The sequence below is a fragment of the Leptidea sinapis genome, chromosome 2, assembly GCF_905404315.1.
Source record: "Leptidea sinapis chromosome 2, ilLepSina1.1, whole genome shotgun sequence".
Taxonomy (NCBI): Eukaryota; Metazoa; Arthropoda; class Insecta; order Lepidoptera; family Pieridae; genus Leptidea; species Leptidea sinapis.
In genome coordinates this window covers 22,139,062-22,200,009 of record NC_066266.1, presented here as the reverse complement: position 1 = coordinate 22,200,009, position 60,948 = coordinate 22,139,062, and the positions used below count along the sequence as shown (strand labels likewise).

At 35.4% G+C, this 60,948-nt stretch overlaps 2 protein-coding genes across 2 annotated transcripts; one reads left to right on the top strand and one right to left on the bottom strand.

Annotated features, from left to right (window-relative positions):
- Positions 1 to 922: 922 nt before the first annotated feature.
- Positions 923 to 28,042, top strand: LOC126973717 (PHD finger protein 7-like). Its single transcript, XM_050821051.1, has 9 exons — positions 923 to 1,239; positions 9,448 to 9,549; positions 10,281 to 10,405; positions 12,077 to 12,183; positions 12,664 to 12,779; positions 16,471 to 16,577; positions 18,266 to 18,382; positions 24,531 to 24,586; positions 27,930 to 28,042. The coding sequence occupies exons 1-9, from the start codon at positions 1,081 to 1,083 to the stop codon at positions 28,040 to 28,042; spliced, it is 1,002 nt and encodes a 333-aa protein (XP_050677008.1). The 5' UTR covers positions 923 to 1,080.
- A 6,979-nt stretch (positions 28,043 to 35,021) lies between these two features.
- LOC126973707 (L-dopachrome tautomerase yellow-f-like) lies at positions 35,022 to 51,797 on the bottom strand. Its single transcript, XM_050821039.1, has 8 exons — positions 51,674 to 51,797; positions 49,909 to 50,067; positions 48,773 to 48,937; positions 44,622 to 44,738; positions 41,973 to 42,149; positions 40,042 to 40,202; positions 38,111 to 38,294; positions 35,022 to 37,032 (listed from the first exon to the last, which is right to left on the bottom strand). The coding sequence occupies exons 1-8, from the start codon at positions 51,795 to 51,797 to the stop codon at positions 36,878 to 36,880; spliced, it is 1,242 nt and encodes a 413-aa protein (XP_050676996.1). The 3' UTR covers positions 35,022 to 36,877.
- Between the last annotated feature and the right edge of the window lie 9,151 nt (positions 51,798 to 60,948).

The following is a 60,948-nucleotide window of genomic DNA, read 5'->3' as shown; positions in this document are numbered from 1 at the left end:
GATGCACTGTCTCATTTTAAAGGTACATTCTTGCAAGACTTTCAGAATTATTGGCAACAAGTTGTTCAAACAATGGGCAAATGGTTAGCCGACATTAAAAACGAAATCTCTCCTCCCTGGTTTGTTAAAAAGAAAAAATACTTACACAGAAAATTTTACACCACAATTACGTCTGGGACAATCTCGTAATGGTGCTCATTTATGTAGGATCGGTGGTTTAGATTCTCCAACTTGTCAATTCTGTAATTTATCCATCCAAACTCTTGATCACATTTTCTTTGACTGTCCCCAATATAATCTTCAAAGATTTACATTGATAGACTGCCTCTTGGATATTTATAAGAATGCTGAAGACATCCCGCGCTCACTTCAGCAGTTATTGAAAACTTATGACTGCTTCGTGTCGCTTTACAAATTTATAGTTTCAACGGTAGGCGAAATTTGAAAATACGGCTTGGCTTTTGACACAATCCCTTACACAGACTTAAAACATATTCGTCCATAAATTATTATTGGACTTGTGTTTATAATGTAAATTTTAATGTATAAATGTAAATAGTATATTTGTAGTTATACCTTAAATTAGTTTCATATTATCTTATAATTATTATATTCAACTAATATTCATCATTATTACTTATAATTCATGTATAATATATTTCTTATAACGATAATTACGTATTATATCATAAAAGTTTATTATTATTAAGCCCCGGGCTAAGCTTGATCTACATTGGAACAAGAATATTATCAATAAAAGACTTGGCTTCGGCCTTTCATGCGAACATATATGTATATGAAGAAAATGAAACATGAAGAACACGAAATACTACTTTTATGTGAAATTGTACTATTTATGTTTGAAGATGAAGATGATTTATAGACTTAGCTTGACTTTGAACAAGCTGTGTAAAGTGAAGAATAGAAAAATAAAAATGAAGACTTGGCTGTATGGGCTTTTGACCCCTTTGCCTGTCCAGATGGACGAACAGAACCAAAAAAAAAATCTCTTTGATTGTAATTTACATTTTCCCGCCGAATGTGACAGTGAATTGTGAAAGCTTCTCAATCACTAACAAAATGGCCTCAAGACTCTTTATTAAAAAACCTAAACACTTATTAGCTAAAATAGCAAATGAAATAGCTCCATGTGCATTTTGTCAGAGAGAAGTGGACGATGAACTCTTGTATGGAAAGTTGTATTCATTTGGAGATATTCACTGTCATTACTTTTGTGTGGTAAGTTTGATCTTGTTTATAACCATTGTTTATGACTGGTTTTGATATATCTTTTTTTAAGCGGCAATGATTGATAATATTATGTTGTTCTTGGTTTAATATATATAATTTTTTATTAATATAATAAAGATCAAATTCAAATTAGTAATTTTATTTAATACATAACACTGTTGTATTCCCTTAAACCCATAAATATCAGTTACATACATAACGTTTCCGTATTATTGTTATTTGATAGAAGTGATAAGACATAAATATTGTTTTTATTATTGGAACAAAAAAACTTTAATCTATATCATTGTCTGGTAACCCATAACACAGGCTTTATATGCTTAACTTGGGGGCAAGATAATTTGTGCAAAAGTGTGTGTCAATATTATAAACAGCCTTATAGGAGAGGTGGACTTTTTTCTTTTTCAAAGACAAAGTTCTTTATTAGCAAGAACCATTTATAGCAAAATTTGAAATCATTCAAAATCATTAGCGAAGACATCCACCGTTGGACAAAGGCCTCCCACAAAGATTTCCACAACAATCAGTCCTGCGCTGCCCTCATCCAACCTATTCCAGCGATCTTGCCCAGATTATCGGTCCATCTTGTGGGGGCCTACCAACACTGCTTCTTCCGGTAAGTGGTGGCCATTTGATAACTCAATGGCCACCTGTCCGTTGAACTATGTGCCCTGCCCAGTGCCACATCAGTTTCGCAATGATTAGGACTATGTCGGTAACTTTGGTTCTCCTACGGATCTCGTAATTTCTGATTCGATCTCGCAGGGCAACTCCTCATCATGCCAAGTTATTGAAAAATATGTACTGCTGAGTAAAAGTAGTGTTTTAAAGCAGTATGAAAAAGAATGAACTTCATCTCTAAATTTTGCAGCATAGGGGTTTTTTTATTGAAGTAAAACTTCCTTAGGTGTGACTTGGGGGTAACTCAGAATATTTTTCTGATAGAAGTAACATTACTACTCCTGGCAGAAAAAAGTCGATTGAAACAATTTTTAACCATTAAAATTTAATGGTTTAAAAAATTGTTTCAAATTGCTCAGTAACATCTTCTGAAAATCTCCAAGTATATTTGTTAATTTACGACTACTTTGTAATAAATAATAAGTAAAAGTTCTCAGTCTGACGTTTGCAATGTTTGTTAATTTTTCTTCGTCCATCGGACAGGCAAAAGGTCCGAGCCCATACAGCCATATTTGTTAATATTCAATAACAATGTTATATGTATTGTCTCTGCTTACCCCAACAGGAACAAGGCCTGAGTGTGTGTGTGTGAGTGTATGTGTGATATTAATAATTTAATTATTTTTATTCAGTTATTTAATAATAATATAATCTAGGCTTTAATTTAATGGTATAAATTAAATTCTCTTGGCTTTCAACTTATTAAGAATATTTGTTATATACTGGATGTCCTAGAATAGGTGGGACAACCAAGGGCAAACGGAAATAACATATTTTGCCTATGAGCTTTCAGATAAGCAAAAGAAGTATATATATGTATCTGTTAATAATTCCTTAAGTTAATTATAATTAAGTTTTACTTCAATCGGGCTTCAAGCTTACACACACACACTTTTTGTTTAACCATTGCATTTCATATCCCATAACTTTCTGTATTGTTCATAATCCTCTATGCCGCACAGTTGCATCTCTAGTCCAAACTTTTTTACCTGGCAACTTTAAACATTATTTACCTAATATCTTGCATAGCAATTTTAAACTTTATTTACCTAAAATCTTGATAAGCAACTTTAAACTTTATTTATCTAAAATCTTGCTTAGCAATTTTGAAATTTTTTTACCTAAAATCTTGCTTAGCAACTTTAAAACTTTATTTATCTAAAATCTTGCTTAGCAATTTTGAAATTTATTTACCTAAAATCTTGCTTAGCAATTTTGAAATTTATTTACCTAAAATCTTGCTTAGCAATTTTGAAATTTATTTACCTAAAATCTTGCTTAGCAACTTTAAAACTTTATTTACCTATAATCTTGCTTAGCAATTTTGAACTTTGTTTACTAAATTTTGCAATGCAGCAATGAACGTAAGCACATTGCAATATTATTCCAGACTGCTAGAAATTCAGCCACAGATCGCACCTTTAGGGTAAGTCGTTAAGGAGTTCCATTGATCATCATATTTTACTACGACAATTACTTGACGATAATGATGTTATGGGTGACTCAAATATCCGAATAGCATAAAAAATATTCGGCCTGGTATAGTTGATCCTAAGAATTGAAGAGTTTCGTTACTTTATCATGGATATCATAAGCAAAACCTAATCAAACTACCTTTGAAGTATTCTATTTTTTCTAGTGGCTTCTGTGGAAGGGTCACCACAACTTGCCAATGTCACATTTCAGTAGACCACCAAGCTTATGATGATGAGTGTGTCATTTGATCGGTATTAACGAATTTACTAGTGATTATAGTAATGACCAGAATTGAAACAGATTTGTTTTCTTATTATACCTGAAACAAATATACATGCTGTTAGATTATATTGGACAAACATTGATAATATTACTTATATAAAACATTTATTACGGGCGATTTCAGGAGGTATAAAATTCGAAAATTTGTTGCACACATACAGCAAATTTATTACTTATAGTTTTCTCATGTTTGCCACTGTCAGAACTGGGCCATTTGCAATGGAACCACACGGGAAGCACCAGCCTTCAAATAAAAAGGAATTATCAAAATTGGTTCACCCAGTTGAAAGTTCTGAGTTAACAAACATAAATAAAACATACTCACGAATTGAAAACCTCCTTATTTTTTGTAATTGGTTAAAAGGAGCAACTCTATTGTTTTAATTTCTGATTGTGTCCCATTCAGACAAGCGGGTCTTGTTCAATAATGGTACCATATTTAATGAAAAAATATTCGTTTTTATTTAATTACCTAGGCTTTTTGCATATCTATGTTATATAAATAAAATAACCGTACCGATGATACATCACACCATCTTTTTGAGTAGTTAATGTTTTATTTAAGCACTTTTTATAGCACACTTAGGCTTGTTAATTGACACACAGTTGACACACGACTAAGGAGAATAGTGTGCTTACATTGGCTTTAAGCACACTTTTGCCATTCCGTTATCAGTCTGCGAATGATATGTCCATATGTATAGAACATCATTGCTCAGCAACTCTAAACTTATTGTACCTAAAATCTTGCCTAGCAACTTTAATTTTTTATTTGCAAGCAAAATAAGCAGCAAGTTTCTGCCAGAAGATTCAAAACTGCATACAAAAAATATAAAAAGCAAACAGTGTATGTTTTTTTATTAGTCTACTACTAGAATTGAACTAGTATTGAATTAACAAAACCCATAAGATGTTTTGTATTGTATAGAATTTTTTTAGTGTTGGAGTGTGAGTTACAGGTTCAAAGTCTCTCTTAATAATAACTTAATAACTTTTATTTCTCACCAACAACCAAAATTACAATATAGCGAAAACTTAAAAATACAGGGGATACATAAGTTTAGGTTGTGGATCGCTGGTGCCTGTGGTAGGTAATAAAATACCTGTATTACTGGTCACCAGGATTCCACTTTTACACAGTGACTAAAAAGCTTGAAATTCCAAAGGATAGAGGTAAATGTGTGTGTGTGTGTGTGTGTGTGTGTGTGTGTGACACGTCGCTCTTGACACATACCAATGAACAAACATTTATAACTCAAAGTTGCAACCATTCAGAATGGAGTATAAAGTATTTTCTTTGATTAACACAAGTGTTACATATTTATATAAAACACTTCTAAAAGGAAAATTTATTGAATTAGGCGTTACTTTGCGGAAATCCATAATTATACAAATGATTTAAGTTTTCTTTAGTGTTAATTCCGCCAATATTTGTTTTTAAAACAATTTGACACGTGTTTCGCCTCTACACGAGTAACACATGTATTTGTAACTGTGTTTTTCATTACATTTTGTGTATAAGTTACATTTTTATTACTATTTTAGCTAACCCGATATTTAATGATCTATCCAGGTCTAATTTTACAGTCCCTCTGAGATAAAATGTTACATAAAAGAATACAAAAAGGTAACTTGTATGCAAAAACTAATATAAAACACAGTTTTTAATTACAAAGGTTTTAATCCTGTACCTCTTTAAACAACATATGGTGAAGGAAAATATTGCAATTTTTTAAAGATTATATGTAAGTAGCTCACCCGACAGATGATGTTCTGTTAAGGCGACACTAAATCCCGGCGACCTTGAGCGATATGAGTTGAGCGTATTCTTGCTTCGAAAATGTAACATTTTAACAGGCACAAACAATTTAATTGCTTACAATCCTCATTATTGATTACTAATCTGAATAAATGTACCTACATAAAAAAAAGTAAAAGCTACAAAAACAACTTTTATGAGAGAAGTATACTAAGCAAATGCATCATTCCGAGAAAAAACTTGTTTAACTTCAAAGAAAACTGGTAGTTCATAATGGTACTGGAGTGTTATCTTTAACCAACAGCAAGCATTAGCAACCTACAAGTAAGACGTAAGGGTATGTGTAACAGGATAAAGTAGTGTTCATAGCTCCAAATGCTATATTTTCACCACAAAACTTGTCTAGAAACACCTTGAATGTGTGTTTTCTGTTTAACCTTCGCCTTAAAAGAAAAGAAATATGATAGATGTTGGGAATGATAATATACTCTAAAGCCATTGGTAATATGCAATCAATCTTAATGAGTTAAAAAAAGAAACAAAATCGTATTTCCGAATGATTTTATAATATGTAGTAATAAAATGATAAGGATTATTATCATATTTGTGTAAACATATTTGTGTAATCTACAATTTTATTAATGCCAATTTTTTAAAGTATTAAAATGTGTATGGTTTGTTATCTTTAAGAGATGACATATGCCCTTGCGAACTTTTTCTGTAGACATGTATACAATACAAATTTCCTCCATACAATTGTTTTGTTATATCTCAAACGGCTTTGACAGTCTTTTTATTGACAGCTTTTTTTTTCCGACATCTCCAACAGATATCATTATTGTATACAAAAATGTAGAGAAAAACTTAACAAATCATATACTAAAACCTTGAACCACGCTATCCATTGGTGAAAACAGCATGAAAATCGGTGCAGTAGTTATTGAGTTTTGTGAACAAACAGAAACAGCCGAGGACTTTGTTTTATAACATGTTATTGACTAAAACACTCAAAATGGTACACTCTAGTCATTATTTTGCAGAAAACAGTGCATAAATTTGCTTATGAATACCTAAATAATAATAATATAATATTGACACACTCTTACACAAATTATCTTGCCCCAAACTAGGCATAGCCTGTATAGGTCACAAGACAATGATATATTTAAAACAATATACTTACTTAAACATACATATAAATATCTATGACTCGGACACAAACATTCATTCATCATATAAATGATTGCACCTACCAGGTTTCAAACCCGGGACCTCTAGCTTAGTAGTCAGGGTCACTACTGGGCTATAAGGGTCGTCTTAAATGCTTCTGTTTTGTTATTTAACATTGGATATTCCTAATTGTCTGAAGCAGCCAGTCTGTATGAAGATTATCTTGGGAAAAACTATTCCTGTTAAAAGTATTATAATGAAGGTATTTCACATTAAAAAAAATGCAACAGCTGATGTAAATATATTTCACGTTTCTGCAAGCCATTACATACAATTCCCAGCAGTTTACCTGTACTGTAATTATGTTTTGACCAGTGAGTTTACCAGTGGGAGGCTCCTTTGTACAGGATGGCGGCTAGATTATGGGTACCACAACGGTACCTATTTCTGCCGTTAAGCAGCAATATGTACACATTACTGTGTTTCGGTCTGAAGGGTGCCGTAGCTAGTGAAATTGCTGGGCAAACGAGACTTAACATCTTATGTCTCAAGGTGACGAGCGCAATTGTAGTGCTACTCAGGTAGTTTAGGTAGTCATTCTTAGGTTTTTCAAGAATCCTGAGCTCAGCTTAACGCCCTGCTCGTCTCGTCCCTTCTTTTCATAAAAAAACGGAGATGAGGGTGGAGATGTCTATGAAAGGTGATATCTCACTGGCATCAACACACTTCAGGTTCAACTGTTTATGAGTTAGGATGGTTTTGTATTATACTATAGAATATGTAATACAAGAATAAGTAAAACAAGTAAAAGTCTCACTCCGCAAAATCAATTAAAGGAATAGGGCCTCTTGCGGCCATACAATAAGGTGTAATTCAGATCGCACAGCACTATTAACCTACATTTTTATTCACCTATGAGTTGCTTCTCTTTCTATCACATGACTCTCACCTCTTCTGACGACATTAGGGTTGACTTCATCACCTAAAACTGTACTACCTAGTATAAGGTCATCATATAAAAATAGCTCAGTTTTTGTATAATATAAATATGTATGTAATTGTAATTTTAAATCAATATTCTTTCGTTGTCATACTTATTTAGTATGGGAAATAAATAGGTAGCTACCATGAATGGTAATTTCGTTATAATAATAATCACTTTAAATTAGATTGTTTCAGCGTCTTTATGAAGCTAAAAAATATAATTTTGAATTTCCGTGACCTTTTATATGCTTTGCTTTTTTTATTTTTCTTTTAAATAATCGGTCGGACCGGTAAAAAAAAAAGTGAAAAACAAAGATCGTTAAAGTAAGCAAGGACTTACGGTCCCTACTGAATAGCCTGTCTGTAGAGGCCGCAGTGCGTACTTACGACTTCGATACCTACACGGAGAGTGAGACAGGCTTGGTTATACTTAGAAGCTAAAACTAAACAATAAAATAGTTTACTACCAAAATAAATGAATATGCCAATATTAATTTATTGGTGTACTCGGTAAGGCGAGACAGTACTTCACTAAAAGCCACCGCCTGCAACTTTTTAAGGCGCAAATTCGGCCTCACATGGAGTACTGTTCTCACCTTTGGGTGGGTGCTCCTTAGTACCAGCTTCTTCTATTTGACCGCATACAACGAAGAGCGGCTCGAATCATCGACGATCAAGTCATCTCCGATCGGCTTAATTCTTTGGCATTGTGTAGAGATGTGGGTTCTCCCTGCATCTTCTACCGCATTTAACAGGGAGTGCTCAGAGGAGCTGTTCGGGTTGATTTGAGTTCGAGTTCATCGCACCACCGGACATTACGTGCAAAGTACCACCCGCATCACGTAGACATCTGGCATTCCACAATCGCGCGTTTTGTTAGAAATTTCTTGCCTCGCACAGCCACTTTGTGGATTCAATTACCGGCTGAGGTTTTCCCGAACAGATACGACTTAGGGACCTTCAAGAAAAAAGCATACTCTCACCTTAAAAGCCGGCAACGCATTTCTTGACACACCTGTTGTTGCGGATGTCCATGGGCGGTTGCCTCATCTCTCCCCATACCGTGAGCCTCTTGCCCGTTTGCCCCCTCTAATATAAAAAAAATATGATGTAAATTATTACTTCTGTGTTGTTGTTATTCCAAAGCACTGCTTTCAATAACAGAAATGCGATTGAAGCACTATCATTTAGCAGGAATCACCTATCCATACTCACCAGGATGCTAACTGGGCACTGTCGCTTAAACAAGCATCTCCGTGTGGTTGGAATAAAAAACGAAAGAACTTGCAGATTTTGCCTAGAGGCCGATGAAACGCCTCTTCATCTCCTATGCAATTGCGGCCCACTAATGCATAAGCGTAACACCATCCTTGGCGATTATACCCTATTCCCAGATTCTGTTTGCAATACTCGCGTCAAGAAGATACTGCGGTTCACAAACGCGGCAGGGCTTGACGACAAGGTATAAGAAAATTTATTGAATTAGGCGTTACTTTGCGGAAATCCATAATTATACAAATGATTTAAGTTTTTTGATTTATAACAAAATTTTCTTGATTTAATTTACTTGTAAAGAAGTAAAAACATGTTTATCTGAAGTGTTTTGGTTATATGTGGTACAAGATGGTTTTTTGAAAAGAGACGAAATTTGATATCTAACGGCCATATCTTGTTGACTTCTAACACACGCCACTTCTGAATCTACTGCCAATGTATCAAGGGTTTTTTGGTTAAGATATATAGCCACCTTCGGCAAATAATAATAATAAATACTGTGTTGTTTCATTTATTGTGAATTATGTTGTGTGATTTTGAAGAATATAGAACTTTATGTTTGTTTCCAGTTGTTATCTTGCTGCCTGCTTCAAAAAGGTGATGATGTGGATGGTCTGTTTGGTTTCCTGTACCCAGACGTCCTTGTGGAAATTGAAAGAAGTAAAAAGCATGTAAGTGTGTCAAATTACTTTGCATTGTAATTAATAATCTTAATGTGATCTCATTTATACTTAGGCCAACGAGACAAGATAAATAATGTAAACAAACTGAGTTATATTGTCATAAATACGGCTGATTCGCGATACGCGATACGATTAGTAGAAATAAGGCCTTTTTTATTTTTATTTACGTTATTTACTACTTACTATATGTATACTTCTGTAATGTGCCCTGTTATGTAAGGTGCCCTCCAAAAATAACGTCATACGTCAAGGGGGAGGAAGGGGTTCGGCGAAGTGTGACGTTGTGCGACAAGGCCTTGTGTCCCAAATTTTGTGACAGTTTTTCAATTTTTTTTTTATATCTAAGTATTACCACCCCCAATATTTAATTACATACTTAAGAAAAATAAAATAAAAACAGTTGCAACTCTGTCTACGTGAATATAAAGTTTAATTTTCACGACTCACGAGTCGACAGCCTTTGATTAATACCGCCTTGTCGTGATTTCTTTTGATTCTCTTCATTCGATCATTGACTTTCGCCGAGTGAACAACGCCACACACTTTTAAAATGAACAAAAAAGTAATTTAGGTTATATTCAATGAAATTAGTGTGACGTTAATTATGGATTCGACTCGACCTTCTTTACCTTAGAATTAATCCAGGAAAGCCTTCAGCAGCAATAACATATTATTAATTGGAACCTGCAGAATTTAATAAATGATATTTTTTTTTACAGAAATGTTCCTACTGCCACCAGGAGGGAGCCTCACTGGGATGTTCGGTGAAAAAGTGCAAGAAGCAGTTCCATCTGCCCTGCGGCAGGGAGAAGAATGCCTTGTCTATGTTCTATGGCAATTACAAGTAAGCAAATTGTTGTACTTGCAGTTGGGGCAAGTGCCCAGGGCGGCAAATTTTTTAGGGCAGTAAAATTTTGGAAGTGAAAAAAATTTATTTTTGTCTTATCAAGATTGCTCAATATAATAAATTAATTCTGTTAATTAATAATTTTTGGTTTAATTGATAATTCAAGAAATTCAATTTATCCATTAAATAAATAAAAACGATTTAATCAATTTATTTCCTTGGAGTTTCAAAATAATAATAGATTTTTTTATTTTCTGGAATTAAAGAAATTTATTTAGAATTTTTTTTTGGTAAAGTTTCTGCAATAAATTTGTTGTTTTAGTTTTGAAAAATAAAATATATAAACTGTAAGTTTAAGTAAAATTACAGTATTGGGGCAGATTTTTTTCCGGTGCCCAGGGGCGGCATTAAGTTTAAATCCTGTCTGTAGCTACAGGTAACTCGCGAGTTGATTGCAGAGTACAGGAATACGATAGTGCTGTTACCTAATGGGTTGGACTTAGTATGCCGTTGCACGAATTAATTAGGAAGTAAAAAATATTGTAGTTGATAGAGACTTATTCGTCATCAATTCTAATTTTTACACTAAAACTGCTAGAACCCAGAGTTGGAAAGCCGGTAAAAAAATTATATTTCTTATATTTCCTATAATGTTTATAATGTTCCTGTGTTCTGTGTTTTATTGACCTGTTTAACCCGTTGTAATTTTTTTCATTATATTCTTGAAAACTGTGCATTACCTTGTAATTCACAGATTAGTAGCACTTTAATCATGGACCACAGCTCTATCAACTATAATTTATAAAAATTGGTTAGGTTAGGTTCACTCAAAGTGAAGAAATGTGATAGAAGAATTTTAGTCGGTATTGGTCTTCAAACCGCACCCTACATACAAGATCAATACTACCACGATCTTATGATACGTAATAGTATTTTTCCTTCAGAAAAAAAACACACAAACATACAAAATATATGACCATAATTTGTTTAGTTTATATTCTTATACCACAGTGTCTGAAGATGAAGGTTTTTAACCAGTGTGTGCTGCCAGACTTACGGTACGCAGATGTGGTCACTAACTTTGGGCTTTATGAAAAAGCTCATGGTCGCTCAGAGGGCAATGGAGAGGGCTCTGCTCGGAATTTCCCTGCGAGATCGAATCAGAAATGAGGAGGTTCGTAGGAGAACCAAAGTTACCGACAATGATTGCGAAACTGAATTGGCAGCGGGCAGGGCACATAGTTCAACGGACAGATGGCCGTTGGGGCAGTAAAGTCCTCGAATGGCGACCACGTACCGGAAGACGCAGTGTTGGTGGGGCCCCCACAAGATGGATCGACGATCTGGTCAAGATCGCCGGAATATGTTGGATGAGGGCAGCGCAGGACCAATCGTTGATTAAATCTTTGGGGGAGTCCAGCAGTGAACGTTTTCAGGCTGATGATGATAATGATATTCTTAAAAATCTAGATTTGGTTGTATCGAAATATTATTTAAAATAAGAACCCGACTGAGTTTCTTGCGCCCGTTCTTTTCAGGTCGAGACATTAATTTCCGAATGGGTGGTAGTTTTTGACGTTCAATAATTGATTTCATATTAACCTATTTTGAAAAAAAAAATTGAATTTGTATTGAAAGTCTTAGTTTTACGCTAAGCTGTGGTTTCAGATCATACTGCCAACAGCATGCTCCAAAACAGACAATTAATGCTGAGATTATGGAGAAAGTTAAAGAAAGACGGAAGAAATTAAGAGCGGGGCTACACGAAGGTGATGGTAAGGCATTCAAAACACAATTTAAAATTAAAAAATTAATTTACCCTCCATCTTATGACATAAAAATCACATTTAACATGAATTTTTACATTACAGCCAAAATTTTATGAGAGTAAATTTCTAATCTAGTATAGAGTGAAGTGCTATCTCCTTTAGAATTATTAATTCTAGAATTGATTATTCTTTCAGAATTATTTATTTATTTATTAGGCACTTCAACAGAATACATATTAACAGGGTTTTTAGATAGTAGTTTGACTTAAATCCGGCTCGAAGGACCACAATGTTCGGAGCTGGGGTAAATTATAAAGATAGGGATAATTATTTACTAAAATATTAATATGGAAGGCTGCTCCTTCTAGAAGTTAGCTGTCTGGAATGTCTGGCCAATATTGTACGCAAAATGGACCCAACTTATTTGTTTAATTGCGAAAACAGGAACACCTTTACGATACCATACCAAGTCGATGCTAATTCCAGATAATGAAATCTTGTGCGTGATTTGCTACGAGGCGGTAGACTCTTTCCCTACGCCGAACACTTTCTGGCCGCCATGCTGCGCGCGAGACGCATGGTTCCACAGGTCATGCTTACAGGTAACTATTGACAACTCGGAACGGATCACCTACGGCAGGTGATCACTCGCTTGCAGCTCTACTAAATAATGCGGTATAATATTTAATATTGATATACTTGTAATAATTATATATACAATAATATAAGAAAATAGTAGGTGATATTATACTCAATGTAAAAAATTCTAAAAAATCATTGTTGTTGTGTCCTGTTCTTATAACTATTTAAACTAACTAGACTAATTCTAGTAGGCTTCATTAGATACATAATAGCTTTAAGGGTAAATGTATACACTTCTACAATAAAGTCCCAGCCACTGTTCAGGCATTATCTATAAATAAATTTAAATGTTTTATAAAAAAATGGCTCTGTCGTAAATCCTATTACTCCACTGCTGAATATCTAAATGATCGGACAGCCTGGGACTAGATTGTGATTATTTTATAGCGATAGAAATGATTGTACAATATTGTATATTTTTATTGAAAAGAGCGCAAAAAAAAAGGATGCTGGGAGAGTTTCTTGCGCCGCTTCTTCTCTCTCAGAGCGCCATTTGTTTCCGAAGCGGTAGTAGTATCTAGTAGTTATTAGTAATGAGTATCAAAAATAATTCTAAAGGAATCAATTTTGAGAAAATAAATGCCTTTTATGCCTTTTTAAATTTTCATAATAAGTATTTAATTTATGAAACTGTTTTGTCTTCTAGTTTATGTATATTTGTAACCCAACTATAGTAAAAGACTGTTTTGTTCCTGAATAAATAAATATTGACATATATATGATAATATTGACACACTCTTCCACAAATTATCTTGCCTCAAACTAGACATAGCCTGTATTATGGATACAAGACAACGATATATTTAATACAATATACTTACTTAAACATACATAAATACACATAAACATCCAACACCCGGGAACAAACATTCATATTCATCGTATAAATGATTGCACCTACTGGGATTCGAACCAGGGACCTTCTAGCTTAGTAGTCAGGGTCACTAACCATTCAGCTATATCGGTCGTCATTTATATTGGTTGTATTTAAAATGTTCTTTATTATATTTTTTTTTAATGAAAATAAGGGACAAGACGAGCAGGACGTTCAGCTGATGGTAATTGATACGCCCTGCCCATTACAATGCAGTGCCGCTTAGGATTCTTGAAACCCCCAAAAATTCTAAGCGGCACTACAACTGCGCCTGTCACCTTGAGACAAGATATTAAGTCTCATTTGCCCAGTAATTTCACTAGCTACGGCGCCCTTCAGACCGAAACACAGTAATGCTTACACATAACTGCTTCACGGCAGAAATAGGCGCCGTTGTGGTACCAATAATCTAGCCGGCATCCTGTGCAAAGGAGCCTCCCACTGGTATTTATATATTTCTACAAACGTAAGGAATAATTATTGAAAGTGAAAACTTATTTTGGCGCGCCGCACGCACATTTTTCGGCTGATCCGTCACGCTCAGAGGTGAAATATCTGTCGCACTGCTCAGCGGGCCTACCATAAACTCTTATTGCGATTCAATTGACAACCTAAAATGAGCTGCTTTGCTAGTTCGTACCACGACGTGATTAGAGCTATGTAATTTAGGTTGTCGTCAAATCAACTCATTAAATCGCAATGATGTCAATTGAATGTCAAAAATCATATCAACTGAATCGCAAACTGATTTAGTTCGTTCATTCATTCGTACCATGAGGTGTTATTTCAACCTAAACTGGATAGCGTATTTGTCAAAGTGACCGATTCGAAAAAAGTTGCTACTTCCTTAGAGGAAAGTGAATCGTGTTGTTAATAACATTTAAAAAATAGTGAAAATATAGAAAAGAAAAATTTTATTGATTAAAGTTGAGATGAGAATACTTGAAAATAAAAACCAAAATGAAAATACTACAGACGATGCAGTAAGGGGCCGGGCTATAGCCTGTTCGCAAGAACAAATAAAAAAAAATGTACTTTGTGGTCCTGTCAAATTAAACATCAATGGAGGTGCGTTCATAACTCGTTATTTTTACGAAAACACATAAGCAAACATTTAATTTGTAATTCAAAGAACTATATTTATTTATATTACTATTATTTAATAAGTATAAAAAAGGGCTTAATGGTTTATAATTTGACGCATTTGCGCAATTTTAAAATGTATTTTTAGTATTTCCTACGCAATAAAAAACCGCTAAAATCGTATCATTTTAGGTTTCGAAACGCAATTTTATTTCGTTCATTCTTCATAAGCGATCCAAACGCCATTCAGTAAAAGGCACTTCATGGTACGAATTTTAGTGATTCAGTTTGGGTACCTAAACTGAACTGTATCGGATTCGCATCGCTTATTAAAAGTTGATGGTAGGCACAGTCACATATCACACATTTATAAGTCATAACGTCAGGCTGCACTTCGCTGCTGAACGGTGAAAAGCTCGATCGGGTGAACTCGGGACCGCCGAGTGTATCCGAGCGAGAAAGATACAGTCAGCTGCTCTGTGTGGCTGTGTTTAGTATATTCAATCAATTTAATTTGTGATTATTAATTGAATAAAAGAATTATAACTTTTGCGCACACAGACACACACACACACACACACACAAAACACACACACACTCAGAATACATAACCGCTCGCGATAAATGGGAGAAGACAGTAGGTACAAGCATTACATCTGATTACCTCATCAGCGTCATGCTTACTTCTGAAGTAGCCTGGGATGCAACCAGTGCATACGCCACAGAAATACTAAAAGATTTGCGTAGGTTATAGAGGGCAAGAAAAGCCACTGCAGTAAATTTATAGTTTTTTTAGTTGGAGATAGCAAAAGCTAGATTCTCCCCCCGTGAAGAACAGTCTTGCGGCGATTCCATGGGGACTAGGGAGATAGAAGAAAAGGCGGTTTTTCAGTCGGTATTAGTCTTCATACCGAGATCAATACGACCCTCAGAAAATAAAACACACACACACACACACATTCTTGTTTTATCTCTAAATTACACTTATAGTTAGAAAGTTTTTCAAATTCAAATATTTTTATTCAAAATAGGATGTGACATCACTTATTGAAAGTCACAAACTACCACCCATTCCAAAATGAATGCCTCAGACCTGAGAAGAACGGGCGCAACAAACTCAGTGGGCTTTTTTTTTCATCGAAAAAAATATGTTTAGAAAGTAATATTGTACAATTAAACTTATTATTTAATAGCATGAGGGCGGTCTTAAGAATGACATTTATGTTATAGTAACCTTTACCACACAAACGTTTTAACAATTCTTTTGAATAAATTTGTTTTGGATCTTGTTGTAAAAGCATATAAGGACTCCGCGCCGTGATATTAGCAAGTGAAGCACCTTTATGCTAGTGTGTGTGCGGTTACTGGGGATACTAGTTACACAATTTTTTCTCCCTTAAATAATCATATATGGCCACAAATACTTATATAGTATCGTTTTTACACTTTTTCACAGCGCACGACGGCATTTTTAAAATATTTTATTGCGACGCAAACTGATCTGTCACAGACGATGGCAAATCTCATAATCGGGGCCGATCGGCTTGTATTAGTGTAAGTGTGTGCGTGCGGCTATGTATATACACGTTTACCGGCTTGTTTTTGTGCCTCACTGTTATGTAAGGTGACACGGAGTCCTTATTTTTTTACTCGTCCGTTACATAAGCAGGCTTAAATCCAACTGAATGTTTCAGCGGATGGCTTTGAGTGCCGGCATGCATTATCTCAAATGTCCTCTATGCAACGCCAAAGAGCAGTTCTACGACGCGGTCATCAAGCAAGGATACTACGTTCCAGACCGGTATGGAAACTTTTCTATAACAAATTTTTATGACAGTAAGGGACGAGACGAGCAGGACATTCCGCTGATGGTAATTAAAAACATCACATTACAATACAGTGCCGCTCAGGATTCTTGAAAAACCCAAAAATTCTGAGCGGCACTACAAATGCGCTCGTCACCTTGAGACATAAGATGTTAAATCTCATTTGCCCAGTAATTTCACTAGCTACGGCGCTCTTCAGACCGAAACAGAATAATGCTTACACATTACTGCTTCACAGAATAAGGTGCCGTTGTAGTACTCATAATCTAGCCGGCATCCTGTGCGAAGTAGCCTCCCACTGGTTAAATCTGTAAAAATCATAAAGTTAACACCAGGAACAAACATATACCAGTTATGGCTACTACTCGGTTAAGTTGAGTTACTAAGTCTTTTATTGGGCGATGTATATGCTTCAACAATATAGAGGTAGTCAACAGTGTCGAGGTGAAATTAGTTAAAATGCTCAGGTCAACTGTCTTTTGAGCTGTGAAAGATATCAAACTTCTATGTTTAAAAAAATCCATCCGATTATGCCCCCTAAAACACATATATCGACTAATGACCCGACAGACGTTGTTGTGTACATAATAAATAAATTACAAATTTTATATGAATTTGTCAATAATATTTCTAACATCAAATGAAATTCTTTCACAGCAGAACGGTTTGAACCGTACGTCAGTAAATTCTCTCATAGAAAATATGCCCATACAAAATAAATATTGGAAAAAAAATAATTATGGGTCCCAAATCGAAATAAAAATAATCTCTCAAGTTGGACTAAACTGCACTCCTTGAAGTAATCCCCATTAATTATTAACAAACACTAAAATGTAAAAAATTCAAAAAAAAAACTACAATATTATTTATTTAGACTAATTAAAAATTAGAACACATTATTATAAACTAAAATATTAAAGGTAAAGGTGTATTAAATTAAATTTTTAGTTGATATTTTTCAGTTTTTGAAGTCGGTTTTTTTAAACGTAGTTTTTTTTATATAATACTAGCTGACCCGACAGACGTCCTGTAGATAATAAAAAAAATACTGTTTTATACGAATTTGCCAATAATATTTCAAAACATCAAGAATTATTGCATAAAAAATTATCCCTGCTGTTATAATGAAATTGTTTCACAGCGAAACTGTTAAACCGTGCGTTACTAAATTCTCTCATAGAAAATATGTCCATACAAAACAAATATTGAAAATAAAAATAATTATGGGTCCCAAAACGAAATAAAAACTATCCTATCTTTCAAGTTAGACTAAACTGCACTCCATGAAGTAATCCCCATTAAAATCCATTCATTAGGTTAGGAGTCCATCGCGGACAAACAACGTGTCACGTAATTTATATATATTAAGATGTAGTGGATATTGTTTTCTCAAGTCTAACGGCGACAACAGTCGACATAAGTAAGGATTCCTGTAGCGACGCGTATGCTTATTTTCTTCTAAACTTTTTTGTTTATGGAATAGGAGGACAAACGAGCGTACGGGTCACCTGGTGTTAAGTGATCACCGCCGCCCACATTCTCTTGCAACACCAGAACAATCACAAGAGCGGCCTTTATACGTAGTTTTTTTTTATAAACAAGTGATCACCCGGCAAACGTATGACGTATACGGTATTTTTTTAAATAAAGTGATCACTTTCAGAGACGCAGCGTGGGAGTTGGAACAGAACGCGTTCTCGGAGATCTACGAACGGAATATATCTTGTGGATGGAGTGAGTGTGTGTGTCCCTCCGGAAGAGACTACGATGTTGAGAACGGGTGAGTGATACAAGATATCAATATATTAAAATAAAGTCCGCAAGACCGTAGGGACATATTAAATTTATTGTAGTTTTCACCGGTTCGCGTCACCGACATGCTCATGACTGGCCCATGCGATAACGAGCGAATCGTCACTAGTTGTTTTAATAATTTTCGTTTCTGCATTAAAAATTTTCTTACGGTGCGAAATAGCCGCGTGGCGTGATAGCATCGTGCGCTGCTCAGAGGCCCGCTCCCACATAAAGTGAGTGCAGTGTAGTGACGTCACGGCAGCGCCTGACCCAGATTGAATCACGAGTTAGTGTGCCATAAATAATCAATTCAAATCATAAAATATTTGTAAAAATATTGGTAAATTGCATTACACTTGAAATATGTAATTTTATCATACAGCTCGTTCGGAATGCAGATTTACTTGGAGAAGAACGAGCAAGAAACTCTAATGCTGCTCTTTTCAAAACACAATAGTTATTAGAGGTTCTTATTTTCAATTAAATTTACAAATAACTTAATTAATTAATAAGTAAAAACATAGTTATAGTTATTGAGTACATACTTAAAGTACAATACAGGAGATGAATCAATCCACACATACCGTAATAGTTATTTATGCAACTGTTGTGTAATAAGGGGTATTAAAATACGAAAGTGGGCTTATAATAGTATCACATGAGTGCTTTAATACCTAATTATGAACAGTTGCATACAAGACTTTATCTACACCCATAATATGAACCCTCAATGAATGATTATGAAACAGTTAGCTTACTGCTAACATTAAAAAAGCCAGTCCTAGTAACCATTACATCATCCAAACGAGTGTTGTAATGAAAACGGATGTTGTACTGAATTTTATTACAACACTCGTTTGGATGATGTAATGGTTACTAGGACATAGGGTGTTTTAATGTTGGCAATAAGCTAACGGTTTTAGAATCGTTAATAGAGGATTTAAAGCATGGGTTTAGATAAATAAAATAAAGGTATTATATGAGCATTTTACTAGCTAATAAAAAATATATATATAATACTTTAAAAAAAATGATTGTATGGTTTTATGAAACCACGGTAACAGTGAAACTTTTTTTCACATTATAGTAATATAACTAAAAATTTTTGGAATAATATTCCAATAAGGGTATAAAAATTTTCATCGCTTTATCAATCTTAATTTTATACTTTGAAAACTGGATTGATAATAATAAAAGTAGACTAAGTCTCCAACTAATATTTTTAATTTGTCTTAGCCGTGGTTAAAAATATTGATTGAAAAGGATTAAAAATGATGAAATTTGAATACTTTCACTTCTTTTTCATGTATATATAGGTATACAGCTTACATGGGGTGACTGATTCCCAATACTTTTCAATCAATATTTTTAATCAGGGAGAGTACGACATACATAATACTTAACAATTATTTATATTATATACACATATTAAAAACAAACAAAATAGCGTGTAGCACTGGCACAAATGAGCAATAGTCATATATATACACTACACGGTCAGCTGCTGCGAACTATAGGCGCCGCCCGACCGTCACGCGACATGCAACACACAGACGAAAAAGTTTGAGACGATGCAATAAAAGTTTCACTTTAACAAGTCTGACAGGAAGTTAGTTGCTAATTTGACTTTTGCAGAATGGGACGCTACACGCTTGAACAAAATTGGGAAATAATTAAATAAAGTTTCACTTTAAAAATATATATTGTGTGTTTCAGGCCGTGGGATATAAGGCTTTGCGTGCTATGCGGTAGCGTGGGTGCGCACACCTTCTGTGCGGGCACGGAGCTATATGTATGCGGCGCGTGTAGTACCGCCGCGCCCGTAGACCCCACCCACCTCGCGGCCCTTAACGCAAGTGAGTTACCATCGGTATTGGAACAATGACACGAAAATACCACTGGATAGGCCGTTCCATATGTTTGACAGCAATTTTTTTTGGGCCTATTTGAAGCGCCACTCGCGAGCGTCCAGAGAACTAATTTTGACGTATAATACAAATGGCTGCAAAGGAACGTATACTACTCTGATGTATTTTTGTATTTTGAATTAATTTCGGTCGTTTTCCGTGTTATTTATGCTTCAAGAATCAACGTAATAAAGTACATATTTATTTTTGTAAATAGTTTTCCTATTAATGTTTGCTTAGCTGCGGCTGTCATCGCTAGTTTTAGTACCGCAGACTCTCGCTACATGGCCAACAGCGCCAAAATGGCGGATATCGAACAGGCACAAAAGAAATTGATAGCCTCCAGTCCAGTGGTAAATAGTAGAGGTTAGTGTATTGGAACCATACTGCGATGCGTGCGATATATTTTATTATTTTTTTATTTAGGAAACAAACAATTTTTCACAAAATATAGTAAAATTTAAATTAAGCACAAACTTTAAATTACAACGCAAAAGGTTTTCTTAATATATATAAATTACGTGACACGTTGTTTGTCCGCGATGGACTCCTAAACTAATGAACGGATTTTAATGGGGATTACTTCATGGAGTGCAGTTTTAGTCCAACTTGAGAGATAGGATAGTTTTTATTTTGATCTGGCCCCCATAATTATTTTTATTTTCAATATTTGTTTTGTATGGACATTATTTCCAATGAGAGAATTTAGTGACGCACGGTTTGACAGTTCCGCTGTGAAACAATTTCATTATAACAACAGGGAGCATTTTATACGAAATAATTCTTGATGTTTTGAAATATTATTGGCAAATTCCTATAAACAGTATTATTTTTTTATTATCTACAGAACAATGTCTGTCATGTCAGCTAGTTTAAATATATTTCACAAATGTGAGTTGGTGTCACGAGGGATTTTGTGCTTAACCTCTCGAAGAGAAGGTTGGAGTCAATATGGTTATTTAAAATCTTATAAAGGAGTGAAGAATCAAAAAAGGTACGTCTATGTCGGCGATAAGCCAGGGTTTTCTCGATCATGGTCCATCACAGTGAAATAACACACTAATAATTTCTTAGTTTTATCACTCACAATTACTTGTATAGAATTCAACTTGAACTGAACAGTCTTTACATGAAACAACCGCTTTTATAGCTACCTTACAATAGATAAAATTGAATAAACATTAGTAAGTAAGAAGATGGCGCTGCAAGCAAGTTTCGAAATGGAATTAAGAAAGTCTAAATGCAATAGAATAATAAAGTTTGATACAGAATAATGAGATTAATTCTAATACAAATTAATTTAAACATTTACACCGTAAATTAAGTATTTTAACAATAAATGAAACATCAAACATCTTAGAAACATTCAAACAGTCAAAACAGTGTCTATTAAATATCAGACCTTAATAAATAAATAATTAAATCCTATATATTTCAGTTATATCTACAACAATTATATTCATTTTAATGATAAACTAAAATATAAATATCAATAGTTGCCAACTATTGCCGGTAGGTGGCAATTTGCGCCAATATCTACATTGCAGGGTTTGCAATTTGTGTTCAGCAGCAGTAGTTTTGTAGTCAGTGAAAATATTTCCAGTACGATACTCCAGAGATTTTAGAAATTTATTTTGAATTTTCTCTATTCTAGGTATATATATGTACATATACAACTTAGTAATGTGGGCTCCAGACCACAGACCTAAACTCCAAAATACTGCGAACGTAAGCAAAATATAAATTTTTTATTGTGTTGACATTTTTAAAGGGCTTTCCTGGGAAAGACTAGACTAGATTAGACTGGTCTAATAATCATTCCAAGCTGTTCGACCATGCTGTCGATATGGTAATTAAAATAAAGTTTGCAATCAAGACCCCAAGATCCCTTATAACATCAATCCGCTTGACCACAACACCAAAGATATTATATTTGAAAACTATAGGGTTATGTTTTCGAAATACCCCCTTATTCATAATAGTCTGCTAACTTAAAGCATTGCTAATTCTCACTCTGTCTTCTTCTATTGACCTAAGTCAGAATGAGAAAAAACACTGCTAAGCGGCTGTTTAAAGTTAGCGGACCATTATGAATAAGGGGGTAAAGATTTTTCATATGGCACAAAAAATACTATCTTTAGATTTAACAATTTTTTATTTGTGAAATCTGAAGACGATTGTATTTTTTGCGTTCCAGCGAGGTACAGAGATAATCTGGCCGTGTAGTACATGAGTTATTTGTGCTGAGTGCCGCATCGTTCATATATATATATTTTTTTTTAAATAAATTTCAGTGTCGCTGCCCGAACCGAGCCAGAGCACAAGAGCTCACGGGCCGGTGATGCCATGCAGAATGTCACTGAGGCGAACCAAGCCGAGACTTTTGAGAAATAATAATGTGTAAGTGAAAACTTATGAATATAATTCAAATTCAAATATTTTTATTCAAAATAGGATATAATATTAAATCAAATCAAAATCACTTTATTCACGTATGTCACGGAAATGACACTTATGAATGTCAAAAATCAAAATTGACTAATAATAGTAACTAATAATGTATTTTTTATATAATTAATTGTACAATATCCTATAATGTTACTCTGCCCTTACAGGATGTCGCATATGATAAATCAAATCAAAATCACTTTATTATAGGTCACGGAAATGACACCTATGAATGTCAAAAAATATTTTTTCTTATTGAATCTACCACTACTTGGGTTGAGCTAATGAGAAGAAGTAGCAAGAAACTCATTGCCACTCTTTTATATCAAGATTTACATTTACATCGATTTACAAATCATTTCAATTACAATATAATATGTAAAATGATGCAACAAACATACTCAAACGTCAAATAGTCAATTTCTTTGAAAATATCACTTATTGAACGTCGAGAACTACCGCCCACTCGATATAGACTGCCTCGGATTTGAGAAGAACGGGCGCAAGAAACACAGCGGGCTTATTCTTTTCTTTAATAATATCGTAACAGTATAACTTATTATTTAAATAGCCTGAGGACGGTCGCTCCATTCCGAATCTGTGGTAAAAAGGCATAAAAGGCATTTACTTTCTCAAAATTTATTCCTTTAGAATTATTTTTGATGTCAGTTCTAATATACCAGATACTACTACCGCTTCGGAAACAAATGGCGCTCTGAGAGAGAAAAAATGGCGCAAGAAACTCTCCCAGCATTCTTTTTTTTGCGCTCTTTTTAATAAAAATATACAATATTGTACTGTCATTGCTATTGCTATAAAATAATCATAATCTAGTCCCAGGCTGTCCGATCACTTAGATATTCAGCTGTGGAGTAATAGGACTTACGACAGACCCATTTTTTAATAAAACATTTAAATTTATTTATAGATAATGCCTGAACAGTGGCTGGAACTTTATTATAGAAGTGTATACATTTACCCTTAAGGGATTATGTATCTTATGAAGCCTACTAGAATTAGTTACAAGCAATCACTTATTTCTAGTGTTATAATAATGAAAATGACTATTAAGAGCAAAAAGGTGACGATCTTTGGGAACGTATATAAAATATTTATACATGTACTGACAATTAACAGTCATAATATTTGTATATTTGGTACCATTAAGAAAGTCTAGCAGATTCGTATAATATTATCAAGAATATATTGAGATGCAACAGATAAAATGTTTATTTATACAATTTTGCTCTCCATTATTATTTAGGGCCTAGATTATAAATTCAAATTCAAATATTTTTATTCAAAATAGGATGTGACATCACTTATTGAAAGTCAAAAAACTACCACCCATTCCAAAATGAATGCCTCAGACCTGAGAAGAATGGGCCCAACAAACTCAGCGGGCTTTTTTTTGTCATCGAATAAATATGTTTACAAAGTAATATTGTACAATTAAACTTATTATTTAATAGCCTGAGGGCGGTCACTCCATTCCCAATCTGTGGTATCATTAAGAAAGTCATTTATGTTATAGTAACCTTTACCACATAAATAGCGCGAATAGCTCTCTTCTGCAGCACAAAGATGGTATTAATATCGGCAGCGTTGCCCTATAGCAATAACGATAGGACACAATACTATGGAAATAACTAAAGTAAACTAATAAACGTTACTGAAACATATTAAAACGTACAAAAGTTTGATTCAAATCGGCTTAGCATTTTAGGAGTTCAGCGGCAAACACAGTTAAAATATAACGTATTTGTATTTTATTTTCAGGCCATCAGGTTCTGGTGCTACATTCCAAAGCACCACAATTGTGTATGAAGATAAAGGTAAATTAATATATGTGTTGTGTAATAATATTAAATAATTTACTACTAGAAATTTCAGCCGATAATTCCACGGACAAGTAAAAAAGGAAGGACTCCGTGTCACCTTACATGGCAGTGAGGCACCAAAACAAGCCGGTAAACGTGTTAATACATAGCCCCACAAATACAAGCCGATCGGCCGCCATTATGAGATTTGCCATCGTCTGTGACAGATCAGTTTGCGTCGCAATAAAATATTTTTCAAATGCCGTCGTGCGTTGTTAAAATAGTGTAAAAATAATACTATAAAAGTATTTGGGGTTATATGATTATTTAAGGGAGAAAAAATTGTGTAACTGGTATACTCCGTAACCGCACACACACTAGCATAAAGGTGCTTCACTTGCTCATATCACGGCGTGGAGTCCTTCTTTTTTACTAGTCCGTGGATAATTCACAAATTTGTGCCAAAATTTATGAACAATGCGGTTCTCGTACCAATGCCTCTCGGATTCCGTCCGAGTGCTCTTACCAACTGAGCCAACCGTGCGAGTAACGCATTGATTATAAATGCATGTCTTGTTCCACTCTCAGGTTGTGGCTCCATCTACAGTTGATAACCTGCTCAACCCCAATAATTGCATATTAGGAAATTGAATTGAGATGTCGTTTTTGTAAATCAAAACAGTTTTTTAAGTGATATCCCTCACTTCTCGGATTAAATAGACAAATTTAATTTGTGCCCGAGACTCGTGGGCTGGAGTCCCGCATTGGCAATGGATTTGTGTTCATCATCAGCCGAAAGACGTATACTGCTGGACATAGGCCTCTCTTAAAGACCGCCATGACGATCGGTCTTGCGCTGCCCTCATCCAACGTATTCCGGCGATCTTGACCAGATCGTCGGACCATCTTATGGGGGGCCTACCAACACCGCGTCTTCCGGTAGTCTCCATTCGAGGACTTTACTGCACCAATGGCCATCTGTCCGTCGAACTATGTGCCCTGCCCACTGCCACTTCAGTTTCGCAAACATTTGTGTATTTAGGAAAATTTATTGAATTTGCCGTTACTATTCTTTCTTGCGTGTAAGAAATAATCATCCCGATAAATCACATTTCGCGAAACATTTATTTGACATATACTCGGAAACTATAATTGTTTTAATATTTAACATACCTGTAAAAATGGATTCCTCTTAAATATGTTGGAACTATGAGAAATTATAAAACACAGAAATACCATGTTTCAATGAACAAAGAAATTTGGTCTCTTCACCGCTGTTACGTATCTCTTACGTCACAACAGCCTACCAATCACAGCGCGCCAAATCATGAGACGAGGATATCTGATAATTTTTATGTATTTTCAGAGCACTCAGAGAACACGTTGGCAAGTCGCTCGGAATTGAATCTGAAAACGCCAATCACGACCGACAGAGTCAGGAACCAATCACCGCTCAAGAACCAGGAGACGTCGATCTGGTCACCGATCAAACTGTTGGAGGAATGTCTGGCTGAGAAATTGAACGGTGAGAGATGTGTTTATTTAAAATGCCTGTCAGCTGTTGAGGTGAATGCTAACCTAACAAGACAGCCACATAGTCTAGTTTCGAAACATTGTCCTAAAACAACACTATTTCTTAAAAATCGCCAAAAAATGTGTGTAATAGTTATTTATGCAACTGTTGTGTAATAAGGGGTATTAAAACACGAATGTGGGTTTATGATAATAGTATCACATGAGTGTTTTAATACCTAATTATCAACAGTTGCATACAAGACTTTATCAACGCCCAGAATTTGAATCCTCTAAAAGATACTGAAACAGCTTACTACTAACATTAAAACAGCCAGTCCTAGTAGTAACCTAATATCATCCATTACTGATTATATAGAAATAAACTAAGTATTGTTGCGTAGCAACCCTTCGAAGTATATGACGAGAGTTGTCAAACTTCAAGACATTGTTAGTTTCAACAGCTCCGTCAGCATTACTCGTAGCTCAGCGGAAAAGTGTTTACTTTAGACGCTGTAGACCCGGGTTCGATACACCTACCAGTGTATGGATTTTTTTGGGTTTTGTGAAGTTAAAGGAAATTTCTAGTTAGTTCAGGATCAAATCGAACAGAAAAAAAGGGATGGAAAATGTGTAAGCAGGATAAAAATAGTTAAAAGAATTTTCTAGTACAATTTAAATTTAAAGATGGAATGGGAGAATCATTTTGAAAATAGAACGGATCCGGGGGTATATAAGCCGTACTAAGCGTGGCCTACGGCAGTTCTAGTTCTGACTCGAAAGTATAAAGAAGAAGTAGTGAAAAGTGGAAGTGTTCCAAGAGGAAGAAGATAGAAGAGACTTAGTGTTCAGTGCGGTGTGACGCGTTGAAGGTACCGCCGCCCACAAGAGGAACAGCGGCAGACCGGCGAAGTGCAAGTTCAGAAAAAGTGAACGCAAATAAAGACTCGTTCCTATAAGCGGAGTATTATTTCCAATCCCTGACCCACTCCCGTGTCAGTATTAATGAAAGAATTACTTATTTTAGTAGTAATTTACATTTTGTATAGTGCAATTATTAAAATTCACTTGAATAATATGTTTCTTTTGTGGTACCCATAATCTAGCCGGCATCATGTATCGGAGCTGGTCACAAATTTAATTAATTATAAGTTCTTATAACTTCTTAATAACAATTAAAAGGCACAAAAGGCATTATTTTTCTCAAAATTGATTCCTTTAGAATTCTTTTTGATGTCATTTCTAATATACTAGATACTACTACCGCTTCGAAAACAAATGGCGCTCTGAGAGAGAAGAAGCGGCGCAAGAAACTCTCCCAGCATTCCTTTTTTGCGCTCTTTTAAATAAAAATATACAATATTGTACTGTAATTGGTATTGCCATAAAATAATCGTAATCTAGTCCCAGGCTGTCCGATCACTAAGATAAGGTAAGATTATACATAATAGCTTTAAGAATAAATGTATACAATTTTATAATAAAGTCCCAGCCACTGTTCAGGTATTATCTATAAATAAATTTAAATGTTTTATAAAAAAAAATGGCTATGTCGTAAATCCAACTACTCCACTGCTGTATATCTAAATGATCGGACAACCTGGGACTAGATTATGCATATTTTGTAGCGATAGAAATGACAGTACAATATTGTATATTTTTATTGAAAAGAGCGCAAAAAAAGAATGCTGGGAGAGTTTCTTGCGCCGCTTCTTCTCTCTCGGAGCGCCATTTGTTTCCGAAGCGGTAGCAGTATCTAGTATATTAGAAATGACACCAAAAAGAATTCTAAAGGAATCAATTTTGAGAAAATAAATGCCTTTTATAACATCATAACTCCTTTCAGGTAAGAAAGAGCTAAATAATTTCGTGTTGGATTCTGCTCCGGTGATAGAAGAAATGAAGAAAATCTTTAAGAAACCCAAGCCGTTGGTTGCCAAGAAGAAAATTATTGCGTAAGTCTTTAAAATAATGACCTTGTGGAGATTAAATCAAAATTAATTTACATATTTAGGTCAAAATATGACGATAATTTTTAATTAATTATTAACTTTAGTGTGCGTGACAAGCTACGTCTTACACTCGCGATCTGTATTGCACTTTGTGTTAGTGTGCGTGCATTGCTCAAAATAGAGGTTAACTGTTAACCTCTATTTTTTTTCGGCGTACTTCCTCTCCTGTGATTGCTCTGGTGTACCGGGTGGCGATCCTACCTACTAAGCTAGAGGTCCCGGGTTCGAATCCCTGTAGGTGCAAGCATTTATATGATGAATATGGATGTTTGTTTCCGAGTCATGGATGTTTAAATGTATTTATGTATGTTTAAGTAAGTATATTGTATTAAATATATCATTATCTTGTAACCCATAACACAGGCTACATATGCTTAACTTGGGGCAAGATAATTTGTGTGAAAAGTGTGTCAATATTATTATTATTATTATACTGGCGGATATTACAGCAAGATAGAGAAGGAAAGTGAATCTGTTTTGACTGTAACCGATTTTTATTGACAAGTCCTAAACAGTCAGCCACGCTTGGGGCTAATCTCCACCAGCTAACGTACACATTGCCAAATCAAAATTGGTCACGCTGGCTGTCAAGTTTCTTGCGCCGCTTCTTCTCACTCAGTGCGTAATTTGTTTCCGAAGCGGTGCTAGTGATCTAATTGACATAAAGTACGATTGAACTATGTATTATGTTAAATCAAATCAAATCAAAATCACTTTATTCTTGTAGGTCACGGAAATGACACTTATGAATGAATAAAAAAAATTTTTTTTCTTATTGAATCTACCGCTACTTCGTACTCTCAAGAATCTGCAGCCGAACCTCCGGTAACAGGATCATCATGCCAACACAAGTAGCACCTGTTCACGAGCATGACGCATGAGCCAGTCATCGCCTCCCTCAACCATATTTTAGGGAAGGGAAATAAAATTAAGCTTATTTATAACTTGTTTTTTAATTTCTGTTTTTTTTTTCAGTAAAATATTAGATGATGTGCTAAGTTCCTTGTTTGTTGGTAAAACGAGAGAGCCTATTAGAGAGTGTAATTCGCCCAAGAAATGCTGTATCGACATTGATAATAATTCTCTGGTAATTTTTTTTATTGTTATTTTGTTTGTATTTTTCTGAATTATTTACGAGACGAGTAGGACGTTCAGTTGATGGTAAGAGATAAGCCCTTTCCATTATATTGCAGTGCCGCTCAGGATTCTTGAAAATCCCAAAGATTCAGAGCGGTGCTATAATTGCGCTCGTCACCTCACATTAAGACATAAGATGTTAAGTGTCATATGCCCATTTGTTGCAAAATAATCTCGATAATATATCGAATGTATTTTCTCAAAATAATACTTAACTGCATAATTTTCAGGGTAAATCCGATCTGATTGTGCCAAAGCAAGAACCAGAAAAACCCTTTGAGTATCAAAATATGAATAATACGATCGCGGCTATAACACCGGTTGTTTTAACTGAAGAGTTTCTGGAGAAAAATTTGCCAATCATAAGTCCGAACAAACATATAAACACAGTGAATATACAAAACAATTCTGTCATGGAAGTATCTGAAAATAACGAAATTGTTAATATAAATTTCAAAATAAATGAAACACCTAAAGGTAAAATGTCATTCAAGTTCAGTCCTGCCAAAGATGTGACGGACAAACATGATATAGATTTAGATCTGGAGACATTCAAAAGCCAATATTTGAGCGAAATTGTTGGGGATGCAAAAGAGAATAAGGGTTTTATAGAAGATCCGAGGGATAAAAAGAAACGCAAAAGAAAGGCCGATACAGAAGAGTCGGATAAGAAAAAGAGAAAGATTACAAGGAATCTAAAGAATCAGTCCACAGAGAAAGTGGAGACTAAGAGGAAGAAACCAATGGCAGCCAATGGGTGTGAGAATAACATAAAAGAAAAAAGAGCTAAGTTGAAGAAGAACAAAAAAGTTGTAGTTGAATTCAAAAAGCCGAAGAAGAAACCCAAGAAAAGATGCGGTACTGAATTGTCTATACGCAATAAAGGAATTCGTGTGAATATAAGATGGGTAAAGGAACGGTTAAAGTTGAAAATTACCAAAGCTAATGAGAATAAAAATTTGAAGCAGTGTGTTTTGCAATTTTCTCAGGAGAGGCCGAGGAATATTGTCATGGCACCAGCCGATGTCAGTCCGCTGAAGAGAAAATACACTAAGAAAGACAAGTTGTGTGACAATCTCGTGCAGACTTCCTTACATAGCTTCTTCAAAGTAACTGAGTGATTTAGTGACAGCAGGACTTCAATTAGTGATTTTATTATACAAGTGATAATCACGCGTGAATGATATTTTTTTTTAAAGAATAGTGAAAAGGACGATGGGGGGAATGGACCCACAAGTTTATATTAATTATAAACTTAAAATTCTCATGTCGCGGTGTTTGTAGTTAAACTCCTCCGAAACGGCTTGACCGATTCTCATGAAATTTTGAGTGCATATTGGGTAGATCTGAGAATCGGACAACATCTATTTTTCATCCCCCTAAATGTTAAGGGTGGTCCACACCAATTTTTTTTTTTTTGAGTATTCTTTTTAAATTTTGACGTTAAAAAATACATACAACTTCAAATTTTCATCCATCTACGATTACTTTTGTATCGCGATTTTAATATCGGCAATACAACGTTTGCTAAGTCAGCTAGTGTTTATATAAAAAATATTGAGGCGCTAAGATATGGGAGTCAAATGAAATTAATTATTATAATTAATTAAAAAATTAGTCATCTTGCACTAACGGAACGTTTTGCGCAATTTTTTTGACATGACAGTCATTTTTTATATGAATGTTCCGACACCATCAAACAAATCTATACCTACTCAAATAAGTAATTCAAAATAAGATTCAATAAGATTATTATAAAACAATATGTTATGTTTTTAAAGTGATAACCCTCACTTCTAGGATTAATACACAAATAAAGAGAGTTGAAACAAAGCAAACAGAATTTTATAACGAGGCGGTACTCGAACGGTTAGCTCAGTTGGTTAGAGCACCGGCACGGAACGCCGGAGGGCGTGGGTTCGAATCCCGCATCGTTCATAAAGTTTTGTTTTTCAAATTGTATTTGTGTATTAATCCTAGAAGTGAGGGGTATCACTTTAAAAACATAACATATTGTTAAGATTTACAAGAGCGACATCTCAAGTCAATTTCAATGCAATTATTGGGGTTGAGCAAGTTATCAACTGTAAAGTAGATCCTGTAGATGAAGCCACAACCTGACAGTTGAACAAAGATTATTATTGTTAATTTATACTAAAATCAGTAGGTAAGTATCTTTAAAAGATTCGATAACTTCTTGAAAAAATAATGAATTGTAAATTATCAATTATAAGCTGCTTGCCAAACTTCCACACACACATATATATATATTTATATATATATAACATATTATCTTTTAGCAGACAGTAATTAGGCATAAGATACAAATTATTGACTGAACAATAGATATTCATTTATAATTTTAGGTTTTATTTTACTTTTAGATAAGTCTTTTTTCTTCCACTGTCCTTACTTACGATATGCTTTTTTCTTAGTTTTGTCACTTTCTACAATTATTAATAAGTTTTCATGATGTACGCCATTTCTTTCAGTGGGTCCCAAAATACATGCATTCTCGCCATCATCATTTGTATGCCGATTGTTTAGTTGATAGCCTTAACATATAAGTGTATATACAAACAAAATGTGCAAGGAAGAACATTTCTGACTGAGATAAAGATAAGGTAAGTGAAGTAAAGGCATAAAAGGCATTTATTTTCTCAAAATTGATTCCTTTAGAATTCTTTTTGATGTCATTTCTAATATACTAGATACTACTACCGCTTCGGAAACAAATGACGCTCTGAGATAGAAGAAGTGGCGCAAGAAACTCTCCCAACATTCTTTTTTTTGCGCTCTTTTTAATAAAAATATACAATATTGTACTTTCATTGCTATTGCTATAAAATAATGATAATCTACTCCCAGGTTGTCCGATCATTTAGATATTCAGCTGTGGGGTAATAGAATTTAAGACAGGCATTTTTTTTTAAAACATTTAAATTTATTTATAGATAATGTCTGAACAGTGGCTGGGACTTTATTATAGAAGTGTATGCATTTACCCTTAAAGCTATTATGTATCTTATTAAGCCTACTAGAATTAGTTACAAGCAGTCCCTTATTTCTAGTGTTATAATATTTTTGTGAACGTATATTAAGTTTCATAAATCTACTGCCAATGAACAATCATAATATTTATTTCTTTAAATTTTTCTTTGAGAGAATGTATTGTAAGTGTAACCGATTTTAATTGATAGTCGTAAATAGTCAGCCACGCTTGGCATTAGCTCCTTAGAATTTTGAATATTAAATCACTTGCTAACGCACACATTGACAAATCAATATTGGTCACATATTGTCAGTTGGGTCGTCTGTTGGCTAATTGAGTGAAGCTGAGCGGAGCTTTCAATTTAATTACCGGCGGGCATCTATAAATTTCCAACACGCGAAGAGACCACTCATGCGATATACTATCAAACGCCTTCTGATAGTCTATCCATCCCATGCTCAAGTTCCTTTGAGCCTCATCTGCATCTTCCAATATTGCCCTGTTTAGCATAAAATGATCTTTGCATCCCCGCAATAAACACTAATAGTCAAACAAATTTTAAAAGTCGTGAAAAAATCGAATAATATATATAATATTTTATGAATTTATTTTAGTTAGTTATTGGTTATTTGTTAAGAATATGAAATTACTGTAATCCTGAATAATTATGTGTCTTTTCACCTTCAACTTTCAATAATTGAATCCGTTAACGTAGGCTTCGCCAATAGCATACAAAACAATCCGACGCCGGAAAGCGGGTATCACAGCGCGCGCTTTGCTTTCAACCGTCAGACGCGTACGTTAGAGGCATGCCTCACGTGCGCTGTTGACTGCGCTATGACGCATGCACTTGATAACCTTAATAAATTGGCAATTGTTATTCATTTCAATTTACTTTAAAAACTTATTTTCATTATATTCAGCTCAATTATGAATTTTACAAAAATAGTTTTTATATATTGTCAAAATGCACTGTTTATAATTATTAAGATTAGCTAGCATGATGCTAATATAACCTGATCCACATTGAAATTAATGACTTATTTCGCGTGCGATCGCCCGGACTGCCAGGCCGACTAGATAACTTCCTTAATTTTAGTTTTTAATATTGTTTTGTATAACTTGCAATGAGCGATTCTCTCCTAACACAGATTATCTATATCTACCAGGAGAGTTTCATATTATGTGATTGTAAGTGACTGTGTACAAATAAAGTAATTTTGAATTTGAATTTTGAAAAAAAAGATATGATGTTGCGCTTCTATACACTGTAGTATGTAAAATTCTACTAAAGCGCCAATCCTGCCTTGGCTCTTTAAAAATAGGCCCAAGGTCGCGAGTGCTGTAGGGTCTTTTACACCATACTGTCAATAAAAGTTAACTGATCTGATTTAATTTTATTAATATTGATTATACTTAATGTTAATGCATGTTAATCATAAATGTATTTAAGTATGTAATTGCCCTAAACAGTGTTGGCATTTCAGAGAAATGAAATAGGGTGTTGATATTATCCATTTTTAAATTAAATTTTGTAAAGAGTTTTGTCTTTTATTTTACAATATCGTAACACTTGAAAATTTTACCCTAATACCAGGTCATCATCATTAAAGCCGAAAGAAGTCCACTGCAGGACAAAGTCCTCCCCCAAAGATCGCCATGACGATCGGTCCTGCTCCAACGTATTCTGGCGATCTTGACCAGATCGTCGGTCCATCTTGTGGAGAACCTACCAACACGAGTTTATACATTTTCGTTCCTAACGTTATTCACAAATATCAAAAAGAGCAATGGTCCTAGGTGGGATCCCTGGGGAACACCAGATCGCGCAATGTATGAAGTAGACTTAGTGCCTTCAATAACTTCGGACTGAAGTCTATTATGAAGATATGACTTGAACTATTTCAGGAAGTTTCCTCCAATTCCATAATTACTTAGCTTCTGAATCAGTGAAGGGTGACTGACTTTATCGAATGCATTGCTAAAGTCGGTAAATATCGCATCAATCTGGGGCCCATTGTCCAATTCCTGACATGCTTCGGTGACGAAAGAGATGAGGTTCGTTTTGAATTGAACGGCCCTTTCTGAAGCCATGTTGCTCATCGGAGATCGAGTTGCCAATATTGTTGGAGATAATGGGATGGAGGACGGATTCGACGGTGCTTTGCTTCATCTAATAAAGTAACGAGTTCAATGTGTAAGTATAAATCGTGCCAGTAAAGAAACGGTTCTAAAATGACTACTAATGATTAGCTCTCACTCGCACATGTAATATTATCGTCTATCTTTCATACCTGTTTCGCTGTAAATCCCAAGTCTTTCCCTGCCATTTTAGAATCGTATCTTTATTGGTACGAGTTATACTAATAAAATAGGGTCTGGAACAACGACTTGTCTGCCCCGGAATAAACAGTTAATGGCATTTGGTTGGCATTGACCATTGGGTCAGCTTGTATCACATACGAGCATCGTGTCTACACGATGACATTGACATTGTCCCTTCAGTGACATTCTATCAAATACCTCAAACTGCAGTGCTAGGTTTTTGTCTTCGAGCACAGCTTCTGGCTTGTGTACTTACAGTGAAGTGTTAGATGACAAGGAGATTGTCCAATTGTAGTTATGGGTGTTTTGGCCCAGAGGGAAGAATCACTTAAAAAATAAAAAAGGAAATGATATAGAATTCGTACCTTTACTTAAGAATTGGAAGGAGCAAAATAAAAAAGTTTTGTATCCAGGTGTTGCTGTCGTTTTTTAAAGAGATGTAATGAACAAGGTTTTTGAAATAAAATAACCGTTCATTTTTGATAATTTTATTATTATTCGTCTTCATTCATTGAACGAATCTTGCTATAAAACTGTTCACTGCCGTCGCAATGCTTCGGAATGCTTTCTCGCAAACGAGAAACTGTTATAACCATAATTAAATCTACTACTCGGCTAAGTCGAGTTAGTAAGTCTTTTGTGAGGCGACCTGCATGCTTTTACAAACATGCTCCCAGAAAATATTCAAATTAAAATATGTATTACGAAATTCAAAAGTATTGTAAAAAAACATATATTGTGTGTTAACTAACATGAGAATGGCCTTCTTAATGATATAACAGATTGGTAATAGAGCGACCGCCCTCAGGCTAATAGTAAGTATTATTGTACGATGTTACATTGTAGCCACATTATTTTGACAATAAAAGAAGCCCGTTGAGTTGCTTGCACCCGTCCTTCTCAGGTCTGAGGCATACTTTTTCGAACGGGTGGTAGTTTTTAACTTTCAATAAGTGATATTATATGCTATTTTGTATAAAAATATTTGAAGGGGCTGACTGTAAACGAAGTATTAAACGCATGAGTCCTTGGTTCAAAGCAGATAATCTTTTTGTCGATCAGAACCATATATATTGTCATTTTAAGTTCCATTGGTTTGTTCACACACCGTACCTCTTATTAAGTCTTTAACGTTAGCTCTGAAAAAAGAAATCTACATATTTTATCAAGAAATAATAACGGTACTATCATTAGTTCAGCCAACTGATCTACGCATATGGTGAAAATGAGAAAGTCGAAATTACATATAGAGCATGCATTTTCTGAACAGATATATAGTGAACGCAATGCTATTCAAATTCAATTCCATGGATAATGCACCAATGACACAATGAAATAAATTCAAATACATGTATGATGTCTATTAAAATCCTACGATTTGAATGGATTAGATTTTAGTTATTAGGGCAATTGAGAGGGCTAGGCTCTGAGTTTCCTTGAGAAATCGAATCAGAAAAGAGGAGATTCGTAGGAGAACCAAAGTTACCGACATAGCTCAAATGATTGCGAAATCGAAGTAGCAGTGGGCAGAAAAGTCTTCACCATCCACAAGATGGACCGACGATCTGGTCAAGATCGCCGGAACGCGTGGATGAGGGCAGCGCAGGACCGATCGTAGTGGAGATCTTTGGGAGAGGCCTTTGTCCAGCAGTGGACGTCTTCCGGCTGATGATGATTATAGTTATTAAAATAAATCATTTAAGGTAGCTATTTCATTAAAAAGTGTTTCTCAGTGGGACTTCTGTTACCATTACTAAGTCTGTATTCTGTGGCATTAAAACCCAAAACAAGAAATAACTTCAACAAATGACATCCTACACAACTTTATAGTTCGATATAGCAAGCATATATTAAGGCGAGGTTTTCCCAACACTTTAGGCAAAAATCGCTCGAACTTAGATCTTGAAAGATTGGATAGGTACGCATAGACACGGGCATGGCTGAGACTCGATACGACGATGCGGGTCAACGACTGCGGAAGGACCGCGTAATATTTTCTTAAACTTACAGTTGCCAAGAGTACGAAATACTGGGTTTTTTTTTATAGGGTTCAAGCCCATACAGCCGTATTCGTTATTTACTAAGATTTAAGATTTTTACAAAATTGTTCTTTCTACAAACGTAGAATAGCACGAGGAATAAAAATTTTTAGGATTTTTACTTTGTTAGGCCAAAGAAGTATAACTTCTGGCGTGCAAACATACACACATACTTTTTTTTCAAGACACACTAGCCGATTAGATCTGATGGTGGATTTTAAATTATTGTAAATCAAATATCTGCTTCTTAAGAGCGTTGATAAAGCCCTCCTTAAAAACAAATCCTCTCTTAATTCTGCGTGAAAACGTGCGTTAAATTAAAATTAAACAAATACTGGTACCTGTGTATGTAATAGTTCATTTCGTTAACGTTTAGTTTGGATAAAACAAATCTTGGTATTTGATTGGCCAGCACCCAAACCTCGTCACCAATAACTTTCAAATCTGGAAATATAAAATTGTTTTGAGCATGTTTATTTATTAAAGATACAAAGTAATATTACAGATTAAATTTAAGCATTACAAAGATATTATACTAAAGACAAAGACAATGAAAATTATAAACTAGTTATCTTATTTAATAGAGCTTACAGGAATCATACTCTCAAATCTTTTCTTACATTCTTTGACCAAACATCCCATCGAGCTGGCAAATAGATCACACTGTGGTGCTACCTCAAGTACAGAGTTTAGAAGGCAGATGGCTCGTATTACAGAGTTTTGAGTCATGGTGCTCCCACACTAGTTTTATAAAATATTAAACATTTTCTAACAGACATTTCATGATTACTATATTATACAAATTCAATTAGTAACCAAAATTCTCTCTCTCGGGTTGCGTTCTTGCGCTCTTGCCAACTGGGCCAAGAGTGACGCATGGTTCCTAAATCTTGGTATGTTGAAAACGTAGTTTTGCCATATAAATTCTTTCAGTGTTCGACCGTTTTTTCTACGACATACTTAGCCGAAAGACTTTAAATGGATTTAAAATCTGACTACCAAAATTCACTGCCTTGATTTATCGGGACTGTAATACTCACAAAATATGTGGCTTTTTATTGGTAAAAGAATCTTTAAAATCGGTTCTGTAGATCCAGAAATTATCCCCTAGATAATTGGGATAATGATGATAGAAAGTATTTAATTTTTTCGTCTATACTTAATCTAATTTTTCATTAATAAAAATCAGGAAAATCAGTCTAGCCGTTCTTCTGTTATAAGTGTTCGATGTTATTACAAGTCCAGGTGAGAAACTTGACCTTACAATAATATAATATAAAGGTAGTCACACACAAGTTTTGAATATATCTCTGTGTGTGTGTTGATTTCCTTCTCCTTAAAAGCGTCTAATAGATGTAGCGATAAGTATATGGATTCGGAAAACAGATAACACATTGGTACATAGCGGGCGCAGATCGAACCGGTGGCTCTCGGATGACAAGCAATGACACTAACCTTTGCGTTAGAAATGCCTCTTGCCCTTAAAAAAATAAATTGGATGTACCTAGTTCAAAAAAATTACCAGAAATATAAACTAATTTTTCGTGGTCCTGCGCTGCTATAGCGACATTCTCCGGCGCCATTTTGTGGCGAACATTCCAACACAAGATGGCGTCCTGAGCCACGTTAGCAAAGAACATGATTCCTGTTCGTTGATGAAGGCCGTGTGAACCGCTCTGCGTGTTAAACCCTCGATCTCCTAATACCTGTAAAACATTAAAAGACATATGTTATAATTGATTACTTTATTCTGAATATGCGATAAAGTTATGTATTGCTTACAAATTTTCTAGCATAAATATGCCTTAGTCATGTCATTTTTGTTAAAAATTTGACACTGTGTTATATGTAAAAGTATTTTTTTTATATTCTGTTCCGGCTAGCTGAATAAATGTATCATAGTCTCGTAAATATAACTATATTTTTACTATATATACTGCAAAACCACCTTTTTATTAAACATAATGGTCCTTCGAGCTGGATTTAAACCAGCGACCTATGTATGGATTTACAGTCCACAGTACATAATTATTACCACAGAACAGTTTGGAGAGCTCTCTTTAAACTGTTCTGTGATTATTACTATTAGTAAAGTAGGTATGGAACGTGCGGCACTACTAGAGTAAGTAAGGTAAGAACGTATTCCCTACTGCGTTGGTTGTTCCTGACATCGCATTAACGAAGTTCATAATATACTTCTGTGACTATTTATTACCTCCTTATAAAGAGACTTTTTATTACCCGCCTTGAGCTTGCTTTGTGACCATTAGTATTGTAATTTTGTAGTTATTATGTGTATGCTATAACACGGCTCGTCATGCTCACTAAAATGGCATTGCTCGCGGCAGCGTCGTGTGCTGGATTGTACCCTTCCCTCAAATAAGTGCGAAGGGAAGGATGGCTGGTCCATGCATCAACTCGTGAACGTGTGCTGCTTGTGTTGGCAGGTCGACCACTTATAGTTAATAAGTCATTTTATTTGTTTTACGCGATTACAAATTATGACAGTAATCACGAACCTCATGTTCACGAAGTATCCTAACACAAATATGAATTCTAAAGTTCTAAAGGCTGATGCATCCAATATACGATTACTATTATTATTGTAATTATACAGTTTATTCTTTATTATATTTTTATGAAATATTTGATATTTAAAACGCTTTTAAATTTGTGCAATTCATATATTGGACGGCTACGGTTTATTTGACTTTGGCATAACTACCACTCACAAACCCGACAAGAGTCTTGTGGTCCAACCAACCGACTCTTATTCGCTAATACTTATCGCGAAGAGTTTCTACATATAGGCCTTTGTCCACTGTTGGACAAAGGCGTATTTCGGTGATCTTAAACAGATCGGTCCATCTTGTGGGGGGCCTACCAACATTGCATCTGCCAGTACGTGGTCGATTCGAGGACTTTGCTTCCCTAACGGCCATCTGTCCGTCGAACTTCGCACCACATTCCACCTTCGCACGTCACGCCACAAGTTAGGATATCATGCCCACCATCTGGATGTGTGGCGGTCCTCCACAGTGCGGTTTTCAAGGAGCTTTCTTCCACGTACTACAAAGCTGTGGAATGAGCTTCCTTGTGCGGTGTTTCCGGGACGATACGACATGGGTACCTTCAAACAAAGCGCGTACAAGGTGTACGCGCTTTTAGGCCGGCAACGCTCTTGTGATTCCTCTGGTGTTGCAAGAAAATGTCGCCCACATTCTCTGCCTTGATCACTTAACACCAGGTGACCCGTAGGCTCGTTTGTCCTCCTATTCCATAAAAAAAACTATGTGCCCTGCCCACTGGCACATCAGTTATCCTCATTTCTGGATTTCTAGCCCTCTCCATTGCCCTCTGAGCGACCATGACATTAGATATACTATATAGATTATTTACTACACACATAAAATGGCAGGTAACATATGATACACAGAGACCAAATAACTTTACCACATTATTTCCAGCGAAGCTGTTATTCTTCAGAAAGCCGGTATCTATTGCGTATTCCTTGGTAGAAACCAACGGGTGATAGTATGCTGTGGTTCTTCCTGTCTTCCTGTCTTTAGACAGAGCTATACTGAAAAGACCATCTCTCCAGTTGATGACCAGACCTGGTAGCGAGAACAACTATAATAGTTATTTAATGTTTTTCTTTTACAGTTAGTTCATTCGACGAGGGTATAAAACAGCGGCTTTCGACTCATTCAATTCTGCCTAGCGAAACTCTCTAAGAAAAAAGCGATTCACTCGATTGTATGAAACGTGCAGTCTTTGATAGATTGACAGATGACGAATATAATGTTGTTAAAAACGGATATAGCCGAAATCCACTACGTTTTAAGCAACTGTTCGCTTTCAAACTTAGCCGGATTATACTTCGTCGCCAATCGCGATACTGCACGTTTCAGCTAAGTTTGAAAGCTAACAGTTGCTTCAATATTATTGCGTAGCGGCCGTTTTCAATAACCTATCTATCCATAGTTTAACTTACGGATACATTGCTGTCACCGTTTAATGACAAGATCTAATCTATCCATAGTTATTTCCAATATAGTTATAGTCCAATGCTATCTGTCAATAGGTTATTGATATGTAAGTAAGCGTAAAAGGATAGATTTGTGTACCTCTAGTAAGTTAAACTAAGGTAAGATAGGATATTGAAAACGGCCGTAAGCTAATAATAGCCGTCATCTGTCAATCTATTAAACACTGCACGTTTCATATAATCGAGTGAATCGCTTTCTTCTGAGAGTTTCGCTGGGCTGGTAGACTAAACTAAATTAACAAATATAAGCGGAACTAGCACTTAAGGCGAAGGGTAAACAGAAAACACGCAATCAAGGTGTTTTTAGACAAGTTTTGTGGTGAAAATATAGCATTTGGAGCTATAAACACTACTTTATCCTGTTACACATACCCTTACGTCTTACTTGTAGGTTGCTAATGCTTGCTGTTGGTTAAAGTTAACACTCCAGAGCTATAATGAACTACCAGTTTTCTTTGAAGTTAAACAAGTTTTTTCTCAGTATGATGCATTTGCTTAGTATACTTCTCTCATAAAAGTTGTTTGTGTAGCTTTTACTTTTTTTGTGTACGTACATTTATTCAGATTAGTTATCAATAATGAGCATTGTAAGCAATTAAATTGTTTGTGCCTGTTAAAATGTTACATTTTCGACGCAAGAATTTTCAAAATATTGGCTTTGTTACATAGGAGCCGTGAACTCATATCGCTCAAGGTCGCCGGCATTTAGTGTCGCCTTAAAATAACTTATAACATTTGTATTGGGTTTACCAACTAGCTTTAGCAGTAGCAAAACATATACAATTTGTTAGTTTTTTAAAGTGATAACCCTCACCTCTGGGAATTGAACTAAAATTTTATAAAAATTAAATAACGATGCGGGACTCAAACCCGAGACTTCTCGCGTTCCGTGCGAGCGCTCTTTCTAACTGAGCTAACCGTTCGAGTGACGTATCGGTCATAAAAACTTGTATGCTTTGTTCAACTCTCAGGTTGTGGCTTCATCTGCAGGAGTAGATCCTGTTTACAGTTTACCTGCTCAACCTCAATATTTGCATATTAGGAAATTGACTTGAACGCCAGAGGTCGTGGTTTCGAGCCCCGCATCGTTCATAAAATTTTGTTTTCATATTTTATTTGTGTTTTAATCGTAGAAGTGAGGGTTATCACTTTAAAACATAACAAATTGTTTATAACTTTAAATCTATGCATAGGAATACAATCGTGCGATACATTCCGTAGTCTATGTTAAAGTCAGCGTTACCGTTGACTATAACAGCTAATATGATGCAACCCTGCCTAAGATAATTATGGATTCAATAAATTTCTATGATGTTTTATACAAAAATATGTTTACCTGCAACAGTAAAGTTCAGAGCCACTTCATCGAACATGAAGGTTGGATCCTGTATCCTCCAGCTGGTCTGCTTCTTCAGCGAGAAGACGATGAGACCAGCCGTCGCCAAGTCGTTGATGTAAGCATACGCGTCGCCACAGGAATCCTTACTTACGTCGACTGTAATCGACGTTAGACCTGAGGAAACAATATCACTACATTTTCTATAACAAAACTCAAAAACTACTGCACAGATTTTCATAACGTTTTCTTTAATGGTTAGCGTGATTCTCGAGGAAGGTCTTAGTCACGGACGAGTAAAAAAAGAAGGACTCCGCGCCGTGATATTCGCAAGTGAAGCACCGTTATGCTCGTGTGTGTGTGCGGTTACGGGAGTACGTGGGGCTATGTATTTACACGTTAATCGGCTTGTTTTTGTGCTACACTGTTATTTAAGGTGGCACGGAGTCCTTATTTTTTTGCAAATCCTTTGTATACAAATCAATAACCATTATATATATTATTGTAAACATTCGCAATCTCAAAGATAACTCAGTCGTAGATAATTTATTTATCTAGATAGAGTCTCTTGCTGCTAGACAACCGATGAAAACATGCCAGGTTTATTACTTTAGTGCGTGACAAGCTACGTCTTACACTCGCGATTTGTATGTCACTTTCTGTTAGTGTGCGCGCATTGAGCCTATATTAGGCAATGACATTAAAAGAGACATTTAAATATCATTTTTATTATGCCAATATTTTAGCATAAGGCTTTTTTTATTCGTATTGCGCAGCCTATCGGAACTCTCTTAGAAAAAAGCGATTCACTCGATTGTATGAAACGTGCAGTCATTGATTGGGTTCGAATCCCGCTAAGTGCAAGCATTTATATGATATATATGGATGTTTGTTTCCGAGTCATGGATGTTTAAATGTATTTATGTATATTTATATGTATTTATGTATGTTTAAGTAAGTATATTGTATTAAATATATCGTTGTCTTGCAAACCATAACACAGGCTATATATGCTTAATTTGGGGCAAGATAATTTGTGTAAAAAGTGAGTCAATATTATTATTATTATTATTGATAGATTGACAGATGGCGAGATGATGAGATTTAATCTTGTAAAAAACGGAGATAGCCGAAATTCACTACGTTTTAAGTAACTGATCGCTTACAAACTTAGCCGGATTATACTTCGTTGCCACTCGCGATACTGAAATTAGTAATTACTACAATTCCAAACTTATGTCGAAGGACTGCACGTTTCATACTAAACTAAATTTTACTTAGAATGATTTCACACTACGTCCGATCAAAGTGATCCGTACCTATCCATGAAAACATGGTCCGGAGTTATAGCCGTAGAACTATTTGTATTTTACGAACTAGATCCGGCTTCCATCATCCGATTTCTTTCCGTCAACCGTAGAAATAGTTCTACGACTACTTCGGACCGTGTGATAGGGATCGGACTCTGTTCCGACGACGTTTGCACTAAAAGCGCTCTTAGGCTGTACCTGCTCTTATGGCGTAGTATTTACATCCTCTTTGTATCTGTGTTTGTCCATTATAATGTTATATGTATGTTCATAACTATGTTTATAAGCACATTGAGGAATTTTCTAGAAACTGTGATCATAATGTTAACACGAGGAACAAACATAAACTTGCTGTGCCTACTTCTCGGTTGGGTCGAGTAAGTACGTAAGAAATGTGTTACGAAATACATATAAAAGAATTTTTAAAAAACGTTTGTGTGGGAAAGGTTACTATAGCATAAACGATTTTCTTAATGACACCACGGACTGAGAATAAAGAGAACATCCTCAGGCTCTTTAATTATAAATGTTTATTGTACGATATAACATTGTAATCCATATTGTTATATAAAAAAAGCCCGCTGAGTTTCTTGCGCCCATTCTTCTCAGGTCTGAGGCAGTCTATTTTGAATGGGTGGTAGTTTTTGACGTTCAATAAGTGATTTAGAATCCTATTTTGAATAAAAATATTTGAAATTTGAATTTGAATCTAACAGCGCGTATATTTATTTGTATAATAAGAAAATAAAACTGTGTTCTATCTCAGCACCGATCATTACCGTTAACACTTGTTGATTCGTTAACAACGATGGATTATTCTCACTCTAATCTTGGTGGTCTACTGAAACGTGACATTGGCTCAGTTGTGACCTTTCCACAAAAGCCACAATTTAAAGAATGGAAAAGAACGATTAAACAATGAATACGGGCTAACGACCGTTCCCAATATACAGTATATCTCTTACTTGAGATAAAAATCTTAACTATCGTTGACTTTTCTGTCCCAATAAAGTTATCGACGCTAACTCACCTTATCCGTGCACGCTGTCTGTCAATGGGGCGACGTATAGCTTACCAGCGATATAAAGTTTGTATGGAAATTGCAATTCACGCGTCCCAACATAAGGCTATAAGAATGACTTATCGGGTATATTGGGACAGCTTTACTGACAGTAGAACGTAGTAATTTATCACTATCTGTAGATAGTATATTGGGAACGGCCGTTAGAAATTGCGAGCATAGCGCGCCACCGCGGGCCTCGGACCTGACTTGATCGTCGACAATAAGAGCCGTTCTTTTGTTTCACTCGTCTGACATAAAGAAGCTCAGGTTCCTCACCGCCCGATGTTCTGTTGTTCACCAGATCCGCATCACTCAGTTCATATTTCAGGATCCGTTTGTCTGTCCGTAGATCGTACACTATTATAGACGGCTTCCTTATTTGTGTTCTGGATTCTGTAATCAAATACAATCGATACTTGATAGATTGCACTTAGTTATACTGACGACCTGTATAGCCGAGTGGTTAGCGATCCTACTTACAAAGCTAGAGGTCCCGGGTTCGAATCCCGGTAGGTGCAAGCATTTATATGATGAATATGGATGTTTGTTTCCAAGTCATGGATGTTTAAATGTATTTATGTATGTTTACATGTATTTTTAAATGAATATATATATGTTTAAGTAAGTATATTGTATTAAATATATCATTATCTTGTAACCCATAACACAGGCTATATATGCTTAACTTGGGGCAAGATAATTTGTGTAAAAAGTGTGTCAATATTATACTTCTGTTGGCGCGTTAGGGAGGGTGGTGTGGGAGGCTCCTTTGCACAGGATGCCGGCTAGATTATGGATACCACAACGACGCCTATTTCTGCCGTGAAGAAGTAATGTGTAAGTATTACTGTGTTTCGGTCTGAAGGGCGCCGTGGCTAGGGAAATTACTGGACAAATGAGACGTAACATCTTATATCTCATGGTTACGAGCGTAGTTGCAGTGCCGCTCAGAATTTTTGGGGTTTTTAAATAATCCTGAGCGGCACTACATTGTAATGGGCAGGGCGCATCAATTACCATCAGCTGAACGTCCTGCTCGTCTCGTCCCTTATTTTCACATAAAAAAGAGAAAAATGCGCGCGCTCACCGTTACGCAAATTCGACACCCTGACGTTAGCTGGTCAACTAGACCATTTGTATTATACTTCAGCTACCAAGCCTCTTGTAATCACAACCAATGGACAAGAATTAAAGAAATTCCAATATATAATTTCAATTTATATATAAGTTTTTTTTTACAAGTAATGGTTTTAATAACTTAAGATACATGTAAATTTATTTACATATGACTTAATAATTAATAACACACAATTAATATTAAATAAAAAATAATAAAATAAAACTTAAGTAATCTAATAAAATTAATTAATTACAAATAGTTAATATCATTAAGAACGCTGTCGGCATGTAAGGTGCCCATGAAACTGGCAACGTTACCTCTTTGTATGGCCAAACTTATCCTTTGACAGAGGTACGTACCAGATCTTGGGTCACATTTTAATATACAAGTTTTATAATCTAATATATAAAGTTCTCGTGTCATGGTGTTAAACATTGAACTCCTCCGAAACGGCTTGACTGAGTCTCATGAAATTTTGAGTGCATATTGGGTAGGTCGGAAAATCGGACAACATCTATTTTTCATCCCCCTAAATGTTAAGGGTTTTTAGTCATTTTTTTTAAATTCGTTTGATTATGAGTCAGCATTAAAAAATACATACAACTTCAAATTTTCACCCATCTACGATCAACAGTTACTTTTGTATCGAGATTTTAATATCGGCAATACAACGTTTGCTGGGACAGCTAGTACAAAATAAAATTCTCCACAGTTGTATAATAATAATTTAATGATATTTAATTACACGTTTCTCCGCTTAATTATAATATAACTCTAGCTTCGTAACACCCTCGTCACGCATTCACCAGTTAACTCCCAAAGTTATGAAATCACCGTTCGCGTAACGCTAGCGTTCGTTTGTAACGATCTCAAGGCCTACCATCAACTTTTAATTAGCGATGCGATTCCGATGCAGTGCAGTCTAGGTACCTAAACTTAATCGCTAAAATTCGTACCATGAAGTGCCTTTCATTGAATGGCGTTTGGATCGCTTACGAAGAATGAACGAAATAAATTTGTGTGTGGTCCGCAGTGTGAGAATGCAGGTCTCTCTCGGTAAATCGTCGACCAGTGCCGGGAGAAACTTGTGTCTTCTATCGAGTCCTCTCTTGAGAAGGTCGCGGAATGGGGTAAATTGAACCTTGTCCAATTTAACCCCCAGAAGACTCAAGTTTGCGCGTTTATCACTAAAAAAACCCCATTTGCCGTTCCCTTAAAGCCTCGCCTAGTATCGGAATACTGGGTCTTGAAATCTCGAGCGATTGCCAATTTCGTGGTCATCTGGAGGGCAAAACCAAATTGGCTTCAAAGAAACTGGGCGTCATTAATAGAGCACGGCAATACTTCAAGCCGGCCCACATAGTAGCGCTCTACAAAGTATACTACGAGTATTGCTGTCATCTCTAGTCTGGCGCACCCCAGTATCAGCTCGATCCATTTGACCGCGTGCAACGTAGAGCAGCTCGAATTGTGGGGGACCCAGTGCTCTGTGCACGGCTGGAGCACTTGACGTTGCGAAGAGAAGTCACTTCATTGTGTGTCTTCTACCGCATTTCTCACGGGGAGTGTTCCGAAGAGCTGTTTAACCTGGTTCCTGCCGCCGAATTCCACCTTCGCACGACACGCCACAAGTTAGGATATCATCCTCCCCATCTGGATGTGTGGCGGTCCTCCACAGTGCGGTTTTCAAGGAGCTTTCTTCCACGTACTACAAAGCTGTGGAATGATCTTCCTTGTGCGGTGTTTCCGGGACGATACGACATGGGTACCTTAAAAAAAAGCGCGTACACCTTCCTTAAAGGCCGACAAAGCTCCTGTGATTCCTCTGGTGTTGCGGGAGATTGTGGGCGACGGTGATCACTTAACAACAGGTGACCCGTACGCAAGTTTGTCCTCCTATTCCATAAAAAAAAAGAGAGAAAGAGATGACGCTCTACAGTCGTTGCAAAAGTTTGTCTCTCCTACTCGAACCATATGCGTTGCGTTTCGAAACCTAAAATGATATGATTTTAGCGGTTTTATAGCGTCGAAAATACTTTAAATACATTTTACGAATGCGCTTTATAGCGTCAAATTATAAACCATTAAGCCCTTTTTTGTACTTATTCAAATTCAAATATTTTTATTGAAAGTCAAAAACTACCACCCATTCTAAACTGAATGCCTCAGACCTGAGAAGAATGGGCGCAACAAACTCAGCGGGCTTTTTTTTTCATCGAAAAAAATATGTTTACAAAGTAATATTGTACAATTAAACTTATTATTTTGTAGCCTCAGGGCGGTCACTCCATTCCCAATCTGTGGTATCAAAAAGAAAGTAATTTATGTTTTAGTAACCTTTATCACACAAACGTTTTTTAACAATTCTTTTGAATAACGTAATACTTCTGATTACATTTTCTGGGATCTTGTTGTAAAAGCATATACATCGCCCCACAAAAGACTTACTAACTGGACTTAGCAGATTAGTAGGCATCGTCAATTTATGTCTGTTCCTGGTGTTAACATTATGGTTATGACAGTTTCTGGCAAATTCACTTATGTGCATATGAACATACATTACATTATCAAGAATATATGAAGAAGCAACAGACAAGATGTTAATTTCTTTGAATTTAGCTCTCAATGATTCTTAAGGACTTAGGTTGTAAATAGCGCGAATAGCCGTCTTCTGCAGCACAAATATTGTATTAAAATCGGCAGCGTTGCCCCACAGCAATATACCATAGGACATAAAACTATGGAAATAACTAAAGTATACTAGTCGCGCCGTTATTAAATAATAGTAATATTAATATATATACTTCTGTGAATTACAAATTCAATGTTTGCTTAGGTGTTTTCGTAAAAATAACGAGTTATGAACGCACCTCAATTGATGTTTGATTTGACAGGAGCATAGAGTACATATTTTTTTTAATTCGTTCTTGCGAACATGCTATAGCCCGGTCTTACAAAAACGTATATTTTCACTATTTTTTAAAAGTTATTAACAACACGATTTACTTACATCCAAGGAAGTAGCAACGTTTTTCGAATCGCTCACTTTGACGCATAAGCTATCCAGTTTAGGTTGAAATATTAGTTCATGTTACGAATGAATGAGTGAACTAATACAGTTTGTGATTCACTCTCCGACTTGATTCACGTCGTGGTACGAAATAGCAAAGCAGTTCATTTTAGGTTGTCAATTGAATCGCAATAAGAGTTCATGGTAGGCCCGCTGGTCGCACATTCAACCGCTTTTCCCTCAAGCGTGTGTAAAGAAGGTTTACATCAATAATTATTGAATTATATTTATCATTACCAGGTATTTCTAGAAGTCCTGTATCTACCATCCATAACCTGCTGCAGACATCAACCCGTGGTCTGTATACTGATACAAGGTCATCTACGCTCTTAATGTTTGGATACGGACGTAATACTGGCTTGGTCTCAGATAGCAGCACATAGTTTAAAGTTGAGGGTATCCCTGAAAAAAAATATTTATATAAACCCCCTTATTCATAATGGTCCGATTACTTAAAGCATTGCTAATTCTCACTCTGTCTTCTTCTATTGACCTAAGTCAGAATGAGATAAAACATTCCTTAGCGGCTGTTTAAAGTTAGCGGACGATTATGAATAAGGTGGTAAATCTATCTATCTATATATATAAATGAATTGCTGTTCGTTAGTCTCGCTAAAACTCGAGAACGGCTGGACCGATTTGGCTAATTTTGGTCTTGAATTATTTGTGGAAGTCCAGAGAAGGTTTAAAAGGTGACTAAATAGGAAAATGCTGCAAAATTAAATAAAAACAACAAATTTGTTTTTCCTTTGATGTGTCCATACATAATTTCTATGAGAGAATTTATTGACGCACGGTTTGACAGTTCTGCTGTGAAACAATTTCATTACGACAGCAGGGTGCATATTTTACGAAGTAATTTTTGATGTTATGGTATATTATTGACAAATTCAAATAAAAACATTATTTTATTTATTACATACAGAACAACGTCTGTCGGGTCAGCTAGTATTTAAATATATTTTATAACTGTTTTATCAAAGTCAGTATTCTACCTTTTGTTGAGTTCAAATTATTTATTATTTATTTAGTTCATCAGGATCATTAAGGCCGAAAGACGTCCACTGTGCGCTTTTCAAGGAGCTGTCTTCCACGTACTACAAAGCTGTGGAATGAGCTTCCTAGTGCAGTGTTTCCGGGACGATGAGACATGGGTACCTTGAAAAAATGCGCGTAACCTTCCTTAAAAGCCGGCAACACTCATGTGATTCCTCTGGTACGCTTGTTTCCATAAAAAAAAACTAATCCGAGCTGGTCGCGCCACCAAACGGATACCAGGTGCTTAACTCCCTATAGAGCTGTATCGATTTCGTTGGTAGCGGCGACCTCTTGGCCACCAAGGTGTCGGGTAAATATCTAATCTATACACTTACCGTATCTTCTTCTAGGAACAGTTACAAACACCTTCTCCCCATATCTCTCAAAGCCTATGGGCACATTATTGTACTGGATAAAGAACTTTTCCTTTTCCACGACGTCATCGTCGAAGTATACACCGTCCGGAGTTCTTTGGAGATTAGTGTCTTGACGATCTGTAGAGTACATAATAATATCTTGTTTTTATTATCATTAAAATTCCATGCCCATTACAATGCAATGCCGCTCAGTATTCTTGAAAATTCCAAATTATCTGAGCGACACTTCAACTGCCCTCTGACTTAAGATCAAGATAAATTTTGTTTCATTTGTATTTTTGTGTACTTTTTTCGCCATATGTTTAATGCTATGTTTAATTGTATGTCAAAACGTTATATTTTGTATTATATTCACTCCTACTTTGTTTATATTTAAGTGGAAACTTTGTTGGCTTGTGTAATATAAATTATGTGTTACAATGTGTATATAACTTAAGCTGTTTGTTTTCCAATAAATAAATAAATATATAGACATTCACTAGCTACTCGTGTAGCAATGTTTACACATTACTGCTTCACGGCAGAAATAGGCGCGGTTGTTGTACCCATAATCTAGCCGGCATCCTGTTCAAAGGAGCCCACTGGTAAAACTGGTGAGTTAGTAATGTACAGTTATAAGAATCTTTTTTCAAGTGGATACATTGATCTACTTCACGGCCACATTATCTCGGGACCTCACTGGAACGTGAAGCCCGCTCCCGTTCCCCTTTAACCCCTCGCGCTGTCCTGTTGCGTCAGTACGGTTTGCAGTTTCATTACCGTTAGGTACATGTCGTGATATATTCGTGCTTCCACTGCTTTGTTTTTGAAGTTTACATTGTTAAATTTTGTTCTTAATAGTTCTGTAGTTGCTGTTGTTATAATAGTTCTTCGAGAAAAATAAATATATTTTTTTCTTAACCAAGATTCTTTCATTGATTTTCGACGCAATAGCAATCACAATGATTCAAGCACTGGACCAATGACCTTATCGTCATTATAAGTTGAAATAGCTGAACATAGTTAGAATTATTACAATATAATTAGAAGCATAAATATTTCATTCATAAATAATAATTGCAACGAGTGTCTTATGAATTTTCGATCAGGCCACGTGTCCTGACGCGAGTTTAACATTTTATACCCATCCCAAGAAAAGTGCTCACGGAGTTTCGGCTTCGCAATCACAATGGTTCAACCATTGGTCCAATGACCGTATGATCATTAAGTTGAAATAGCTGAACTGGTAATTAGAAGTATAAATGTTTTATTCATAATTTCAATGACTGTCTTACGAATTTTCGATCAGGCCCCGTGCCCTGACGCTAAAGAATTATTCACTCAATAAAATATATAATATCTATAACCTTAAACGAACAATTCTTGTATATATATATATATTCTGAATCTTGGAAACGGATCCAACGATTTTAATGAAATTTAGTATACACGCAGTTTCGGGGGCGAGAAATCAATCTAGCTAGGTTAAAATTTAAAAAAATATGTATTTTATACATGTTTTAATGAGAAACAGCTGCAATAACATTGGAATACAAAGGTAAATTTCGCCACTGTATTCAAGACTATAACAGCTCAGATGGGACATTGGGTGATCCGGAAAGCAGAAGACCCCGGTTCGAATCCAGATGTCCTATTAGTTTTTTTTAATTCAAGATTTGAGAGACATTCATACAAATCCAGATCTTAATACTTAAATAACAAATATCTCTCGAGAGCCACTTACAGAAAACGCCGTCAAAATCGTAATCAATTTGTTTCCACGCAAAAACTTGTCTCAACTTGTCATTATAGGCAGCACCGCACAAATGAGTTATGTAACACAAACAGAGGATACGTCTGTACCACATAGTTACCAGTTTATATTATGGTGCAGCTGTTTTAATATAAACTCGCCTCATTTACTCTGTCCTAATCGGCTTTTGTTCGCAAGAGTAAGATACCGGAGTGAATTTAAATCAAACGAAAAAAATCATTTGTACTTTTATTTATATAGTTAAAAGAAAACATTACAAGTATTGTCAAGACACTTTGCCCGTGGGGCCCAGAAGCGCGGAGAATTTATTATAAAAAGATTAAAGGCCTGTATTCACTTTGATTAGTGCGAGTGCAAGTGATTAGTTATTGAGGATAATAGGTTGAGATAATAAGTGCAGAAGGTCTACCATCAACTTTTAATAAGCGATGCGAATCCGATGCAGTTCAGTTTAGGTACCTTAACTGAATTACTAAAATTGGTACCATGAAGTGCCTTGTTCTGAATGGCGTTTGGATCGCTTATGAAGAATGAACGAATAAAATTGCGTTTCGAAACCTAAAATGATATGATTTTAGCGGTTTTTTTGCGTAGAAAATACTAAAAATACATTTTAAAATTGTGCAATTGCGTCAAATTATAAACCATTAAGCCCTTTTTTATACTTATTAAATAATAGTAATATAAATAAATATAGTTCTTTGAATTACAAATTAAATGTTTGCTTATGTGTTTTCGTAAAAATAACGAATTATAAACGCACCTCCATTGATGTTTGATTTGACAAGACCACAGAGTACATTTTTTTAATTCGTTCTTGCGAACAGGCTATAGCCCGGGCCCTTACTGCCTCGTCTTTAGTATTTTAATTTTTGGTATTTATTTTAAGTATTTTATTTAACAAAAAAAGTCCAATAAAGTATTTTCATCTCATCTTTAATCAATAATTTTTTTTTGTTTCTCTGTTTTCAATATTTTTTAAAAGTTATTAACAACACGATTCACTTTCCTCTAAGGAAGTAGCAACTTTTTTCGAATCGGTCACTTTGAGAAATAAGCTATCCAGTTTAGGTTGAAATAACACCTCATGGTACGAATGAATGAACGAACTAAATCAGTTTGCGATTCAGTTGATATAATTTTTGACATTCAATTGACATCATTGCGATTTACTCAGTTTGATTTGACGTCAACCTAAATTAGATAGCTCTAATCACGTCGTGGTACGAAATAGCAAAGCAGTTCATTTTAGGTTGTCAATTGAATCGCAATAAGAGTTCATGGTAGGCCCGCAGGTGTATAGTGCAAGTAGTGTCCAATTCTTGTTTAGTGGCTCTGTTTAGTAAAGTCAGTAGTGAGTGTCGATCAGCAAGTATGGACGAACAAAGAGAAGCACGCTTGCAATTGCAAGAAGTACTTAAAGAAGTATTTAGCGCGGTGGTATCTGAAACAGAAGTACTTTTGGAAGCTGAACATGCAAGATGAAAAATAAGGGTTCGATAATGGATTAATAGAAGACCCATTCATGGCGCAAGCTACCAACTCTTTAAGGAATCGGCTGCTGAATATACGATGGAATATTACTTTACTCTCGTGTTTAGTGGCAGGCACGCTGCGAGTGAGGGGGAAGGAAGGGTGCTTCTAATTACGTTACTACGCAGCCAACTAATCACCTGCACTAATCAGTCGCTGTCCATACTTGTTTTCTCCTAATCACTAATCACCTGCGCTAATCACTAATCAAAGTGAATCCAGGCCTGTAAGGCTACTGGTAACCCAAGCGCTGTTGGCAGCTATTTCAGTCAACGGATCTGCCTAGCTATCTAACGCGGAAATGCTGCCAGTATTCTTGGTACACTTCCTCGTAATGATAGTTTTAATTTTATCATAGTATTCTAAATATAGTTATAAGATTTGAAAAGAAAAAGACACAAACTGCAAAAATGACTCAAATTTACACGTTAACCATAAATACCCTATTTGCGGTGTTCCCAGGACGTTGTAAAGGTTGAGCCAAAGCTCACTAAAGTGAGAAGTAATAGCAAGAAACTTATTGTCACTCTTAGATTAAGGATTGGTCTTCGCTGCACTCTAACTAGATACCGCAGGCGTATTTGCTAAGTACAGCAACGAATACTACGCCAAAGTGGGCGTACTCGAGCCAATCTCGAACACTGTGTGACTTTGACGTATCACAAGTTCTGTTAAACTTTGCTAATAATTGAAACTAAAATGACGGGTTGCGTAGTAAAACCTTGTAAAAATAATACTAAAAGAAATAAGAAAGACACTGGAATCAAGTATCATCAGTAAGTATTTTGTATTTTATTAATTTCAATGTAAAATAACACGAAGCGTATGTTACAAAGTTTAAAAGATGCCGTTGAGTGTCAAGATGCCGAGTACACAAGCATCTAATAGTTGCCGCAATAAAATAGGTATTGTTCTTAGGTAGTGCGGATACATAATTCCTTAAGGGTAAATGTATACACATTTTGTAATAAAGTCCCAGACACTGTTCAGGCATTATCTATAAATAAATTTAAATGTTTTATTAAAAAATGGCTCTATCGTAAATCCTACTACTCCAAAGCTGAATATCTAAGCGATCGGACAGTGTGGGATTAGATTAAGATTATTTTATAGCAAAAACAATGACAGTACAATATTGTATATTTTATCAAAAGAGCTCAAAAAAGAATGCTGGGAGAGTTACTTGCGCCGCTTCTTCTCTCTCAGATCATCATTTGTTTCCGAAGCGGTAGTAGTATCTAGTATATTAAAATAACATCAAAATGAATTCTCAAGGAATCAATTTTGAGAAAAATAAATGCTTTTTAAAGTGAAACTTTTATTACATCGTCTCAAACTTTTTCGTCTGTGTGTTCTATGTCGCGTGACGGTCGGGCGGCGCCTAAAGTTCGCATATTGGATGCAATTGCGTTCGGGTGGAAGAGTAGGTTCGAACCCCACACACTTGATAATTTTTTTTTTTTTTATGAAAATGTAAATCATAATATATAAATTTGTTTCTTTTTGCTATGCTGATATTAATACCTATGTTATTTCGTGAAAAAAAAGTTTCACTTGCATCGTGGTTTCATAAAACTACAACATTGCTTTTTTATTAGTATGGTATAAGATAGTGCGATTTATTGCTAACTAGGACACCTTAAGGCCATCGTCTTAAACCAGTTGTCGTGTGAACGTCACATATCTGGTTTTATACAACGTCATTATAATGCTGCATATTAGTGTAAGTATGTATAACATACACCTTAGTCCTATTATTTTTAGTGAAAAAAAAATAGACTTTAACAAAAAGATCAAAGCTAAAGTCAAATAAACTTAATTCAATTAGGCTAAAACTTAGCGCATTACCGCATTGGTTAGCTAGGCTGTTCCGTTGACCGAAATAGCTGCCAGCGCTTGGGTTTCCAGTAGCCTTATTGCGGCGCGAAGATTGTATTTTGAACATTCTCCGCGCTTCTGGGCCACACGGGCCAAGTGTATCGACACCAAACGCCACAAAGATGTAAGACTCACTGAGACCGACATATTTGCGACGCTTGCTGTCTTCTGCAGTCGAAGCATCAGTCCCAGCACCAACAGCTGACGTAACTTGGACATGAGAAGGAGACAGAGTGTCCACGCAAATCGTGTGCCACACCAAGGCCATTAGCCACGGGTAATACCATTTGGCTCAAAAACAGCTGGTATATTAAGAGCGGCAAATGCCCTGCAGATGACTTCATTATTGCTGCCGTGAGGACTTATACGGCCTACCGATTTTAGGCAGGATAGCCGTGATGCCCAAGAGCATCTACCTGAACGCCACATCTATATTTATGTGGTTCATTCAGTTTTATACCTAGCCGGAGTGATTCGCTTATTGACAATGTAATATTGTCAAGTAGCGTTCCATTCGTCGCAGAAGGCAATTCTTGTGACCAAAAGCGCTACTCATTTTGTGTCACGGCCGAAAACGAGGACGCTCTGTTCTGTCAGTAGATGTAATCAAAAGATCGTCAAAGACTGACGTACAGAGAAGTGCGAAGACTTTTATTTTTTACCTTTTTTTCCATAACTCTTTATCCTCTATATATTCTTCTTAGTTATATTCCCTCAAAATAGCGTATGAAGATATAAGTACCTACTCAATTGTTGACGCCTGACTGTGTATAGAGCAAATTGGTGAGTCAGATAATGTGCCCGACTTTTAAGTCAGGCGTTAGTTGTCATTGACAATCATATGCATAATATTGCATTTTTTTTTCTCGAACCATTTGACCGCGTGCAACGTAGAGAAGCTTGATTTTTTTTTCTTTTATTTGGGAAACATACAATCTTTAGCAAATATAACAATAAATATATGAAAACTAATAGATCTAGAGTTCCACATTTAAAAACAAAAAATTTAAATAGTGTAGTGCTCGAAAAAGCTAGCAACTAAAATACTTATATTAACACATTTTTACAAAACCGAAGCTTACTTAATACAAAATAAAAATGATAATAAAATGTTTTTAATTTGCCGTTAAAATAATTTAACTATTGAGGGGTTCCACATATTATTACACGAATAAATATCAATTGTTTTATGTACAAAAAAGTTAGCAAATAAGATCCTATCTTTTCTTTTTACCGACTTCAAAAAGGAGGAGGTTACGAATTCGATCGGTATTTTTTTTTATGTGTGTACACCGATTACTCTGAGGTTTATGATCCGATTTACGTAATTCTTTTTGATACGAAATAGATGCCATTTGGTCCCATAAAAATTTTACATAGTTTGGCCTAGTAGTTTTTATTTTATGAACATTTATATGAAAATTTTTGTCTGCCTGGATGACATAATTGTTTTCTGTTTACGCCATTTTTTTGGAGTTCTCATTCAGGTTGATTATATATTATTACTAGCTGCCCCGACAGACATTGTTCTGTAGATAGTAAAAAACAACTGTTTTATATTTCAAAACATCAAAAATTATTTCGTAAATATGCTCCCTGTTGTTAGAATGAAATTGTTTCACAGCGGAACTGTCAAACCGTGCGTCACTAAATTCTCTCATAGAAAATATGTCCATACAAAACAAATATTGAAAATAAAAATATTTATGGGTCCCAAATCGAAATAAAAACTACCCTATCTCTTAAGTTGGACCAAACTGCACTCCATGAAGTAATCACCAAAAAAATCCGTTCATTAGTTTAGGAGTCCATTGAGGACAAACATTGTGACACGAGATTTATATATATTAAGATTAAAAGACACTAAAACGTAAAAATAAAAAAAAACTACGTTTTAAAAAACCGACTTCAAAACTGAAAAGTATTAAGTAAACTAAAAATTTAATTTAATACACCTCATATACGCAAACCTTTACCTTTAATATTAATAAAATACTATTATTTGTATGTGCTACATATTGATAGCTTTGAAGTCGGTGACAAGCCAAATGTAATAAAGGTACCTACACTCGCCACGCGTGACTTTGAGTGGTAATTTCGTCTAGAACAAAACAACGCAAGCGGACAGACACGCGTGGTCTACAAGAACAATAACCTAAATATTACAGTAAGTAAGCTGTTTATAATATTAAGTTTTATTTTGTTAAGGGCTTGGCACTGTTTTAAAACCTATCAAAAGGCAGCACATCTAAATAATAGTATTTTATTAATATTAAAGGTAAAGGTTTGCATAAGAGGTGTATTAAATAAAATTTTAGTTATTTAATACTTAACAGTTTTTGAAGTCGGATTTTTTGAACGTAGTTTTTTTTATTGTATTTTCTTTGAATAGCTCTGTGAATGGCTAGATCTGTTTACGTTACGTAGAGACGTCGCTTCATTCTACCATATTTATCACGGGGAGTGTTCCGAAGAGCTGTTTCACCTGATTCTTGCCGCCGAATTCCACCTTCGCACGACACGCTACAAATTAGAATTTCATCCCCACCATCTGGATGTGTGGCGTTCCTCCACAGTGTGGTTTACAAGGAGCTTTCTTCCACGTACTACAAAGCTGTGGAATGAGCTTCCTTGTGCGGTGTTTCCGGGACGAGACGACATGGGTACCTTCAAAAAATAGCGTACACCTTCCTTAAAGGCCGGCAGCGCTCCTGAAATGCCTCTGGTGTTGCGAGAAAATGTGGGCGGCGGTGATCACTTAAAATCCAGGTGACATGGACTCTCATTTTTTCTCCTCTTCTATTAAAAACATCTTTTTTTCATGTAAATCCTTGAGACGAGCAAGGAAGTGAATAGTTGATGGTAATTGATACTTGTACAGTGTCGCGCTGGATTCTTGAAAAAACAAAAAGTTCTGAGCAGCACTCAAATTGCGCTCATCACCTTGACACGTAACATGTTAAGTCTCATTTGCCCAGTAGTTTCACTAGCTACGGCTCCCTTCGAACCGAAACACAATAGTGTTTACACATTACTGCTTCACGGCAGAAATAGCCGCCTTTGTGGTACCCATAATCTAGCCGGCTTCCTGAGCAAAGGAGTCTCCCACTGGTTAAAGTATTTGATAAAAAAGCGGCCAAGTGTGAGTCCGACTCGCCCATGAAGGGTTCCGTAGAAGCAGGTAACATTTATATTATGTTCTTATTAAGTTCTTGTAGTTCGTTGTAACTTCGATGTTTTATTAATAGTGTTTTTCTTTTTAATTAAAAGAAACTACTTAAAACTACTCTCGTTCAAACCAATTTTCGGTGGAAGATTGCATGGTATGCACGTCATATATTTTAATGGGTATGGTATGGGTTTAATGAAAAGAAAATTTTGAGTTACAGTTCTATGTATGGGGAACCCCCAAAATTTATTGTTTTTTCATTTATTTTTGTGTAAAAATCTTAATGCGGTTCACATAATACATCTATGGATGTTTAAATGTATTTATGTATGATTATATGTATGTTTATATGACTTTATGTATGTTTAAGTAAGTATATTGTATTAAATATATCATTGTCTTGTAACCCATAACACAGGCTATATATGCTTAACTTGGGGCAAGATAATTTGTGTAAAAAATGTGTCAATATTATATTATTATCTATTTACCAAGTTTAAACAGTATAGTTATTATAGTTTCGGAAAAAGTGGCTGTGACATACGGTCGGACAGACAGACAGACAGACAGACATGACGAATCCCTAAAAAGTATATTGCTTAGATAATTTAAACGTCTAGATACACTATGAGAGCTGTGAACACGTCGAAAAAATAGCGGCGAACTGTCACCCTCTATTTTCAGCAAAGCACGCGCACTTTAACAAATTTAGTCACGTATCGAAGACGTAGCTGTCATACACACTAAAGTAATAATCTGGCCTGTTGTTATGCGCTGCCTAACAGCAAGAGACGCTATCCTAACGTAAAAATAATAAAATCTATACTTATTTGTAACGTTGAATTATTAATTTCATCAAACAAATACAATGATTTATTAACTACTAGTTGACCCGACAGACGTTGTTCTGTATATAATAAATAAAATAATGTTTTTATATGAATTTGTCAATAATATACCATAACATCAAAAATTACTTCGTAAAATATTTCTCTCATAGAAATTATGTATGGACACATCAAAGGAAAAACAAATTTGTTGTTTTTATTTAATTTAGCAGCATTTTCATATTTATTCACCTTTTAAACCTTCTCTGGACTTCCACAAATAATTCAAGACCAAAATTAGCCAACTCGGTCCAGCCGTTCTCGAGTTTTAGCGAGACTAACGAAAAGCAATTCATTTTTATATATATTTTTTTTATTCATTTTTATATTTATTTATATTTTATATATATATATATAGATTACAGGTCCATCTGGCACCAAAAGCATTACTCGTTTACGAGTTTACACATGGACCAGCCATCGTAATCTATAATGATTTCATAATCATTATCAGCTAAAGTATTTGAGACGCCATTGTTTTGTACGTTCGAGAATAATTAATTAGTTTGTACTTTGATGTTTGACGTAGACGCCAAGCCCCCGCACGTTTTGTATTTTCAAGCGAAGAAAGCGCTTTACGATTTGCGTCTAGTACTATATATACATAGAGAAATTATTCTCTTTAATATTCTGTGGTGTACATAATTATGAAATAAATATTGTAATTCAGTATCAGCAAATATTTAATTCATTAATAAAGTTGAATTCCACCACCATTGATATGACGTGCAAAGTACCATCCGCATGTTGAAGTATTCGACAACCGCGCGTTACGCAAGATATTTCTTGCCTCGCACAGCCACTTTGTGGAATCAATTACCGGCTGCAGTTTTCCCGAACAGATACGACTTAGGGATCTTCAAGAAAAAAGCATATTCCATCTTAAAGGCCGGCAACGCATTTCTTGACACGTGTTGTTGCGGATATCCATAGGCGGTTGCCTCATCTTATATAAAAAAATGTAGGTATGTGAAATTTAGCTTTAAATTTAAGAATAGGGTTCTCACCTCTCGAGATAACTTGATCGACTCCGCCACCGAAAGCAAAGAGGATGTAAATACTACGTCAGTCATAAGTGGAGGGACTACCTAAGTAAAAATTGAAATTTAGTTTAGTATGAAACGTGCAGTGCAAACTTAAGTCAAATACTTAAGTTTAAAATAGTATTAATTACAGTATGGCGATTGGCCACGGAAATAATACTGCTAAGTTTGAAAGCGAACAGTTGCTTAAAACGTACTGGATTTCGACTATCTCCGTTTTTTACAAGATTATAGCCGTCATCTGTCAATCTATCAATCAATGACTGCACGTTTCATACAATCGAGTGAATCGCTTTTTTCTAAGAGAGTTTCGCTGGGCTGATTCCCTCCATTTTGCTTAACATATCGTATAAATCTATTTTACTTTTACTTTAATGCCACTGAAGCAATGTAAGCAGTATGGCAACGATAACGATAATGAGACGAAGTTCGATATTTATCCTATTCACAACTTATGCGTAAAAAAAACAAAGTTAAGTGGGTAGTTTGTAATTTTTTCGTCACTACATTTCTTTCACACTTGACTTATTTATGCCCAATAACTTACAACTGCGATAACATCACAATTTGCCACTTAAAAAGGGTGGGCGGTTAATTGTGCCGCTGAGTGTATATAAAAATGAATTGCTGTTCGTTAGTCTCGCTAAAACTCGAAAACAGCCGGACGGATTTGGCTAATTTTGGTCTTGAATTATTCGTGGAAGTCCATGGAATGTTTAAAAGGGGAATAAATAT

Coding starts and splice junctions, on each gene's coding strand:
- LOC126973717 (XM_050821051.1), top strand. CDS start 1,081: ATGGCCTCAAGACTCTTTATTAAAAAACCTAAACACTTATTAGCTAAA. Junction 12,184..12,663: donor GGGGCTACACGAAGGTGATG/GTAAGGCATTCA, acceptor TGCTAATTCCAG/ATAATGAAATCTTGTGCGTG. Junction 24,587..27,929: donor AATTGTGTATGAAGATAAAG/GTAAATTAATAT, acceptor AACTCCTTTCAG/GTAAGAAAGAGCTAAATAAT.
- LOC126973707 (XM_050821039.1), bottom strand. CDS start 51,797: ATGTGGTACAGACGTATCCTCTGTTTGTGTTACATAACTCATTTGTGC. Junction 50,068..51,673: donor CGATTTTGACGGCGTTTTCT/GTAAGTGGCTCT, acceptor TGTACTCTACAG/ATCGTCAAGACACTAATCTC. Junction 42,150..44,621: donor GAACAACAGAACATCGGGCG/GTGAGGAACCTG, acceptor TTGTTTCCTCAG/GTCTAACGTCGATTACAGTC.